Below are 72,089 nucleotides of genomic sequence, written 5' to 3' on the forward strand. Positions count from 1 at the left end.
ACCAATCATGTGCTTGGGGGTTACTCGCATGATAAGGAACCGCTGCTGAACTGACACTTTCGATCCTGGAAAGTGCCAGAGTGAAGTTAAAGCAAAGATTCTCTCGAAAAACCACATTTTTCAACAGGGAAACTATTGCGGAAATTTTCCTCGTTAGCAATATACAATTCTCGCTGAATAGCTAAAATATAACTTGCCTTCCTGGAATCCATCTGTTTCGCTTAAATACCCATCCGCCTGTGCGCTTTTCTCATCACTTCTTATGATCGCATCGTAAATTGTTTCTTCAATGTTTTTTTTTTCGAGAAAAAGTCCGAAAAGTTTCTTTTGCTGTCAGGTTTGAAACACTTTTTGAGAAAAGAATCCAAGTGTATCTGTTATCTTTTTCTCGCTGCAGAAATTCTCGGAAAGAAAGTGCTACTACTGGGAGAGTACTAGGAAGGAAATTTCACGTGAAACTTCCTCGAAATGCAAAAGTTAAATTTCTAAAAAAACGGCGTAAAAAGGCGAAATTTCAAAATAATAAGAAAAAACGCCTGATAAATTGTATTATTCAGGCTCATCAGTAATTTGTGCAGTGGAATGTTTGAGTTGAGGACTGTGTCACATTCGCCTATTTACGCTCGGTTCTTTCGTGGTGGGAGGCCCTTGGAAAATGCAAGGAATTTTGACGTCACACACATACACTCACCCGCCGGCGCTACTGAGACATCCCGAGCAGCGGTCGATGCATGTGCGTGTTTACTGTTCGAAACGTTGAATCGCTCACCTCCGGCGGCACAATCATTTGTTTCGTACGCGCCTGGGATCATCTCGCTGATTAATGCCTTCTCTGGATGTTCTGGATGTGCTGCTCACGCTAACTGTGCTTCCTTCTCTTACGAATGTTCCCATTTCCCGTAACCCTTGGGCTTTTTTCACTTCATCTGTTCCCTACGTGCCTTGTGGTACCATCACCATCTCTCGGTGATGGTTTCTCTATGATTGATGGCGGTGAGATCGAGGTGCGAATCCATTGGATCACCACTCGGCGCACACATGTGCAAACGGAGGACGACGGTCGTTGGCAAAATCCTCGATTAAACTAAACGCTCCCCCTCTCATCATAATCCGGGAATTGAGATGGGATCGGAGGAGGTGCGAACGCTGCGGCACTTTTTTCTGTCGCACACATAATTATTGTTCTCGTATCAAATCAACACTTTTTTCGTCTGTGAGCAGCCGAGAAAAGCTGAACTCTTGTTGAAATTTTTTTTAAAAAACCGCTCCCTAAAATGCAAACGCTGTTTTAGAAAAAAAATAATAATGGAGGAATGTAAAAAAAAAATGAAAATGAAAAAAAAAGAACGAGGTGTTGGTACGATACAATACCGTGGTTATTTCACATAATAGAAAAGGCTCATCACCTTCGTTTTTTTTTACGAAAGCAGGATTTTCTTTCCTTTTTTCTTCTCTTTTTTTAAGGAAGGATATGCTAATTCTAACGGTTTCTACTTCGACTAATGGACTTGACTCTGAACTGAGATATCTGCTTTTAGAGAGAGCTCTGAGTATTGGCATTGATCCTTCCTTGAGAGCATAATATGTTCCCCTTCTCTTTCCCCTCCTTTCCTCCTTTGGATTTTGAATTTAACGAATGTTTTCTTTGCCCTTGCTTAAAATTGAGGAATTTTTTGGAAAAATAGTTCCTTTAATTGCTTCGATTTGGAAATTTTTTTTCCAGAACTGTCTCTTTCGGATAATTTCAAGCAATTCACTACAGTTTTCTTCCGCAGTTTCAGATGTTGTTTTCAAAACATGTCATGTCTTTTTCTATGCTGTGAATTTGAACAAGAGACTATCAAATTTTACCGCGTCTTTGTTACTATTGTTATTTTTTGCTATGATCATGTGTATGTTCTCCCAATTCAACGCAAATTAATGTAACTGAATAGAGAATAGTGGTAAATTGCCATAACACATACGAATTTCGGGTATCGCTCTTCTTCTTCTTTGTTTCTCGCCCACATTTTGCGTTTGTTTTTGCTCCAGGCTTCTAAAACTCTTGGAACGTGAGAGAGAAAGATTATTCGATAACATGCGTTAAAAAAAGATGCTTTTGAAATATGAAACTCCTCAACGGATTGTTTTCTCAACAAGGCATACTGACATTACGCAAGGAAAGCGTATAGCAGATGCAGTAGAGGCAAATAGTCGTGTCTGGATTGTTGTTGGATGTTTTATCGTACGTCCTTCTTTTTTCACGTTACCTGTATTGTATAGGTTCACAATGAATCGCACCTTCTTTTGTTTGGCCCAATGTGGAACCGAAGTAATTGGAAAATGCGAGGGATAACAACTTTGGTGATATGCTTTGTGTACTGTAGCACCATGTTAAGAGGTCACTACCGTGTCTATGTGGTGGACGGTTCAACACCTCCCCAAACCAACCAAGCCGTGAAGCGCTCAGGCACTAAAATGCTACCAAATTTGTTTGCGATGAGGAGGAATGCGTATTGTGTTGGCATGTACAGTTGACTTCGCCTACAGAAAACCAATGGATTGGTCGCTCCCCAACGAACTTGCATACACGTTCCCAACCCTCTATGGTTCTGAATTGAAATCGAATCGAAGGCGCATCGTGGAGGGATTGATCAGATGCCGACAGTTCATCCTTTGTTTACAACGACTTGAAACTATGCAAAGGATAAATACTTTGAAAAAATTTCTTATTTATTAGGCTTTACCTTATCATTTGGAATTGGAGACGAATTCGTTAGCTACTTTGGGCGAACTGATTCGTTCAAAAACAAAAAAAAAGAATTGAAAGAATTTTTAACAATTATTTATTATCACTGTTATTATTATTATTATTATTATTATTATTATTATTATTATTATTATCATTTACTAATCTTGTTTACTTAGTTATTTTCTCAATTATCTAACTTATCATTGATTGCTATTAGCATTATTGTTGAGGATGTATTATTATTTATTATTAGTAGAAGATAAGAGTCATATATGTTGATAAGAGTGTGCACAAGAAGACCATGATATGTAGAAATTACAAAAGAAATTTAAGTGGATGTGGACAAAAACACCGTATGTAGATGGGAGGAGATCAACGGGTGAAAAGTGATCAAATCAATCAGTCCTTCACCCCTCCTCCCCCTTCCGGGCTCACCAATCTAATCTGAGCATGCCATTGTCGCGATGCTTCCGATGTCTGTTACTGTGTTCTCGTGTCTGGTACAAAAAATTTCAATTTCTGGTTTTTTTTTTGATTTTTGACGATTTTAAACACTATCATCACTGACCTAATAACAAACTATTTATTTTATTATTTATTTTCTCTTACTTATTTTTCGTATCTGATTGTAGCACTCTATCGACGTAATTAAATAAAATAAAAGTTTTTATTCTTTGACTTCTTCAATCGATCATTTTCTACTCTCGAACTTTCCACATTGAACGGATCTTCCATAAATATGATACAAAAATCTATGTAATAGAAGTAATGGTTGTAGTAGTACTCTATAATATCAATAGTTTAATAGTACAATAAGTAAATAATACAGTAATAAACAACTTTTAAATCAAAATGTTCTTGCAACAAATAAAAATTAAAAATTAAATTAAACAAATAAAAATAAAAATTTATTACGCAGGCATGATTCCAGTCTGGATTATCGGTCGACATCCGTTCTGCCCATTATCTGCGTCCGCCTTTTTCAACAGAAAAACTAGTTGCAGAATATTTTCGAATGCAAAATTTAGTGTGGAATGGACATTTAAAGTGGATTATCTGCACGATTTTGCACTTTTTTTTATGCGCAATGTGTGTCCGTTTGTAGAAACTTTCTTTGGTTTCTGTTCTTTCTGTAATTTTGCGTGAATATATTTAAGTCCTTCTCTTTTTCATGTGAATCCTCTATGGATATCGCAATTACAAATTGAGTTAATCAACCATTTAATCCATCATCATTATTATCTTTCCATTATTTTTATTAGTGGGTGAGTTGAGAGTAGAATCCCATATTCGATGAGAATCGTCCAGCTCGATGACATCTGCAAATCTCTGGCGATTGAAAAAAAGAAAACTTTGATCTACGTATGACAACCCTTCTTTTGCAGACTTTTTTTTTAAATGTCGGTTGACATACTCGAGTTGCACGAATTTTTAGTTGCTCAGATATGTTCTGGATATGCGTGATCTCTTCAAAAAACCGTAATTCTAGAAGGGAATATGCGGCGAAAGGAGATGAACAGGAAATTAGCATTGCGGAAAAGCGATATGGAGATATATTCAGCTGCAACGAACCTAAACTTTACTACTTACCCAACTTCAATTATTTCTTTCGGGGATTTTCTTTTTCATTCTAATTCCTGTAAGTTCGCTTTCTAATAAGTGACTACACGAGAACAAGTGGACTTTAGCAGGTCACATGATTTTAAATTTGGCTATTTTTCGAATCCCTCGTCTTCGAGGCATTTTCTTCTGCAAATTCTTTTTTTTTCGCGATGCCTCTTCGCCAGTTCTTCTTCTGCTGATTGAAAAAATGAGGTTGTTTCGCTCTTCCTACAAAGAAAAAACCACATAACAACTCTTCATATGCAAAGTGCATGCACGCCGAGGGCGGACAACAAGAGGGCTTGACTTCTTGAGATCCTCAAATTTTTTGCCGACATAAGTCGTTCCATTTGAGAACCACTGCAACTGTTGTTGAAATTTTTGAGGACAAGTGGAAGACGTGAACTAAAGCATGCGGGTGAACATGACTTCTCCAGTGTTTTTCACGTGCGTACGGTGACTGTGCATCGTCCTTTAGAGGATTTTACGAAAATCTGTGTACATCCTCTTTATGGAAGGATCGTATCTTTTTGTGGGAACTTCCTCGTGCTGCATGGTGGATCCTCGTGATCCCGGTCTCTTCCTGATATTTACATTCTCGTCAGGCTACCACTTCTATGTATCTGTAGCCAGTATCGTTGGCTTAGAGCCATTCCGAAAATGATTCGAATAATCGAACAATAAGAATTTCCCAAACGAAAAGTGTTACCTCCTTTTGGCTTTTTTTCTGGCCCCTCGTTGGAAAAAGGATTATCCATTTTTCTGGGCGTACTTAAAGTCTTTATCCCTTTCAACTGTTCAATCCATGTATCCTAATCTTCTAATTAATGTTACCGTTAGGGTGGGAGGAGATGGTTGTAGGGAGGGTGGAAGGGAGGAGGGGGACGAGCGGGGGTTCAACTTTTCTGACACCTCTCACCAAAAACTATCTGGATTAGAGGATCGATAGGTCACGCTGTGTTTACTCGTGCTAAAGGCCAAAATCAAGAGAGCTTTTTCTTAGCGGTGTGTGCATGTAAGGAATACACTGTTATGACGTCTTATATCACATTGTTACTAGTGTTACTATTGCTGTTTCTAATTGTTACTGTATTGGGGGAATATCTTTCTTCGCAGACAAGCGAATTTCGAAAGACGAGCATTGAAAGTCTACCGGAAAGATGAAGACGATTGTGGATAATAAAGGAGGATACGTATTAGATTTATTTAGATTTAAAATTTTGTTTAACTTTTCTTCTTTTTGATTTCGATAAATAAAAAAGTATAGAAAACTACACCATTTATTTTGCGAATTATTCTTGATATTATTTCCGGCGGGAGTAGAGAAGTAGTGAGAGGTACTGGACATTTCGTCCCTTTGGGGTCAATAAATTAATACCAATGACTTGCTTAGATGGATAAAAACATTGTTTTGCGAATCATTTTTGCAGGGTGCAGTTAAGTGGACCTTTTGAATTTAGAATTAAAGTCGGCTCCGTTGACAAATTCCAATCAAATCAATCAATCAAATCGCTTTTTTTTCTTCCTTTTTTTATTTTTATTTTTAAAGATTTTTCCGAATAGGTGGTATACTTAGATGGTGAATGAGCGAAGAAATTCTTGCAGTTTACAGCCTTTGACTCACTTAGGATTGGTTTCTATGAATATTTGTGAAGGATCTTGTGTAGATCGAGTCTTTCCCGTCAACTGAGGAACTGACACCGCGCACTGCGTACCTAAATCCTGGATTTACTCGCTAATAAAGTTTTTTTCGAAAAGGTTAGGAATATGTGATTATAACTTGCTTGTGATTTCCCCGTCTTGAGAGCTTTTGTTTTTCTAAGATCATCTTTTCGTTCTCTACTATAAATTCGTAAAAATTTGGCAAGGTTCTACTGTTTTGTTGTCATATCCTTCCCTCACATTATTACATGTCAATCGCCCACCAGGGCCGCTTATCCTTATTCTATTTCCTCTGCGTCTGTGCTTGATTTTCGCCTTGGTTGGTCTTCGAGATCGTTCAAAAATGACTATTAGAAGCTTCGAAAAAGGCTCAACCAAAAACTTTGAGTGGCAGAGCTCATCCGCTAATTGTCTTCGATTTTTGCTCGTTCTCTACGATAAGTCCTCTTTCCTCGGAACGGTACTTCGGACTGTAATGAAAACTCGAGAAGTATGTTTTTATTTGGAAAAACATTGACTTTTTCAAGACTTTTCGCTGAAAAATATGCACTTCTCCGGGACTCATCTCTGAAAAAAGCTGAAGGAAATGTCAATACGATTTTTCAGTGAAAGTAACTAATTTAGTCTACTTTACAGACAATCTAATACTAACAATAACAAGAATAATAAAATTAATAACATTAATAGTAATAATAATAATAATGGCAACAACAGCGCTAGAACGGAGGAAGGAAAAACTCGTCTATACACTCCTATTCCGAACAACTCTGGTGGTCATGGAATACGGTAGACTATAGCGCAGTGGATTACGCTATTTTTATTCCTTTCCCCGCTTCTGAGAGCGACATTCAAGGTTTTTCTGGAGTGAAAATCAATGCATGGGGAACCTATGCGCAGTCGTCATTGAATTTGCTGAGTAATTAAGGCGAAAGTTTTTTCTTCACTGCTCCGGCTGTTGCTGCCGTCCTCATCAACATTAGTTTCGAACAGCTTCGAAACTTGGATGGTGAAACTTTTATGGTTCTGAATTCGCTGGAAATCGCAATCGTTTCTGGATCCATAACGTGGGTTGAGAAGATCACGAACAAAGCGAAATTAATCTTGATTGCTGATTTGCTGATGTGAATTTTGTGCATTCTAGAAGTTTCTGTTGTTTTTGCCTAGATTGTTTTAAGTTCCTAGGATTTTGTTGGAGTTATGTAGCAACATTTCTCAAAAATGTATTGGTTTTTATCACAAGCGACTACGGCAATATTTTTTGTAACCAAAAATTTACAGAGTTCACTTTAAAATGTCAATTCACAGAGATTATGTATTGGATTAGAGATGTTAAAATCATATGAAAACTTACTGTATTTCACGAAATTTTCTTTCTGACCTCTACCTCAATGGAAGTTGCTAAAACCTGGCAATTACTGATGTACATAATTCAAATAAACTCTTAAAATATGTCACAAAGAACACTGGGAAGAATTTTGATTGTCCATGTACGACTTTCGCTAAACCTCGACATGGTGACGCTTCAGTGTTTGCTTTCTTAAATTGAGCCGGACACGAGCTTGTTAAAATCCTTTATTCGTGGCTCATATTTCGTCGGGATCGCCTTCTTCAGAGCCTTGAAGGTGAATATGACTTTTGATTTTTTTCTCTTGGTTTGTTTTGTCTCGGCTGGTCAGCTTCGGCTAATCTAAAGTGGGTCGTCCAGACTAAGATGAAACTATCCACGCTTTCAATTTTAGCTTCTATCCTGTTTCTTAATGACGTTTTTAATTCCAAATGTTTTCCTTACGCTTCTCTATTTTTCTTATCATCTAATTTCTATCCTCATCTTTTCAATGGAATTTCACTTCTTCCATTGCGTCATCAAGAATTTGAACATTAAATATCCGCTCGTCCTTCAAAAGCCATTGAACAAAATTGAAATGGAGAAATTTCCTTTCTTTATCTTCCTCATCCTTTTCTCATCAACATTTCTTTTTTATTCGAAGAATTACGTCGTCGAATTTGTTCCTATTCGATTTATCTTCTGATTCTTCAACTTACAGAATGAGCTGATCGAGCTGACCGTTCGTTCGGTGCCCACTGTGTTCCTCTCCAACTGCGCCCACACCTACCACAGATCACAGCTAGATAAGTTGAGTGTATGGGTTGGTGACATACGTCCAGACGTCTCTCACGAAGACTGACAGTTCATCGCCGAGTTAAGCTCCCCGGGGGGAATTTTTCCTACTGACAACGTCGTATGACGTACTTGGTCATATTGACGGAATAAAACATCAGGAAAGTGTCCGAATAAAAAACAAAGTGTATCCGCCGAGGACAATAGCGGAAGGCGACGGGATACATAATGCACGCCAGCGCAACTAAGGCTTATTTCATGCAACTTTCTCCTTGTGGTTTAGTGCAGTGTTTGCTGCGCTGCGTATCCTCTTTTTCCTCTGAGGGAACTGATGTTACTTCTTCAGTCGCCATCCAACATGTCCCTTCACTTTCAAAATTGATTAGCACATCATCTCGCTTCTTTTTAACGTTGGTCGCTAATCGTTCACTCGGAGAGCAGACAGCAGTTTTACCTCGCGTGTTCGATGCTAATGAGGTTAGGCCCAAAAAATTTGTTTCGAGCAAATTTACTGAGTTTTTTTTACAAGTTATGAAACCAGACAATCATGCACTTTCTAGCTCTTAAAGGTACTTATTTAAATCCATTTTAAAACCAAGTTGGAATTTTTGTGGGGTTTTTTTTTCGAAGAAAAGGCAGAATTGCTGCTCTGCAACATTTTCTTTGGAGCCACGCCCGCTCATGATCGTTCTTTTTAAAATGATGGATAGAGCGGTTATCACAATGATTAACCGATGGACAATGAAGGGTTACAACGGAGAGAAAGAGAAAGGGTTCCCTTTGGTTGTGCTCAATGGTTAAGAACTTTTGCTCGTCAACTCACCACGATAGCAAAAATAACTTCGTAAAAAGTTGAAGGAAAATTTAGGGCAAAGGATACTTGAAGGATAATCAAAGGCAAAGGATACTTAGGAAATCTGAAGTGAAGCCTAAACTATGTGAAGGACATGCTGATGAGTACTTTTTTGAGTAGTGATTAAAAAAACACTCATTTCGCTTCAACTGATTAGTTATGAGTCCGTACCGCAAGACATTTCCTTTTAAACAAATGAAACTTTAGATTTTTTGTGAAGACACCCATCTGCCTATTTATGGTTACTGGAACAATTAACAAGGAAATAAGTAATAGGTTAAGTCATAGGTCATAAGGCCAGTAAAAGAAAATCTATGGATGCGAACAGCTCTTCACTTGCACTTGCAAAACAAAATTCTGAAAATTACCATTTGTACGTTCTTGGCAACTAGTGTATTACTGCTAAAATGTAATGTATATTGCTTATATTTTTAAACATAAAAATAGAAGATTAATTTTAGGTCAATGGGTGAATTTGGGAGGCGGACCATACCATACTGCAGACCGATATCCATGGGACAGAGAGCCGCCAAGCACAACATGCAGGTATTAAAGCACTAACAAAATTCTTTTTTTACGTTATAGGATGCGAAGGCGAAAGAATGTAAGCATCATTCGGTACGGCGTCTATTCATTGCCTATTCCTCTCAATTTCTTCTTTAAAGAAATTGAGATAATTTAAGATAAATTTAAAGAGCATATCAAAAAATAGACGTGGTGTGAAAACAGAGTTGGGATATATAGAGTTTGAGGCGTAGATTACGAGTAAAAACGAGGCTCCTCTGAATTCCCTCCAGTCCCTCTAAAAAACCACCTGGGAAACGGCGTTTGACCCTACGTGAAGTGCTCCACACTTGTGCAGGCGCCGCATTCACGAGCGAGCGGTCGAAGATCATTGAGATCTCCTTGCTGTTGAAGTGAAACAACTAAATAAAGTGCTGAGCGAACCGTGAACCGTTCAGGACGATTAGCAGGAACTGAGCGGAACACGCGCTCTTATCCTGAACTCTATATCTTCTATCTGCTATCCACACTACCTCAATTCCGTATTACACTGGCTTCAAGAGATAATGCCCTAAGAGTATATCATGACTAGGATGATTGGAAAAATTGATAAACGTTAAAAAAGTAGGCGGCTTCAAGCATAAGTTGTTTGTTCAAGTACCGTACACCGGGACCGGATTAAAAAGACGATGTGGATAGTAGGGGCAGGTGTAGCGCATTCGTTTCGTTGATTGCAGTAGATTTTTATATAATTTTAACATACATGGGCGGATGTAGTGTAGCGGTTAGAGGTTCCACTTCCTGCGCGATCTATCGGAGGTTCGAATCCGCCCTAGTGCTCACCAAGCCTTTCATCCCTTCGGAGTCGACAGATTGGCACCAGACTTGTCTGGAAGGATAAAAACACTGACTTGACACATCGGCTAGCCACCGCAACCCATTGTATAGGCCAGATACACATTCGTAAAACCTCAAACGATTCTGAATTGAAGTGAACGTGGTGGCGCATCCCAAGCGGAGTGACTAACCCCAGATCCTTTATGTGGATACTCCGAGTGTTTTCCGTAGTGTAGTACATATACGTAGTTCACGAAATTGCTCCGAAAGAAAAACAAATTTGTAACCTCGTTCAGGTAAACTACTAACAGAATTAAGTATCAATCTTCAACGATATACTAGTATCAACTATTATGACCAACTTCTCTCTCTCGAATTCTTCCCGGACTACTCTCAAGATACTTTATATTTCAGGCGGGCGTTCGACTATATCACCAACGACACCATGCGCAGGCGATTCACAAATGGAGGCAAGCCCTGCATCGGTTGACGTCAGTTCTGAGCATCAATTTTAATATTTTGACATTTTCATGAGTGCATTCTCTCACTTCCGTCTTCCGTCAGAAACCAAATTCTCCTATTTCGTAGGGAATTCATTGTGTGAAAAGTCCTCATAAGGCAAAATTCTCAAATCAGTTAACATTGATTGGCGGCTATAGCTTAGCAAAGCGTCCGGAGAAAGTATTTGTTCGGACGAATCGAATCTAGGTTGTGCCGTGGGAATGAAAATATCTCTTCGCATAAAAGACGGACCCTGATATTGAGATGTTCTTTTCTGTTTTCTCTAAATCACTTTCTGTAGCAATATCTTTGAGGTTCAAAGAAATGTCGCAAAACATTGTTCGGAGATTGAAATTCATTTATTTTGCAACAATTTCCTGATTGTTACTGATGGATAGGAAGAACTTTATGGGACAAAAGTTTGAGAAGTAGAAAAAATAGAGGTTTTTTTCTGCCTCTCATAACATTTTTCTATTTAACTATTAGCAACTATTTAAGGATAGTTATATCCAGATGACGTTTTGGGAACTATGTATATTTGCTATAATGTGCCTTTTAGATTGTTTCCCTAGGAAACGCATTATATTATTACTTTACATGTTTTTGTTTTCTAAATCGCTTTTTCTTGTTCTCAAGCGCAGAAATTTGTCGCTGGAACAGAACATTGAATCCTACACTCTTCCTTCTAAATAAGTCAATATCGAGTGACACATGCAAATGTAAAGGATCACCCCAGACAAAAAAACAACAAAAAAAAAGAATTCATCATTCGTTTGGCGTTTCTTTACCGTCAAATCCAAACACAGGGGACACTTGTCCGTAGTGGAATATTACTGAGATACAACCTTTGTCCTCAATTCGGCCTTCGAGACCAGACTGGATGCCAACTCCAGTAACGTTTCTGAATACCTTTCAGAAACGCCGAAGACCGCTTCATCACGCTCGGTTACCTTGCGCAGGCGTTTTGCGACAGTGGCGAGTTCGAGGCGATGCTTCACTACGCATTGCAGCAGATGGAACTCGCCAACGAGCGTCACGACGAATATATGAAGAGTGAGGCGTTCCTGAATTTAGCCAAGGCTTACGAGCGGCTCGCCGACTTCAGCAAGGTTTGCGTTTGTTTTGCTCAAAGAGGTTCATCCGTATCTGTTCAGCTTTAGTTGATCCTGAAGAATCCATTGACTAATTCCATGTTCTCATTTCTATTGAACATTCTTTCGCCAATTTCTGGATGACCGTTTGCTGAATTTGATGTCCTTAGATACAACAAAATCTTGCAGATATGACATTTAAATGCAAGCATTTGCTAGAATTTGCTAAATTGAAAGTCCACATTCTACCCAAAAATTATAAACCACTTGTTGCACGAACAATATCCATATGTAGACAATGTGTCACCTATTGATATCGATCGATATATCGATAGGTGACACATTGTCTCCGTTTCGGAAGGTGTAAAAGTTATCGTGCTCCTCATTTAACACTGTCGTTTCAGGCGTTAAGCTATGGCAAAGCAAGTCTTCAGCATCCGAGCATGGATCCGAGGACACCGGGATATGCTCATTTAGGTGATCTGGGTGCAAAAAATGAACGTTATCAAACCGTTGCTGAAACGATCTCTTTCCAGCGATCGCATGCGCCCATTTAGGCTTCAGTCAGTTCCAGAACTGTCTCGAAGCATTTGAGCAGGCGATGAACGTCGCTAATGAGACCGGCGACAAACTGCTGGAACTGCAGATTTGCGTTGGACTTGGCTCGTTATTCACTTTGTTGAGGTATCTCGTTCAAGCTTTCTTTGCTTTCTCAGAAAACACTAGTTTTTCTACTAATACTTACAACGAGATTTTTTAGGGATCTGTCGAAAGCGTTGATATTTTTGCGGAATGCCTTAGCCATCATCCAGTCTGTAACGGTTGACGACGTCCACGCAAAGTACAGGTGCGTGTTTATTTGTTTTCAAATGCATTGATTTCACACGGGCGTTTTACTTTCCACAAAGTACACCTTATAATTGACGTCGAAACAGCTGTGTTACGGTAAGACGAGGTAGCTAGAATTCATTTTATCTCACGTTTATAGAGCAGAGTGTTTTTTTGGTTAGCCACACATATATCTTCACCTCCATAGGAGTTTAACAAGATCCATAATTCACCTATTATGATCCGGACCGCTACTGTACTAAAGCGACGGCGTAAACCAGAATAAGCTATTTTGATAAATCGAATAAGGCAAGGGCATCATAGATGAATCCATTGTGCTCCACGAGATCGAGAAATTGTTGTGATCTAGATTAAACATTCAGGTGCACAATTCTTTACCATCTCTCAGTGGCTTTACGGATGCGTGGATCATTGGTGGAGGCAAAAGAAGCTTGTGATGTAAGTGAATTGCTCCTTTCAAGATGAAAGTAATGAAATACGAGTACGAATATATACTGACGATGAACAAGTATAAAAACACCAGCTTCATGAATAATTCACAGTTTTGTTCGTTCTCTAGATCGGAATCCACTGCAATGAAGTTTTGCCACAGAAATAACGGTCTTTTACGTGTTCTCGCTTCTTTAGTTCTTGAAGGCATCACATCCCAAAACTTACGATGTCGAGATCCCTTCATCTCTTCCATTTCCCCCTAATTGTACCGAAGAATGGCTTGAGAAACGACGCTGGCGATTGAAATATCCTACGAAGCACCTGGTGACGTCCACATCTGCAAGCGTAGGCGTACGCGACGCGCCTTGTCGTGAGTCCTGCGCTAGCAGATGTTACACATTGCTAGGTGCCTCGTGGGGATTGTCGTTTCCCAGTGCCGTTTTTCACTCCGTTTTTTAGGCGAAATTTGCCGTGCTCGCGTTCAACTCGCGATTCACTCTTCTAACCGTACTTTTTCATGTAAAATGTCAATTTAGTGGCATGTTACCTGTAAATAAGTAAGTATTTGTTCGGAAACCCAATCCGTCATTTTTTTCTCAGGAAGCGTTGCAACTCGCGTCAGAGACGGGTAATCGGGCGCTCCATGCTAGATGTATGTGCAGCTTGGCTGATATTTACCGTGAATTAGGAGAATCGGAAGCAAAAGAGACGTTAACAGTGAGTTTTTGTATTTGTGATTGTGAAGGAGAAGTCATCAACGAAGTCCTTAGTATCTTCCGTTATCATCCACACTTTTGAAAACTATAAATAGGTGAGGTCGTTCCAGTTCCCTTTTCTTGCAGAAGTCTTGGGCTCGATACGAGGAAGCGTATCGAGTGCTTCGGGCATCACAAGATCGTATGGGTGAGGTCCTGGTACTGGCCAGTATGGCTAAAAGTGCATCCGAAAGTCGTTCACACTACACTGGGCAATGCGAATGTCAGGCGATTCAACTGAACAAGAAATGCTTAGATATCGCGAGATCACTGGGATGCAAGGTGAAAATAATTACAAATAATAACAAAAGGAATAACCACAAGTAGGAAAATGTGAAATAATAGAAATAAAAATAAACAAAAACTAATTACAAGGAAAACAATGCAGAACACACGATAGGTATTGCTCATAATTCCAGCATGTAATGTTTAAATGCCATTCTCGCCTTGCCGAACTCTACTCACAACTGAACGATGAGGACAGCGAGGAAGTCGCGCGGAGGGCGGCCAGTCAGCTCACACAGGAAATGGAGCTTTTCTGTAATTTTTGCGGGCAAAGGCGAGTTTTTCTTTCTTTCCTTCGATCCGCTGTCTTTTGTTTATTAGGTGATCATTTAGGTACGGAATCAAGGACGAGAGCTTACAAGCCTTGAGGTGTTCACATGTCTTTCATGAAAGGTGTGGTTTTATTGCATTATAACGTCATGTAGTGTGCATTTGTTGTGTTTCAGATGCCTTCACACATTCCTCCTGGAGCGCGAAGATCAAACATGTCCAAAGTGTCGTTGTAGAGCAATTGTATCCGATAACATCTCCATGAGGACGCCAAGCATTTGCTCAACTGTGGACGCACAGTCACCAAGCAGTATGTTACTTGTTTCTTGTCACGTGGAAAAATTTCATTTAATGCCGAGAGACGGCGTCACGACTAGGAGAACTCATTTATCTCAAAATTGGCTCAATATAGTTGGATTGATCATAAATACAAAAAAAAATGACAGCTAGTAAATATCCAACTTTGCCGGAGGTCAACTTTCCGGTGTGGTGTTGATTCTGGCAGCGATATCACCGTTTGCGGCAATTCTACGGTTTTAAAGAAGGAGACACCATCGAAACCACAACTTTCAGAAAGACTCTCAAGTGCTGTCCAGATTTTTCTGAAAATTACATTAAAAACGGTGGTTGAAAATGTCATGGTGGTTAGAAAATTGTTTTCTGACATGCTGCATTGAGAATTGAGATATTGAAAATATATCGTGACTAAGAGCCGCAACCGTTCAAACATTTTTCGGACGCTAGCAGAATTGAGGAACCATTATTAATTAATTACAATAACAAATAAAAATCATAACAACAACCATAACAATTAAGTCATCTTTTCTTTTGTCTTCTGCTTATCTTCTGCTTTTCCCGCTTTCTTCCTATTCGGGTCAGCGAAAGGTCAATGATTACTAACCCTGTGGACTCAAAGTGGACAATGAGCAGCATACATTTCTTTGAAGGGCTCCGTAATGAATTTTTATCGTTAGAACCTATCGTGAAACCCATTAACTAGCAGATTTTGTGGACTTTGTGGAATATTCATCGATAAAATTGTCGTCTGTTCACTGAGCCTAATTCTACTTTGCCTACAAGATTCTCCGACACCCCCATGAGCCGATGATGTAATGCGAAACTGTGAATTTTCTCATTTCACTGACTAGAGGTAGGGATTTTCTAAAATCATCCTTTTGTTGAAGAGATTGTTAACGGTAATCAGATATTTCCAATGAATGTGAAGCCCCCAAGTGTACATGAGCGAAAACGATGGGTCAACATCATTTCATCCTGAAAGCTGTGAAAGACCACGCACTCCATTGCACGTGGTGTTGGTCGATTTCTTACCCTGTGATACTAGAACAGGGAGTGTTTTCTTGAAATTTAATGGTTCCTTATGTTTATAGAGGTTGGTTTCTTTAGTTTCCAAAGGTTGGTTTTCTTCATAAACAAAAAGAAAAGAAAACTTATCTAAGATGGTTTCTTAAATGAATTTTGGTTTAAAAAAAAGTTATAAAGTAGAGCATTCTATGAGATTATAGACTTGACAATTCAATCAATCAATTTCGATCACTTTTAAAACAGACAAAACTCTCTATCTTAAGATTTGAAAAAGTGAATTTCTAGCGTGTGAGTTTACCCCTAACGTAACTTTGAATCGAGTAATCACTTTTAGGGAAAACATTGCTTGAACATTGACATTGAAAACATTGACAGACAGACAAACATTGAAAACAAAGAAACCACAGACATTGGAGTTGCATAGTCTAGCCAGGATGTGGTACGGTACACTCGTGAGCGCTGCACTTTCTAATATTGTATTTATAATGTAGGAAATGTTGCACTCGAATTTGACAGCGGAATTTGATTAATTTGCCAGCATCATAATTTTTTTTTGGGATTCTTGTGACGAACACACAGATTTGTGCGTCCAACAAAAATTTTTCTTTTTCAGCTTCGCAAATGCCAGTACCTTCTGGTGCGGTGAAAACTCCACTTGTAGCAGCAGCAGCTGAACTTGGCGACACACGACCTCAATCGACTCTCACGAGGGCTACGGCAAGGTAAAATCCAAATTGCAAATAGGAGCAATCGATATTTCTCCATTTTGCCGCCCAGAGTACTTTGAGGATCTCGAAAAATTCCCAAGAAAGTCGAAGCTCATAGAATTCCAAGCACGACACCATTGAGGTTATAATGAAAGCATTAATTTGAATAGCTTGATGTAAGCACGAGTTCTCAACAAGCGCTATTCATAGCATTTTCAGGATTTTCTGGAAGTTTCTCTGCCTTGAATTAATCACTAGCCGATGTTGTCGTAAAATCTCAAAGTAAAACAATTGTAAAAACTCGGACAAAAAATACTGTAATGTAATCTGCAATATTTTGTGTTTTAATGATAGAGCACTGCCATTCGATGTTCGGTTTTCTTCTATAGTAAAAACAGGTCACGGCGTACTGTGCTATTTTAACAATAAAACGATGGAAGTGATCTACAATTCCAGAAATTACATAGATCATGAGCATTGGATGGATCAGCTTACCTGATGCAGGAATTCTTTAAATTGAATTCTTTACACCAATACGAGATACAAGAAAAGAAATTCTATGCAAGCATAACATTCCTCATGCTCATTCCTATCTATGTACATGTTTTTCATCCGTCAGTCATCTGTATAGGTGTAGAGAGTTGTGGTAAATGGTTAACTAGTTACACTATAACTTCTAATCCATCTAATTTCTGGATTCAAGGGGATTCCGTATCTCCTGTGTGATATCTTGCAAGTTACATATATTCCTCTACTCTCGAAGTTCCCCAGAACGGGCGGCGTTTAACGAACCTCTATGTTAGTTCCGTACATAGATATTTTAAAAGAACTATACAGTTGTTTTTTTGAAGTGAATGGGAATAGAAAAGTTTTGAAGCTCTAATATTTACTGAAAAATGAAGATAGCTTAGTTCACAACTAGATTTCTTTGCGAAGAATGTCTGCACAACAATCGAATGATTTCTGTGCATTACTCGGAATTATCGATTTGTTTTCGGGGTTGGGATTTGATGCCATTAGTAACTTCGCGTACTCAGTCTATAAACTACGAATCATTTCGTCCACATAGGTTTACCTCTTTACCAGATCATTGATTTATTGCTATTTCCGTCGACAATCAGAATCAATTGTTTAGGCAAGCTGAGCGAGACATAGATCGTCTTGATCGCACTCTAAATCGTATGGAGAACCGGAACGATACGAGCACACTGAAGAAAACAAAACCACCTCCTCCACCTCGGAAACCGTGTTGCTCCAAGGTTTTTTTTACCGTTGGCTAAGACCACGTTTCTTGGAACTAATCCCCAAATTCTGCTTCAGGATGGTTTTCCGCCGTCGTCAGTGGTGTCATTGCCGCCGCCGATGCCGCTTCCGGAGACAGGACCGCTTGTCTTCTCACGAGCGCCAACCATCACTGACGTCTAGTTTGCCTAGGAATCTCTAGTCGTTTATTCGCTGAACATTTCCAGACGAGTGCGAATCATTGCGGACGTACTCGACTTTTCCCGAAACTCTCGCTGACCAAATTTGCGAATGTCCCCTGAATCAGGCGCATGTTCAAGAGGACGTTGTTGTGATATATCCGAACACTGCCTTGTGCCCAGTTCCTCGAACACTTTCATCATCGTCTACCTTTCCTTACCGCTGTCCGCACATCGTCTATTTCCTTTTCCAAGAGCCATTCGCATTGCTTTCGTTACCGTAACTGTTCCGTAGTATTGTGTATCTCCATCTTCTTCACTTTTCTTCTCATTATTTGACCCCGAACGCTCAGCTGCCGTTTTTGTATACAGCCGACGACTACATGTTGATTTCTAGGTAATGATGAGAAATCAAAGACTAAGAAGACTTTCTTAAGAGTTGCGTCTTTGTATTTGTGTTAGAATGTGCTTTTGGAAGAACCTCAGTGTACAATTTGTTATTTTTCAGTCGCCATGATCTCAGCTTTAAAAATGCTAAATAAATTATTTATGTGATTTTCAGATGTTCATGTCAAATCATGAAAAAAAAGAAAGATCTGACTCTGCGGGCGACAGTTGTTAGATGTGTAGAAACTAGCAAATCCTATTCATTTACTAAAACCACAACCAAAAAATCAAAAGCAATATAAGAACACCTAGTGAAGAAAGTGAGTTGTCCTGTAAGTACTACTTACGAAGTTATGCACCACATAGAAGATGATAGTGTCGGATCAGAACCACCTGCGGCTCAGTGCAGTTGGGTACGCGGCTGGATCGAGGAGGTGCCCTTGCTAGTACCACTCATCGCTGCACTTCGCGATAGTCTCACCTCGATCCCAGCCGCTAACTTCACCACACCGCGCTGCAGCTACAGCTTACGCTGGTGGACCGAGGTTTATGTGGTTTTGACCCTACTTTACCGTTACAAGTTAGAATCACACGGCTCTCGGACCTTATGCATTTCAATCGAGGCGGGAAGCGTGACCGTTGTAGCATCCTGTAACTCCTGCAATGCTGACAACATCTAGCTTCATTTTGATCCAATCACAAGCAGTGGAAACCTTTCAAACAGAATAAGGGAGGGTGGTCAAATGTAACTTAACAAAACTGGAGTGGATACAAAAGAGAAGTTAATGGTATGAAACTTCCAAATAATACAAATAACATTAATAAACAAATAATGAATAGTAGTAACAGCGTTTCGTCTCAGTGTATGGTGCAGATTTCTCCGAGAATCAAGAGTTAGTAGTGAGGCGGTGACGTTCTGTTCTTTCTTTCCGTTCGTGAAAATTACTCATCATAATGCCTTTTCGACTATCTCGAAATTATCCGAATAATAATAATTAATGTAAAAGCAGTTTACATGAAGCTGTTTGTAATATGTTTTCCTTTGAAATACTAAGTAGTTTATAGTAGGTAATAATAAAAACAAGAGTAATAATAGGTATTAATTAGTATGCTAATTAATTACGGTTCTAATGTAGCGCATTTCGTAAGAGGTTCCCTCACGATCGATCGGAGGTTCGAATCCGCCCTAGTGCTCACCAAGCCTTGCAAACCTCCGGAGTTGATAAATTGGTACCAGACTTCCCATGGAGAATAAAACACGTGACTGATACACCAGCGAGCCCAAGTCATTTCATAGGCTAGACATGCGTTCGTAAACCTCAAACGATTCTGAATTGAACTGAACTCTTGACGCATCCTAAGCGGATGCGTCAAACTAACGCGGACATCTTATCCCTTATCCTTCGAGTTAACTAAGTAAGCTACGGTTCACTCCAACTTTCTGTACAAGACAACTGCAACATTTTCCTAAGCAACTTAAGTTCCGTATTATTACAACGATATGTTACACTTCGAAGCCCTTCTTTCTTCTTTCGGGGGGGGGGGGGGCACAGATAATGAGAGCGGACTTCGAAAGCGACTTTTATGTCTGAGACATATTAGCGGTCCCTTACATAGACTTTGGGAGCATACGTAAAGTCGGGTCAAAACGTCAGGAAGCTCGTTGGAGTTGAGTAAGCGGCTGCGCTTGAAGCTGTGGAGCGTAGCGGTTAGGATCGGGTTAGGAATATCGCGAGTTACAGTGGTCAGTGGTACCAGCAAAGGTCCTTCCTCGATCTTAACCGCTTCGACCACAGCCGTTTACGCAAGTGCATTGAGCTTCATGTCGTTTCGACTCGACCATAGTAGAAGGAGACGCGTCACAACCGGATTCGTCCCCGACAATTTACTACACTTGTAGCTATGGAGAATGGAGATGAATTTGAGAAAATGAAAAAAAACGAGAAGAAGCCACTTGGCAACTTCAAAAGTATCAAGTAATTCCAAACGTTTGGTGTGCTGAAAAAATTCAGGCTTTCGTACCAAGGAAACCTTTAACCTCAACAGTGACTCCCTCGGTTCCCTATAAAGAAACGTCGTAGTTTCTTGTTCTTAAAAGGACAAAGTTTCTGGCGTTAATCACTCCGCTTGGGATGCGCCACCACGTTCACTTCAATCCGGAATCGTTTGAGGGTTACGAACGTGTAACTGGCCTACACAATGACCTGCGGTGGCTGCCCGATGTGTCAACTCAGTGTTTTTATCCTCCCAGACAAGTCTGGTACCAATTTATCGACCCCGGAGGGATGAAAGGGTTGGTGAACACCTCCGATCGATCGTGCAGGAAGCGGAACCTCTAACCGCTACACTACACCCGCCCATGTAGTTTCTTGTAGCGAAATAAATTGTGTATAATAGAAACGACCTCTTAGATAAAAGATCACGACGACGCCGATGGCAGTGCGAGGACTGTAGGCTGTTTTTATGTTGTTTGTATCAATGTTTTCAGTGGCGAAAGTCAAGTTTATTCTATTTTGTTCTCTTTTTATATGCTATGTATATTTTGTACGAAAAATGGTTTGATACATACAGCAATTTTTATGGGAATTTTATGAGTACAGTCAAAGCAGATGCAATATTACTTGTGACTTGTGAAGCCATCACTATTTAAAAGGATATGGATAGTGGAAAAAACCTCAACTTATGGCCTTAAAGAGGTTAAATGGAGTCGAACTTAATCGTTTCCGCTCCATGTTCTTACTCTGAGCTAATAGACTAACATTTTATTCTTGTGATACTGAAAAAAAAACCAGTGAAGTAAATCTTTTCCGACTAGAAGAGCAATGTAGCGGAGTATCGAAGAGATAGGTACGTTTCAAGTGGAAGCGAAAAGTTGCGCTGAAAGGAAACGGATATAATAGTCGTAACTAAACATTCTATTCTTGGAATACACAAAGAACATTGCTATAAACGGGAAAATTAGCTGTTGAAGGCTTTAGGTCAGAGAAACGACTGTAACCCATCGTCAATACAGCGATCAGTTGTAAGGCTTTGCTGGTTTCAACCGAGGAGGTCAGATGCAGGTCAGATGGGCAGAACATTTATTACTTCCGGAACAATTCTACTGCAAAGCAGTCCGCTAGCATTTACAGCGACACGATTACTAAGATCTGTTAATAGTTTAGTATTTTTCTGATCCGTGCCTTATTCTAATAATTGGACGGCAACTTGTGTTGTGATGAGGTGTTTGGGAGGATAAATTGCATACAGAAATATAAAAATAAGTAGAAATAAATACAGAAATAACGTGACGTTAAAAATCTAGGGTCTATGCTTCATTTACTGCAAAGTGAAAGTGTGAAAGTTATGGGCCACCAAACCCAATGCTAAGCGAAAATGCTGCTTCTAAAGCGTCCAGATACGACTTCTGAATCTCATGTTTTCAGTTTCGAAGAACTAGAAGAGAACGTCTCTCATTCATGGAGTATCTCTCTTTCTACCATGCATGATCCGTCTTCGAATGATACGTTCACTCTCTCGCCGTGCACGCTCCGCCCTCATCCGAGTTTCACATCATCTCCTTTTGTTTCTCGAATTATTCCAGAAATGAGGCCATATTCCATTGTTTCATTTCGCTGAGAGCTGGCCGCAACATCCGACGGATGCCTTTCACTATCATTGCGATTACCGCATATCAGTCTCATTTCGCTTCTGAACTCGGTTTTTTTCCCCGTTGGTTCTCGTTCTTAATCCCATCTCTTGAATAAATTATCATCAGGTTTAATTTAAATAGGGTGTTTTTTCTTCTACAGGATGTTCCTTCTGATCCTAGTACTGGTGGGAGTACCAAGCAGTTTAGCAGCAAGTTGCGGTGGATCCGGAATACCGTTCAGGTTTGAGGTTCGTGAGGGAGCCTATGAGGGAAATTGATCTACGAGTGATTTTGAACTCTCCTAGGTGCTACCCACAGGCAGTCCAGTGCTTGGCTGCGCTGCTCCAACATGTTTCGGTGCCGGTGAAGGAGGAAACAGTCTTCTTCACGATTCCAAATTCCAGGTTACTTTCAAATTCTCTTTGAGAGTATTTTTTTTTTTTGGTTACATTGTACGACTATGATTTGAAATAGGCTTTAACGTCGTTATTCACCTTACTTTTTCCAAGTCCAAGAGAAGAAATTCTTGCCTTCAGTTGACTTCCGAGGGAGATGATGGATTCTTCCGCGAAGGTGATCTACAACGACCACGATCTCGATATGATTCCGCCACTGCTCAACAAGCCCAGTGTCCATCAGGATTCGATTCGCAATCCTGTGCAACTGCCACCACATGGGTCGGCGGATTTTTGGCTAGCCCTGATGGAAGGTGAATGCTACTCTTAGTTTATTTCAGCCATCCTTTTAGATTCAAAAAATTTAGAGAAGGACTTTTGAGGCTTCAAAACAGTCAAACGAAAAAACTACAGTAGTCTCATAGAAAATAATAAGTTTTTCGTGGTTATTTCTGAATTTCCCTTCTATAGGAACATTTTTCTCCTTTATTTTCAACTTTGACATCTGAAAGAAGCTGAATATAGGGTCTACTCAGAATTAAAAAAGTTATGTTAATATAGGGTCTACTCCGATTTGAAAAAAGTTATGTTATTGGAAATGAGAGAGGAAGATTTAAAGAAAATTAAACAAAGAGAAACAAGGGCCATTGCGTCAAATGAGAGAATTTCCCGACGGAACAAGGGTTTTTTTTAAAATTAAAATCTAGTCACTCTCTGAACTCTGAAATTTCTCATATGAAGGCTAAGTTTCTTTTTGAGATTTCCGTCCTATAGAACGTAGATCAAGTGAACTAAGCGGATAAATCAGACCATGATGTTTTGTTTACATTTGTGGAGCAACATTTCAGTCTTCGTCTCCAATGCTGCGAATACGACGGTTTACGGTTAGCCGAGGAAGTTGGTCGTCCGGTTGTACACAGTGGCGAAGTTTACAGTGGAGGTGAGCCTTTTCTGGAATAATAAGTGTCCTATTCCTGAATTGTTTCTTGTGAAATCAAATTTTTGTTGGGAACTACGAAAAAATTCTGGTTCGAATCTTCTGCTTACTTATCTCCTTTACTCTGAGAAATTTCTTCGCCGGAGAGTTAAAAACAGTGACTGTCATCAACATCACTGATGGGAATTTCTTTAGTGGTGAAAACTCCCTATAAATATTAGATTGATGCATAAATAGTGGCGTTTTTTTAAATTAAATTTAAGTTCGCGCACAGAGAAAAAGGACAGTTTAACTTTATGTAAAAGTCATTTGAAAGAGCACTTTCTTCTCTACAAAGCTTTTTTTTTACAATTTTATGCTGATTTTATTTTTGTAAATAATTAGACCAATATTATAGCAACAATATCTTTAGGGGAAGTTCTGCGTGATGGTCGACAGACAGGATTTGATTTGATTTCAAATGTGAGGAAGATTGATTCAGCCGATGGAACGTGGGTTATTCCAAATAAATTAGTGCTTGTCTATGTTCATGTTTGAAAAATGGAGGAAAATTTTGTGATTTTGATGTGAAAAGGTAAAGGCGCACGTTCGCGGATTCCTGTTTTTCTCGTCTCGCAGTTATTTCTGCTTTTTTTCAGTGTCGGCTACGAACTTACCGTTGTTCGCATGAACTGTCTTCCGGATCCCGTTGAGACCACTAATGACGGTAATCTTTAATCATGTTTATTTGAGCTGAAAGAGCTCACTCTTCAATGAAAGATAGAACAATTCTTGTCACAGTCAAAAAAGAGTTGATGTCTCGGAATATTCAGAATATTTGCGGCAATGATGAAGCAATTTTCTGCTAACTTTTGTTTCTGAATAGGAATAAATTACGAGATTAATTGTCCTATATTATTTACTCTTTTTTTTGCTGTGGAATTATAAGGAAATAAGATTCCAGGAATTCAAAAATGAAATAAATGAAATTATAATGAAATGAGCCCAAGCTTGGAATGTTCTAGCAAAAAACTGGTAAATAACCAGTACACAAGAAATAAGGCGATTTCAACCGTTCATATTATGGACGCAACTTTGAAGGGTCAGTGTTTCTTTTCGAGGGAAATTCTCGAGGTTGGGATTTCTCTACTAGAACGAAATGGGTTCAATTTGGCTCACAAGCATCAAAAAAATGCACAATTTTCTGTACATATCCAAGAATCTGGATATCGGTAGCACTAGGATCATCAGCCAGCACGAAAAAAACACGTCCTAGAAAATAATTCGCGCCATCCTGCAAAATAAATGTGATGCTGCCAGGTAAATAGAGTCTTCTGTTCCTGCTGATAATCTGCTTAGAAATGCACAGATTATTTTGAAAGTAACACTTCTATTAATCGGAATCTTTGCTGAAAACTTCAGACCCCACTTTCGTAGAAATGAATAAATACAAAGCTAATATGAATTCCAATTTTTTTCCTGTAGTTTTGATTTTCGCCCATTTGTTTTCCACCCTTCTGATCCTTCATAGGTTAAAAATTTTTGTGTTTGAATAACTTTTACTTTATGATTGTTTATTATCACATTTTATATTTTTCCTTTTTTAAGGTTCAGTAGAACAAATTATTCTTTATGCTGAATCTTCTCACAAATGCCCCCATTAATCGAACAAAGGGAAAATTCCTGAAAAAAAAAATGGAATGGAGACATGTAGAAACTACTAACCTGAGACCTACAGCAAGAACGGAAAAATACCCTCGTTTTTATCTAAATCCATTTTGCAGTCCTGCGTATCCCAACAAAGGAACTTCTGCTAATGCTGGTTCCTTTTCCATAACCACCAAGAAAAAAGTGTAAAAGCTGAATTTTTCGATTTTTTTCTGAAAAAAGAAAAAATTTCATTTAACTTATTTTCTACTTTCTGAATTTTTGTCTCTATTACCCAAGTGTTTTTATTCATGTAACATTTTTGATTATTGAACTTTATTTCATTTATTGGAGTGTGCGAATTGGAAAAAAAGGGTAGACGTTCTACTTAACATACAAAAATCTTGATAATTGCTTGCTCGTGTATCTTGTACGTACTTCTTGAATTTATAATAAGACCTTCCCACAGAGGTACTTTGAAGGCTAAACCTTTAAAGGCACAAAAATGCAATACTCTAGATAAATTTCGCAAAATTCTAACGAATATTGTTTTGCAGTCAGCATGGACCCTAGCAGCATCACCCGCATCCTTGACAAAGTTGGAGATGTGCGTGCCCAGGAACCCAACAATGACTTACCATCAGAATCAGTTGATCGTTCGGACAGCTATCGCGTACCTCAACAGGAACCTCCTCAGGCCGAAGATGGTGAAGAAATAGTTCAAGTGAGGAGAAAAGAAACTTAGCTATAAATGAGGTTAAGCGATAAACTTCTTTGTCATAGGTCGGAGAACAGGTGATCCCAGTGACTTCGGCCGGGTACTATTATCCTGTAGCGTCGGGAGTGCCGGCTTGTTTCACAGGAGACACTGTGGTTGAAACACCTTCTGGAAAGAAGAGAATGGATGAGCTCAAGATTGGAGACCTTGTGTTGACGGCAGAGGCAAACTCGGTCAGTTGATCCTTCTTTTTCATGAATGGTATGTCGTTTTTCGCTTTGAAGATTACTGTATTTCACAGCGGGGAAGGGAAGAATTAAAGTTATCAGTTTTGAACAATTAGAAAAATCGCAACAAAAAAATCAGTAGACCCAAGAAATGTGTTTGTATGTAGGGGATTTCAATAACTTTGAAAAAAATCAGCAGGTCATGAAAAATAACAGTTGGAAAACTACTTACAGGTGACTTGCAGTGTCTAACGCGAGCTAAAAAAACACACTTTACCGCTGAGCCGCGTTTTTGTCAAAGGAATTACAAATATGGATTCAATTTTGGAATAATTCGTAAAAAAAAACATAGTTTTGTGATTCTTGAGCTCTACAAAACTGAATCTACTGTAGCTGCTGCAAAGAATTAATTAATAATAAGAACTATCCGCTCCATTCGTTTGACTAACTCAAGTATATAATAGGTCTCGGGTGGGTCTTCCATAGTCGCAGATACCATGAAGTAGAAAGAAAAAAGAAAGAAGGAAAACGAAATGAGAATAAAGGGTAAATGAGAATAAAGGGGTGCGCGTGACTTCAAAACTCATTTGAACACCCTTTCAGACGGTGTTCACTCCTGTGATTTCCTTCCTTCACCGCCTACCGGACACTGTTGCCTCATTCATTAGTGTCAAAACAGAAGCGGATGAATTAAAACTTACGCCTCAACATTTCATCTTCAAGGTAAGTCTTATTTTTAAAAAGTTCTTCATTTACTTATTTGCTCACATTCATCAATGGTGGACCAAAAAAGGGAAATCATATTATGCCGGTGTTCAAAACAAAATATCCTCACCCAGTTTTTTTTTTTTTTTGATAATAGAAACTGCTGCTATTAAAAATTGTAAGATGCCTAAACTATTGAACTGCTATTAAACTGTAAGATGCCCTCCTCGTACACTCGGTGTGAGGAGGGCATCTTACAAGATAAGCTCCCCAATTCTTTATTGTTTTATGTAAGTCCTTAATTAATAAACTATCATAGCGAAATTAGTTTTGACCGTTTCGATCTGAAATGTTATTGCCTGCAAAATAAGCTTAATTGCCCAATTAGGTCCTTGTTTTGTTTGTGAATTCTGGAGATGGATTTCACTGACATTATCATATAGAATATCAGCCAAATCTGCAAATATTGTAGCAACAGTTGCAGTACATTCTTAAAGGAATTGGTAGACCGATATCTATTAAATATTGATTTGGCATTAATTAAAGACATCAAACCACGAATCTGGGGTGGTACGGGTTTTAGGTGGGTTATGCCTGAGATGACGGTGGTTCAGTTGTTTGGAATATGCCAGGTGTTTTAGCCTCAAACTTGGGTAATTAAACTTTATTGATCACGTACAATATAATGCACAGTGAACTATACAATGTACAGCGAACTATCAAATAAGGCACGTTACATAAATCATGTTAAATAACAAACGAACAATGCGCAAACAGAAGTGCGCAATGCATAAAGAACAGAAAAAGGAGGTAAAAATATGCACACACATACATGGGAAGGAGGCAAGAAATTAGGAGATGCTTGGGCCAATGCTGGACTATGCTCTGAGCCATAAACACTCTTGGGCTGTTTATATACGGTCTAAGTTTCTTTGTCTGGTGTCGGCACAGTGTTGCTCTCACAATCTGATTGTGCTCGAGTACTTTTTGCCCGCCAGATGCGCAGGCTGCGCGAGAGTACAACTCCTATTGATTGCCTGTTATTCAAATGCTCTTTGTTTGAGCATTCCCACCGAGAGTAAACACATTTTCTTTACTTCTTTATTTTTATGATCTATGGTCACGTTTGTAACACTCCTTCCAGGGTTGTGAAGTCGAGAGCCCTGGTTGATCCTTTTGGTGGTTCTTGAGCGTCTGCAGCTCTTCCCTCACTCTTTCCAGTTCCTTACGCCTATTTATCGTCTCTGGCAAAGAACACAAGGTCTTGTTATGGTGCGTACTGCTGCAATACATGCATGCCTTGCCCTTGCTCCACCAATGGTCTGTGTCATGACGGCTGTCGAGACATAAGACACAGCGTGCTCTTCTCGATCTCGTGTCCACAGTTGCATACTCTGGACAGCTGTCTGAGTAATGTTCTCCCTTGGCCAAACAGAATGAGCATGTTAGAAAGCGCTCTTCCGATCTCAAGTGGTCAAGCCGTCGAATCTTCCTTTCTGGTACGTCCCTATTGTATCTGAGGAACTCTTCGATCCTGTCTCTTCGTTCATCTAATTGTTCTCTCCGCTCCTTCTCTGCATGCTCCCCTTTTGTCAAATACTTTCATTGGTATAGGTTGAAGCTTTTTCGCTTGCATCCTTTTGCTTCCTACATTCGTATTCGTCATATAGATCCAAGAGGTCTTCTACGACTTTCTCCTCTCCGACATTCCTTTGTCTTACAGGATCTTAATTTTCCGAATTAGGGTCCTCTGTCCAGTCTTTGGATTTTGTCCTTTCCGATGCCACTTCCTTCTGCATAGTTTGGTCTTGACTTGCTATCGGTGCATTACAGGTAGGAGTCGTCAGCAATTTTTCAAGCGAACTCTTGACCAGTTCGATGTTTCCCTTTCTTGAAGATTGATGTCGCTTCCCAATTCTGCGTGCTTTGTCAAAAGTTGCGTTAATGAATTGGAGTGCCTAGTCAAAACTCTCTTCCTTGTTTTGAGAGATGTTGCCATTTTTCCTGTCTTGGTCGGGTTGAAATATAATTTTATTTTTGAACTGATGATGTTCAGAAAATTATGTCCAACCGTTATAAGGATAAGAGAATGCTTAATATGCAAGAGGAATATTTCCCCAAGTTCGAACTGAGGCGATAATGAGAAGTGCAAACGCAAAGGTAATTATGAGCATGCAATAATATTGTGGTGCTCACCTTCTTGATGGGTCGTGGTAGTATGTCCGTTTGCTTTGTTGGCTCGGTTGTTCGTAGTTGCCGATGCACCAAATGAGATGACGGTGGTTCAGTTGTTTGGAATATGCCACTTGTTTTAGTTTCAAACTTGGGTAATTAAACTTTATTGATCACGTACAATATAATGCACAGTGAACTATATAATGTACAGCGAACAATCAAATAAGGCACGTTACATAAATCATGTTAAATAACAAACGAACAATGCGCAAACAGAAGTGCGCAATGCATAAAGAACAGAAAAAGGAGGTAAAAATATGCACACACATACACGGGAAGGAAGCAAGAAATTAGGAGATGCTTGGGCCAATGCTCGACTATACTCTGAGCAATAAACACTCTTGGGCTGTTTATATACGGTCTAAGTTTCTTTGTCTGGTGTCGGCACAGTGTTGCTCTCACAATCTGATTGTGCTCGAGTACTTTTTGCCCGCCAGATGCGCAGGCTGCGCGAGAGTACAACTCCCATTGATTGCCTGTTATTCAAATGCTCTTTGTTTGAGCATTCCCACCGAGAGTAAACACATTTTCTTTACTTCTTTATTTTTATGATCTATGGTCACGTTTGTGACAATGCCTATACGGGGTTGTAGATTGTGGTGAGGAAGGTGATTCCCTCCATTTCTCCCTGTATCAATGGAAACGGACGACTTTCTTATGACAGATTCTGTTGCAATGCGCGACGTTTGCTCCCTGCCCCGCCTGCGATTCGTTGAAAACCTATTCGGACGAGTCGTAGGCGTGGGGCGCAAGGGTGGCACGTTGTAATGGAGGACGTCGTAAGAAATACCGTCGTCCGTTTACAATGATAGAGGGAGAGATGATCAGAATCACCCTCTTCACCACAATCTACGACCCCGTTTAGGCATAATCCACCTGAAACCCGCACCACCACAGATTCGTGGGGTGATGCCTTTGAATGCGATAAGCGTCCTGTCGAGTCCTTTACCTTGATATAATTCATGTTGGAACTCTTAAATGAAACTGTACACAAGTGCTACAAGTGATGCCAAATGTTATCTTGCAATTAAACAGACGTAAACGGTGAAAACTTACATAGTCAGTTTGAATTTCAAGATGTATGGTGCATTCTAATGTTTGAGTTCCAGTACGGTAAGTTTGTAAATAGTAGAATGCCCTACCATTGATGGAAAACGACTTCGATCATTACTCCACGCCCTTCTACTAATCATAATTTTGTGATCTAATTACACTTAGGCCTTACACTTGTTGTTCGAGTGCTGATCTACATATTGACGTAAGCTCAAAGCAAACAGAAGAATATTATACTCCCATATGTATGCACGTAGTTGCAAAGCAGAAAGAACTGAAAATATTTCAAGTTCCATAGGTTGAGGCGCTAAAATTCTGAGTGATGTAATGAAAAGAATGATATGCGATATGTATCGAAGAGTTGAGGTTCCAGAAACGAAAATTCAATCAAGTCCCACTTTACAACGCAGTATCTTTAAGTGTTTTAACGTGAATTATGTCAAACCGATACGCATCCGGGGGCATCTCATCCGAGTGCGCGGTTGCTGCATTTTTGCTTCCATTCCATTGCATTTTTATCGTTTTCAAAAAGTTGAATATATTGTTTCACATCCAGTTTTTTGATAAAATACAGAGAAACAAGCGCAATAAGATTAAGTTACGGCAGTTACTTGACTTCATGGGTTACAGACATGGCTGTATGTAAAAGTCGTCGTAGATAGGGTACCATGCGAAGAAATAACAATAACAATAAGCAAATCTACGGTGTGACCAAGCTGAACTTTTGTTTTCTTCGAACATCGAAGTGAAAGAGGACCTCGAATCCGCTCGTTTAATTCTGCGAAGCTGAATACGCCTAGAATCAGGATTTCAATGAAGCTGACCGCATTTTCCTCCTGTTTGCGAAACTATCACCCCTCTGAAGTGCAGACCAAGCAAGAAGAAGAAGCATCTATTGAAACTAACAAGAGCGTTTTCCTTCTATATTTTCACAATTCAGGTGGACTGCAATAACGATGACTTCAACGTGGAAATGATATATGCTGAAAATCTTAGAGCAGGCGATTGCCTCTATCGATCAAGAGCTGACTGTGAGTCCTCGTGCAACATTTCACTGGCACAATCCTGATTTTTCGAAACATTTCAGCTTTGCACAAAATCCACATCCGTTCGGTGTTTGTAGTCGAAGAACGAGGAGTGTACGCTCCCATGACAAAATCTGGAGATCTATTGGCGAACGACATCTACGTTTCTTGTCATAATGTCGTTAAAACGAGCACCTTATCGCATACTTTCCTCGATTTTGCATCCACAGTTCAAAGAAAGGTTAGCAAACCATTATATTAATGGCTTATTTTGAGTTTTTGATATGAATGCATAAGTGAAATTATTGCAGATGCGGTCCTTATTTGGAGGAGCTGAAGACGGTCATTTGCCCACTACTGCAGAGTTCTTCCTGAATATGGTTGACTACATTATTCCCACGGGATCTAAGTTTGAGTTGTGATGTATTTGAGTTCACCACATCTTTTGCATGTGCAATCGTCTCAGAAGTGTCTGAAGTGCAATAGTCTTTCAAAATGACACTTCCCACATAATAATTGTGCATAATAACGTGATTGTGATCTGTTTTTTTTTTCTTTTTTTGAAATCTACCTCCTTTATATGAGCACCTCTCTTGTTGTATTATAATAAATGTGCGATACACCGAATCAATCAATAATGATGGAACTATGTATTTATCCAAAAGCTCTATTCAAATTAGTTTTATTCGATTCTATGTCTTGAAAAAAAAAATCAACCCAGTGAACAAATTCTGCAGTTCTACTGCAAAGCAAATTCCGAAATGGTTCGATGACATGGAAAAAAAAAAAAAGATTAAAGTTTGCTAAAAATTCAAGTCTCACAGTCAAAGGAAACAATTGTAAATGTCAAGGCTTGGGTTCTGAGATGGTTTTATTTTAGTTTTATTGTGTGCGGAAGTACAGGAACCAAGGTAAATTTAAGTGGTGATAGAATTTTTTGGAACGTTACTTAGATATTCTTCTCCTTACAACAAAGCTCAATCCCTAAGAGGAAGTGAGGATCTGAACCATGCGGTCACGAAAACTGGGAACTGAACTGAAAAGAAACGCTTCAGAGTTTAGGGCGTCGAAAAATTGACTTTAGCACTGTAACAATGTGAACGTTGATTCTGTATTTGGCTAATCAAGAAAATGCTTTCTTTGTAGTGGTTATTTAATTTCCTACTTCTTACGGCGAAGTTTTCATAAATTCAATTCTAAAAATTTTTAATTTAAAAATGTCTTCTTAATTACACCGCTGGTTCGATCACTTGAGATCAACTTATTTTCATTATCCATAGCAATTAAAAAGGGTTTCTTCCCATATTTGATCGGTTTAATATTAACTCCGCTCGAAGCACGGTCGCAATAAGCGTGACAACCGCTGTGCCCCAGATTCTCGGCCTTCTTTTCGGGCGTTGCTGGGTCAGGCTCAAGGACAACCGGCGATAAGATCCCCCTATTCACACTCTTCAAGTCCGCGCCACTCATCTCTTCATTGTTACATTTTAGTACGACTTTTTTTCTACATCTTCATTTTATTTCACCTTTAATTAATGTCGACAGCATTATTCGGAGTTTAAATTACTAATCCATGTAGGAGTTTCCATTTTCAGATGCTTCGGTTAGCTTTAACCTCATTGCTTTTCTTCTCAGCTGTGTCGGCTAGGCGAGCCGTCAATGGAACACGATGTTTGAAAAACCAGGTATCTTGAGGACGTATTTCCTTTGACAAAAAACCACAAATTATCTACCGCAAGCTTCGGCAACAAGCATTTTGTCTCTGCAATTTCCGTTCTCTGGGTTATTTCCTTCCGTATCTTCGGAACATGGGGAACTAAGGTTCCTCGGATCATAAAGACAGTAGGTGAAAAGTTAGTCATTTCACCTACTGTCTTTATGATCCGAGGAACCTTAGTCGTCAACACTAAATTTTGTCATCTAAACACGGTCGGATGTGTATTGACCTCAATTCGACATCGCAGCCAGGTCATTACGCCTTTTGACATGAGATCCATCCGATCCATTCGTGAACGACGGCCAATATGGGCTCATTTATAGACTTTAGGGTTGTCACCTACCTACTCAATGCTTATCCTTAACAATCGTCCAGAAGTCCCCACCTCACGAAAACTGCTCCCGAATCGTGGCAGTAGTGCCAGGAAGTGTTTTATGCAAGTACATTAAAGCTGTTTCTAAGGAGGAACCCGATGAAGACTGAAAATTCGGGTGTGCTGATGATTTTCTCCTTGTAAATTCAAAAGTTGTGAGAGTATGGATGTACAGAAAGCAAGCAAAAGTTGATAAATGCATGTTTTAAGAGAATGAGATTGATTTCAGGAGATTTAGGGAAATAATTATACTTGAGGAATCCTTTTGACACAGGAGTATCCCTGGACCGTGTACAATAATTAAGTACTATACGTACATTCGTTTTGCGCAATCCAGAGAAACATGGTCATGTTGTCTCACTCTCACTTGTTGTTGTTGCTTTCTATGTTTTTTGTTGTCGAGCATATGAATAACGAAAATGAATATATTTACCAAAAAAAGAGAATATGGCTGCAACCATAACCGGCGCCGAATTAGATCCGAGTTCAGTGACCATTCGATTCAGACAGAAACAAGAGAAAAAAGACTGTTATTCAAGCTTAGAAGAAGCGTTTATTGCAGCAGTCGCGTAGCGTCTCCTCGGTTCAACATCTTTAGCGCAGAGGGGGAACAGTAAAGAGGGTCTCTGCAGAATCTCCGCGAAAACCTCTGAAACATTACGTGTCCAGTGGATATCAAGGGGGGTCATGCGAACATAACTCGACTAGGTCATGGTCCGTTCGTTCACGAAGACGCAAACAACCGTCTTAGATGTTCTTCTGGTCATAGAGCGGCAAGGAACTATACAGTTATGCACAGAAATTCACATCACAGAAATTTGCAAAGAAGAATGGTATGAGTTGTCGGAATTATCGAATGAATTAAAGAACAATGTAGTTAAAGGTACATGATATTTTGTGTGGTCTTCTAATGAGGAGGGGTGGAAGGGGGTGGGGGAGTTTGTCTAGATATTAACTTCAGGGAGTCCAGAAATCTTATCAAACTAAACGGAATTTGATAGAATAAACAGGATTTCTCCGGACTTCCTTCTGCTACACGCTTTGACCAGTATTGAGTAAGAAAGAGAATTTAAAGGACGCTGCGTCTTTTAAATCTTTAACAGACGTCGTAAGAAGTTCTATCTCGCGTAGATTCCGCGATACAGGACGAACTTTTTTCCAAGAGGTCAGAGATACACAAGGTACCTCTATCCGAAAATGAATTAGGGTACCAAAAAGATGGGAACTTACAAGACGATAATTCTCATTCCCGTTACTTTTGAAAGTTGGAATGTTCCGTTTTTCAACGAAATTTGTACGTAATTTGGAGCTAATAGATGCACCTTCCTCTCTTATTTCACGTGAGGAATTATCATGTTTCTGGTATGGTTACAACGTTGAGATCACCTCACATCACAAAATTCCAGTGGATGTGTCTGATTTTCTAAAGCAGTTTAGTAGCTTGTGAATTAAATCCTAGCCGGTGATGCAGCGTATGATTAGCACACAGCGGTAGGTATGCACAGTCAGTTACTTAAGTAGCAACGAAGGTAAATTTCTTTACGATAGGCAACATCGCTAATTGCTCTGCCGAGGGATGCTCGAAAATCCGCCGGGATCCTCTTCACACGCATCCATTTTCAATACCTTGTAGTTTGCTGTAGTCGGGTGAAAACGATCTCAAGCCTGCTGCAGTTACGCTGCTATCGAGGTTGAGTCTTTACCGATCTCTGCAGTTCGATTGCAGCAAGCAAGGATCACGCCTCGTTCGCAACCGCTAGCTCTACCTCGTAACTTCAATCGCAGCCGCTTACGCAACTGCGCCACATTTTAGCTAGTTTTGACCCGACGTTGCGAATAGGTGGCTTCTTGCCCGGCGGCGGTGTCAAGCAATGGTCCCGCCGCGCACAGACCTTCCATAATCTCATCGGAGCAGAATGGGATCCACTTCGCAAGTTGCAATCTTTAGACCTGACTGTAACTCGAAAATTAGTTGATGGTTGGGACTGCTATCCCGAGCACAGTGGGAACCTGTATTCCATACTTTTTCTCTATGAATGACGTAGTTTGCCTGAGCGTATGAAGTCGTTGTAAGAATAAATAATTGAAAATTTAACGCAGATGTTGTAAAGAACAAGAAATACCTAGGATTTCTTGACAATCCTGAAAAAGTCATGTAAATTGCCTCAACCCCTAATCAGATCGAAGGGATTTCATTTTCTTCGTATCCTTTTAAGATTTTCAGGTAATCTCCCGTCTGACTGTGTTCGAAGATGGAGTCCTGGAAGCAGAATGTGGCCCAGTTCCATGTGGAGAAGTTGGACGGCGATGTATAGAGGATCAGACGAGCTGTCGCGCTGATACAGATGTTTTCTCCGGGATGCGATGGGCTCCTAATGGGCAGAGGTGCATACATTCTATAGAAAAGAACTTTTTTCGAAAGGAAAGGCTAATTTTTCTGAGATGAGAGGATCAACTATGCTATTTTTGCAGCGTTTTGTTGCGTTGTTGCACGATCAAGGTCCCGAACAAGATCTACGTTGGAACCGATTTGGTCACCGCCGGATCGTACTATGAAGGAGGACCGATCGCTAAAAAAGACATGTACTACCCAAAAGGACGAGAATACGACTTCATTGCTAACGTACGAACAGAACAGTGAGTTCTTCAATCCCTGATTCAATCCAGCTTCTATTGCTGTTGTCTGAAGAATACAGTAAAACAGCGATACTGCAGTGAACGATTGTTGATTAAAGGCATCACCCCACGAAGCTGGAGTGGTACGGAATTCCGGTGGAGTATTCGTATACGGGATCGTAGTCTATGGGGAGGAGGGTGATTCCGTTCATTTCTTCCTAATTGCCGCAGAAAACACTATTTTCTACAAGGAGTTCGATTGGACTCCTTGTAGAAAATAGTGTTTTCCCTGTGCCCTGTGCGGCGCCGCATCTTCCGGGCCGTTTTTTTACGGCAATTAGGAAGAAATAGACGGAATCAAACCTCTCTCCATAGTCTTTCATCCCGTATACGAGAACTCCACTTGAAACCCGTACCACCTCAGATTTGTGGGGTGATGCCTTTAAACCTGCAGTTTTTATGGTGAAAACTGAGTAGAAAAGTATTCTCCCTGAGAAATTAACTCTCTATCTTCCCTGAACGTAGAATTCAATAAATTCATCCAAATTTCACAAAAAGACAAAGGAGAAATCCACTCTCGTCTTCTCATAAATGCGAAATTATCTCTTCAATTTCAAGAAGTCAACTAGATTGATTACATTTATCATACAATGCCAGATATTGAAACAGATGCCAACGTAATCGAAAAACATTTCTTATCATTCCTGAAAAGAATACAATCAATACAATCAATACAATGTGCTGGTTAATTATGTTTTCCTTTTTTGTGCAATAAGTATCCTCCAAGATTTGTAAAAAAAAATTCCGCAAATTTTTATCTAATGGTAAAAGATAAAGGAAAACGTCAAGATACTAATATATAAGTTACTAGCTTTTTGCAGGGAAAAAACTGAATGTAAAAGATCCGAGAGCCCATCTGTAATCTTTTGCCTCGAGATCTTTCAAGAAAAGACGTCTGAAAAATCATTTCTTTATGTCATATAATTTTTCTCTGAACATCAGCTCTCTGACTTGGTAAGAACATAGTTATTTATACATAAAGACCTTTATTTCTAAAAATTTTCCTAGCACATTGTGATATTTTTCCAGACGATTCGACTAGACATCGTTCCGGGAATTTTAGGTGCATTTTAGATATGGAATAGATATCTGTTAAATATATACTGAAAATGAATAAATAAGGAGTAAATACGATATACATAAAATACAGATAGGTATGGTATAGACTGGCCGAGTGAAACATCGCTGTGTGTCTTTTCCAGATAAGCACCTACTTTTTTCCAGAGGAGGTGTTCGTGTGTGGGTGTACCGAGTAGCATGCAGTGACGACGATCGTCGAGTCGACTTTGAGCCCGCTGCAGCTCAGGCACCAGTTGTTCCTCCTGTTCCTCCTGTTCCTCCACGCCCGGTTGTTCCTCAGGAGGAGTAAGTTATACGCACTCGAGTCTACATAACACAGGACGAAAACTGGATTGTTGTAGAGTTGTGGAGCAACCGAAACAGAAGGTTGCTGAGGAGACTGACGAGGGAAACGAAGAAGAAACAGAGGAAGGGGAAGGTGAAGATGAGGAGGGAGAGGAGGAGGAAGAGGAAGTAAGTTTGACTGTTTTTCTTCTGCTCCTGCGCAGAATGAAGCAAAAAAGCGATGACCAAAGCTGTAATCTACGATACATAGCCGATGCAGAGTGCGTTCAACCGCACTGACTCGACGCGTACGCACCGAATGCAGGAACTGGTGAAGGGGCATAATCAGCCAAGAACACCAGTGTGCAACTTCGCCGCGTGCGGATCGCATTAACCGGGTTGAACGCGCTTGTCGGCGACTGTAGGCGGCAGAGAGACAGCCGAGATACGTACGGCATCATCTCCTAAACTGATCCTTACTAATTTCATCATTTCAGGAAACCACAGAAGCTACACAACCACCACAAGAATTCAACCCTCTTCGCTACAGACCTCCTCAAATGCAACGATCCTCCACAGGTGTTAGACGTGCCTAATCCACCCTAAATGTGACCTCAGATTAAAAATCGAGATCTAGAGGAGTCCACGGCAGGCAAGACATGCTGGTGATTGCTGTAAAAATTGTAATTTGCTAAAAAAATACTTCCAATTGCTGAACACTTGCAATTGCTTGAGTTTGTAGTGCACCTTGTGACCTCCTCGACACATTCCACGAACACGAGTTCTTTCACATTTCATGTATTGATTGATGAGCAATAAAAATAAAATATGATATTAACAAGGTTTAGTTGCCGAATATAGAACTTTTAGATAATATTTTTGGAGAGATTTCTGAAATCTCTGCCTTTGTCACCACAGATTACGGGTTTTAAAGCTTTGCTCTACATTTCTGTTTTCAAAAGTCATTCTCATGACCTATACATAAACATAAACATAATAACACATAATACATACACATTACATAACAACACAAATAATACATAAACACGAATTTTGTAGGAAAATATTTTAATAAGTTCCACATTTTAGAATGACTAATAGTTCTTAAACTTCGTGTGTTTTTTATTCATTCAGAAATTCAACAAAGAAAAACAACTTTGTCAAAAAATGACCGACTGACAACTTTTTTCCTTTTTTCGCCATTGTAACTCTGCATTTAAGAATCATTTATATGTATTGAAACCCTCCAAAAGTGACTGTATTACATGTACTTTAGGAAGTTGAATCCTAAGAATTATCTTAAAGGCATCACCCCACGAATCTGAGGTGGTGCAGATTTCAGGCGGAGTATTTTTACAAGGGATAGTAGATTATGGAGAGGAGGATCGAACTCGTTGTAGAAAATAGCGCGCCGGGTCGTTTTTTACGGCAATTAGGAAGAAATGGACGGAATCACTCTCCTCCCCATAATCTACTATGCCGTATACGAAAACTCCACCTGAAATCCGTACCACCTCAGATTCGTGGAGTGATGCCTTTAATCTAAATTCAATAATTGTGTCTCCACATGTATATGTAGTCACGAGCGGGCGGCACCTTCACGGAAGGACGAAATTTAGGATAACTGTGCGGGAATTTTGACAACGCTTTTTCTCAGTGAGATGAAACATTGGGTGAAGTAAAAAGTTCTGAGCATTTTTTTTAGCTTCTTTTCAACGATGGCATTAACATAGCTAGGACGAACCGGTTTAGATCAAATATACGCCGTTTTCTTCGTTAACTTTTGTCCATTTTGAGTCCACTCCATAATTGCACTTTTTCAAATGAGGAAGTCCTCGTCGTTGTTGGCAAAACTTTGACCACCTCATTTTCACAAGCCCTTATTGAGGCTAGTTTTGTACCTTAAATAAGTTTTTACGAACGCTTAAAAAGGTGATAGTCGCTTGGTGCGAGGTCTGGACTATATTGTGGGTGCGGTAGAACCACCCATCCAAGCTCTCAGAGCTTCTGACGCACCGTTAAGGATGTGTGAAGGGTGGCGCTTGAAGGGAACACTACACCTTTCTTTATGGCCAATTCTGGCCGCTTGTGGTCGCCTGCCTCAATGTGGTTAGCGGTTGAGAGTAGAGGTTCGAATTGAGGTTCGAATTGAGTGTTTGGCTCGATGGGAGGAACTCACGGTGGATGATTTCCTTACAATCCTGTCGAACACACGGCAAAACCTTCTTGGGCGTTCATTTGGGGTTGGTGATCGTCTGGACCGGGTCACCGCGATTTGACCAAGATCTTTCTCAGTTTTTGTTCATGTAGTGTCACCGTGATGTGACGCTGGTGCTCCCTGAAGACATTTAGCGAAAACTCTCAGAACTTTTTACTTCACCTAATATTATGGCGAAAACGCAAAACATCTCTTACAAATCCAGGAATTTAAGATTTTTCCAAGAAGCAATTCTTCATACCTGTATACTTTTATGCCTTCTTTTATACCTAAAAAAGTGATGACATGGATGAATGTGAAGTGGATTTCATCACTCCTATGTGCGAGCGTTAGATGTTGCTTCGTTGTCTATTCTCACCACTAATCCACTTCACACACTGTCATTTCTTCATTCCCTTAAGTGCAAACAGTTGTTTCTTCGAATAAGTTGGAGCTTCTGAAGTTTCTGCTCACACGATTTATGGAGGATCTTTTTTTCTTTGCTGTCTTCGTTGAAAACTATTTTTTGAACGTTATGTGCCAGTAGGGAGAACCCGACATGGAGAGCTTCAGCGAAGATTCTCTTCAGGCTGTTAAGTATCGAGGACTGAAAATACGAAATTACGTCAAAACCGTGTCCCTAAGCGTTCACATCAACAAACTATTACATCTGAGCTCCATTATTGATTGATTTCTGAGCATCGAAAAAAAGAAGAAATGAAGATGATGTTCATCGTCCAATAAGAGTTGCTTAGGACATAAACAAATAGCGCTTATACCAAAAACCCTCAGTCTTAAAATCCATGATAAGCCCCAATATCTCCTAATAAGGGCAGGATATGTTTAACATCCCTAATCTTTTATTATTCATTTGGCAAGAAATGTTTGGATTGGATACTCCTAGCTCATTCGATTGCTGCTCGTTCCAAATGGCTCTTTGTAACTCTTGGCAGTGTGGAAGAAAATTCTCAAACAATTGAGTTTGAAGAATTCCCCCCGTGATCGCCTACAAAGAAAAAAGAGATAAGAACCGGTGATGGATTAGGGATGGGAGTTGAATTGAGTATTTTGTGGTGTGGTTTTACATCAAACCGACGGATATCTGATGCAAACAGCGAGCGCAGACTCGTGATGGGTCAAATGACATCACGAAGCGAATATGAGAGAGGCTATCGGTGCACTGTTTATATCTATAGAAATCAGGATCTTACAGTAAACAATCGTATCTTGACAATGATTGAAATGACCAAAAATCTCCTCGTGGAAGTCCTCCTTAAGATTTAAGATAAAGATTTGAAGCAATCGTATCTGGTTACATGGCCCTATTTTTGGCGAATGGTCCGTACCGATTTTTCAATTTCTTCTATGTCTTGAGTTGTCCGAAACCACTCTTCAGGGTTATTTTATACGGTGAGAACGAATGTTGCACCCATTAAGAAGTGAAATTTAAAGAAAAATTAATAAATATGAAATGATAATTGATTAAATGAAATTATAAATTAAATAGGTACATAGTTTTAAATTGATTTCCTTGAGCTGTAGCTAAAATTGGTATTGATCGTCTTTATTAAACAACGGCTACCGTTTCGGCGTTATCGCCTCCGTCAGAGCCTGGAAAGTTCAAAGCCATTAGTGATTTATCCTCTGAAAGCGCCTCATCACCCTACAGAAAGCACTCAAACGGTAGGCAAACTCAAACAGCAACACATTGGCTAGCACTTACCTCATTAGCTAGACTTGTTAACGCAGCAGACCACCACGTACCACAACTACGAGTCACAAGGGTTTTTATATAGGGACCCCACGGCCCGCCCGTAGATCAAAACCGGCATAGGTCTTGATATAGGGATAACTCGTTTGTGATAGCAATGCACTGATCCTTCTTGTTCATTTTTGGACTTTTGGCGGTTATTCAAAATGCCTCCCGTAAACACTTCCACATTTTAACGATTATAAAATTACGGACAACGACCAAATCTTTCCAATTTTACTTGGAATGCTTCGACATTTCAAGCACTTTTTATTTCATCGCTCTTATACGCTCCAAAGCGTTTACATTCAGAGGCCTGACGTAAACTGCAAGTAAAAACCTAAGCTGCTTAGATGTCGTTCTTGACGTAAGTAGTCATAGTCGTTACTTTCATCCTGGATTCTACACCTTAGCTTTTTCCGCGGATAAAATTAATGGCATCAATTTTTTCATGATGCAGACATGTTCAAAGTAACGACGTCTGTTTCCTGAACTCTTGCGGAATTTTTCAAAACTTTTTGTGTGATCGCAGAAGTACTTGTCATCTTTTAGGCGTAGAAAACGCGACAAACATGAAAAGTTTATTTTTCGCTACGCTTAGTCGGTTTGTTACTATAATTCTGAAACTCACAAAAACAGGGTGAATTGCTTCGGGGTAAAATGAAGTTAAGGGGAGGGGGGCACACCAAGTAGCGCCCTTATTTCTGGAAGTAAATAACTAAACGAGGCGGGGCCCTACAACCTAAGAATTAGTCTTAGAGGATCTAGGACATGTAGGCTAAAGTTATTAAGAGAAAAAAGTGAGATAGAACATCCAGAATTAAGAGCGCCACGGAATTCCCTCCCCCTCCATCCTTCAAATACATTTTCTCGGGCCCTGTTTGTACTCGGAAACTCTGTGACACTTTTTTCCGCTTCCAACGCTACCTGTTTGGTGTAATTTCGATCGCACGTCGCAATCACTTTGCAGCTGAATTACTCATTGTTTATGTATCTACAGAGTTCTTTCATAAAAAGAGAAATTCTTTAGCTTCCTAAGAATTCCTTATGATTCGGTTCTACTTCAACGTTTTCTCGTACCATTGACTTTTTCAGACGTGTTTCCAAAGGCGTTTTAAGTTCGGTCACCAGCAATCCTTCTAGGGATACTCATTTTCCTACAAAATCCTTTGATTTTCCGTTATTCCGCGAAATATTTTGAAACTCATCAAAATCAAAAGTTCTCAACACTTTATCTAGCACTTTTCTAGCTCTTCTACCAAAAACACTCCCTCGTGTTCTACTTCTGCTATACATTACGGGAATCTCGGTGTTCATGCCATTGTCAAAGTGGCAATTCGGCGCTCTCTTTCGTCTCATGGGAGTTGAGGGAGTGCGTTGCCCCGGAAGAGATGGACACTGATTATCCACACCCACCCATCTTGACACCAGCACTCTCACCGTTTCCCCATTCTTTTCCCTTACTTCTCGTCAATGCGTATGTCCCCACTTTCGTAAGTACATTCGTTCACGAGAAGTACCTTCTTTCCTACGTTTTCCTCCCTTTTCCTCTCTTCTCACCTCTGAAGCTGAGTAACGAGACTATATCGTTCTGTAAAAATCCTTGGAGAAAACTGAGCTTCCACAAAAAAAAAAATTCTTCTCATACATCTTAGAATATCAGGACTACATCTTTATAAGTCTTTAATATATATTTTTATGCATACATCCTTGTATATACCTACATAAAAAATTTCTTCGAAAGAGATTCAGGTTGTGGGAGAGAGGTATAGAATGTTAGCCCTTTACGATTAACAGAAACTTTCTGTTAAGTCTTCTGAGAGAAAGCTGAAGTGCGACTTTTTTTTGGGAGGAAATGCATTCTAAATCATCTTGAGAAGGAAGAATCGTTTGAGGGCAGTAAATTGACACTAATCTCAAAAATTTCAAGCAAAATTTAGACGCAGTTGAACAAATGTAAGCTTTGTATCGGTGGCTGTTGCGGAAATTTTCCAGGACGAGCGTAGAGCAAAAAAGAGTAAAACATCTGAGAAACTCATCAGGAGAACAACTGAATACTATGGAAAATTTTAGGGGAAAAGGCAAATTAGAGAAGCCAAACATCAAAATCTATATTTGTGTCGGAACAATTTTTCTTCTGGAATAGTTCACAATACGAACACAACTTTCCGGAAAAGACTTGGCTTCTGCATTTTCTTGAAAATTTAGAAATAAAAAGAAGCGTTTCTCAGTTAATCGCTTAGAAGATAATGCGCTCCACCGCTTCAAACAAAAAGAGCAGCTTAAAGCTTCTTCTTCTTAGCCCAATAATTTTATGAACTCTTAATCTTCCTTTCACAAAAAAAAAACTGAATCAACAGCCGTAAGATTTAGATCGTATACCTCCAGAAAATTTCAAATTTACTATTTGGGAGACGAAGACTCGATAGAAAATCCAAAAAACAAGCGCTAAATTTGGAAAAAGGAAATTTTTTTTAACAAGTGCAAGGAAGGATAGTACTGGAAGCACAAGATAAGCAGTAAGTGGTAAAGGGTTTTAATCTGGAATATTTGTGCACATTCCACGCACGTCAAACTCCCTTCTCACTCGTACTAACAACTGTATGTATGTAGTCGCCGCAGAATGTATTTACCCAGCTGAACGCAACGCATGTACCGCATCGCATGCTCATGCTCTCTGTCGAACGCGCATTGTTTCGCCTCACTGCCGTTTTCCGAGTCGAGGACATGTTACACGAGAACATTTGGCGCCGACAATAGATGGGATTGATACAGAGGTTAAATTTTAATGAGAACCAACTGATTCTTGGTAGATGTTGGGTCTTTTTTTAGTGTTTTTTTCAGAACGAGTATGTCATCGGATGTTTTTTCGGTGGAAAAAGCAGAATAGCAAAAATTCATAAAATATGTGATTTATTGCTAAATAACAAAATTCTATGAAGAGCCCAGGGCGGGTGTAGTGTAGCGGCTAGAGGTTCCGCTTCCTGCACGATCGATCGGAGGTTCGAATCCGCCCTAGTGCTCACCAAGCCTTTCATCCCTCCGGAGTCGATAAATTGGTACCGGACTTGTCTGGGAGGATAAAAACACTGACTTGACGCATCGGCTAGCCACCGCAAGTCATTGTATAGGCCAGTTACACGTTCGTAAACCCCAAACGATTCTGAATTGAAGTGAACGTGGGGGCGCATCCCGAGCGGATTGATTAGCGCGAGACACTTTATCCTTTATCCTTTATGAAGAGCCCAACTCACTTGATTCCTGGAAATCTTTCAAGGCAGTACAACGCAAGCATTTTTTTGAGCTATCCACTTTAATTTTTTTCTCTTTCTTCCAGTGCTAATTTCTTCTTCCGCAACAATCGAATGATAAATTAAAAAAATTCATTTCCAGCTAGTTTGTTCCATTCAACAATAATTTTTTAAAACAATTAGAAGTTACTATTTTGATTTAACAATTAAGATAGTAAATGTTCATCATATTGGAAGGATACACGTTCTAAATTGGCAAGAAAAGAAAGTGGAGGTCCGGTCGGTTCTTTCATTGTTGCGTCTTATCACGGTAGATAAGTGCTCCACCAAGTTTTACCGTATCGCACATTGTTTCCGGCAAGTCACACGCCTTCTTTTCCGCCTCGCTGGAGTAGTTTATAGCGTGCAGGGCATCGCAGAACCTGGAAATTTTCATGAACTTCTATGAATTGATTTAAAAAGAGATTACAGCGATTACAAGAGCTTTATTTCTACTAGATAAGATGACCTAAATGGACATGATAAACTCCTTTCTCATGTTTTTGTTTCTGATTTTTTTGTTTTTTTTTTCCAAATGATTAAAGGCATCATCCCACGAATCTGAGGTGGTACGGATTTCAGGTGGAGTATTCGCACACGGTATAGTAGATTATGGAGAAGGGGGTGATCCCGTCCATTTCTTCCTAATTGCCGTAAAAAACGGACGGAAAAAAACGGATACGGATTCGAGCGTTCCAGCGCGCTATTTTCTACAACGAGTTCGACTGGAGCGCGCCAGCCTTGTGCGGCGCCGCATCTTCCGGACCGTTTTTCACGGCAATTAGGAAGAAATGGACGGAGTAACCCACCTCTCCATAGTTTACTATGCCGTATACGAATACTTCACCTGAAATCCGTAGCACCTCAGATTGGTGATGGGATCCCTTTAATGAGAGATCGTCAAAAGACTTCAGCTAGACGATGCTAGGGAAAGCTGTGGAAGATCGTATCAAAGGATTTGGAATTTCCTTCCAACGCAGGTTCTGAGGCCAGAAACATGGCACTTCCCCAATTTTTGCGAGTCATGCCTCAGAGTTCTGTTTCTTTTCTGGTCCTCATAGGGTGCACGATTGAAAATCCTACTTTTACTGCGCTAATAATTTGCTAATAATTTATAAATTTGGATGCAACAAAGATAATAACCGCAAAAAAAGGCGTGCTATATAGAAAAAAAGTTTTTTTTTTTTGAGGAAGAGAGGCGTGACAACGTTGAATTCACGGTGGTTACATCAATCGCACTGCGTTATTTCCACTCATAACCGGATTATAAAGTCAGTGTAGTGGGAATGTGATTCTTTTGCCAGGATCCGTGTTGACAAGTAAATGGCCTCGTCTATGATCTCTGCTTCACTTTCAATTTTCGCTATGTTACTGTGATGTCGATTTTTTTCAGAGAGGCGATTAATCAGAGTCACGAAATTGATAGGTTGGGCAGGTCACTGCAGTTACAACCGTCGAAGAATAGTTGTCTGTACAATCGCTGGATACGCGTCGGGAGTGGTAGAGGTGGTATGAGGTTTTACTGCGATTATACGGCCGATGGTTCGGAACCGTCGCAGTGCCTTTCAATCAGACTTTTCGTCCCTCCAGAATCAATGTATTGGTTTACTATCTAGGAGGATAAAAACATAAACACATCGGCTCGCCTCCGGAATTCCTTTTGAGGTTTCATAAAAATCTCAAACAACTCCAAATTGAAGTGGAATTCGTAGGCGTATCCTCACTGGGATTTATCAACGCCATGCACTTTATGCTTTATCCTTTATTTTTGAACAACTGTTGAAGTGTCAGCATTATTTAGCGGATAAAGGGAGGATAAAGGGATGGAGTAGAGTTATGAAAATGATACAAATTCGTTCGTTTACACCAGTAGACACACGTAAACAAACGTGACTTGCAAGTGATTGAAAAAGAAACATTTCGGTGATGACTGCTGTACACCGCCATTTCTACTTTCATAAGGCTACATATAGGTTCATACGTTCATGAGGTACTATGCTTAATCTAAAAATGTTCATTCTAACAGGGGATCTGATAAGGAATAAAGAAGGATGGCTGTGACCATCTTTCCATTCCATGTGATGAGTATGATTATGATATACCGATGTTTTCACTTCAACGGGAAGTTGGTTTATTTAGTTTAAGTGATAGTAATAACACCATAGTGAGGATTGTTAGCGTAATTAAAACGAGGTTTAAGCAGTAAGGTACGATTTCAAAGGACTCTCCTAATTTTCTCCCTAAGATAAACGTGTGTATGGCTTAAAGGCATCACCCCACGAATCTGAGGTGGTGCAGATTTCAGGTATTCTGTAGTACTAGTAGGTGTACTACTAGTAGGTGTAGTATTCTTATAAGGGATAATAGATTATGGAGAGAAGGGTGATTCTGTCCATTTCTTCCTAATTGCCGTAAAAAACGGCCCGGAAGATGCGGCGCCACACAAGGCTGGCGCGCTCCAGTCGAGCTTCTCGTAGAAAATAGTGCGCCAGAACGCCCGAAGCCGTATCTTCCTGGCCGTTTTTTACAGCAAATAGGAAGGAAATGGACGGAATCACCCCCTCTCCATAATCTACGATCTCGTATACGAATACTCCACCTGAAATCCTACCATCTCAGATTCGTGGAGTGATGCCTTTAATCGCAGCAGTCTATCCATCGGCCAACTTTGTAATCAAAACAGTCGAATTAGGCAATATATGAAAGCGTTGCTTTTTCCAGAAAATCCATTGAATTCACAATTTTTGGCAGACAATCGGAGAAGAATGAATGGCAGACTATCGAAGACTATAGAGATCGAATTACTGAGCTGAGCACGATCAAGATTAATTCAAGTTGTTAACATGAAAATGCTTATCTTTAAAAGACAAAAATTAAAATCGAAAATAAAAAATATTAACAAACTTCGTATCGCATGCATTCTGCCCTTCTAAACCTTGTGAATAGCAAATATCATGCCATCGACATGCGCTGTTGATTTGCTCTGTAAGCATCGGTTCAACGTTGAATGAACTACTGGATTTTCTGTGTGTGTGTACCCTGCAAACACGCATACCAAGTACCGTCGGACATTTTTTCTGTGCCATAGCTTTTGAAAAAAGCTTAGTCGGCCATATACGATCAGCACCACATTCCCAATCCGTGCTGGACCATTGTTCCAGACCTGCTGCCCAATCTCTGATCTGAATTTTTTTGAAATGCTGAAGCGCGCAAGAACTCTTTTGATGCTTTTCTTACCTTTGTCACGGTGCTCGAATTTTTTATTGATTCAATGGCACCACTGAATAATTCTCCAAAAGTGATGGCCTGGAATTGAAATGATTCCGTATTAATTATGTTAATCAATTGAAATTAAGCTACAGAAATGTGATATAAATAAAATATATATTATAAAAATTTTGATAATTATAAAATAAAAATGATCGATTATTTTATAAAATAAAATTATAAATATATTACAAAAATCTTGTATTTGGGCTTTACTTTATCCTCCTATACTCCTATTATCTTTGAGTAAGTCCTTGTATTCAATTGTATTTCATTATCCTCAATCTTCATTTTAGTTGAAGGCGAGTTCTGGAAGATTTCAGAGATCCGGATCATTTCTCAACAATAGGAAGGGGCTGGAACGTAGTTTTCAGCTATCCCAATGAGAAAACTTACATCTCTATCCCACAAATCCAGGAAGTTAAGACATGAGGAGCATTCAGATCAAGGACCGCAAAACACGTTCGACAACATAATCTTCGTACAATCACAGAATTAGCAAAGTTTCCACGAACGTCGCCTTTAACCCTCAGACGACAGCGCTGCCACCGGTGAGCCGTCCAGTTTGGTCGCGTGTCCTATTTTTTAAAAAGTTTTTCGTGGTTCATTAATACTTATTATTTTCTTTGTTCATATGTAGCTTGTAAAAATAGATAGGCGTCACATAGGCAAAAAAGTGTGGTGTCGTCAATGGGTTAAAGGCATCACCCCACGAATCTGAGGTGATAAGGATTTCAGGTGGACTATTCTTATACGGGATAGTAGATTATGGAGAAGGGTGTGTTTCGGTTCATTTCTTCCTAATTCCCGTAAACAACGGGCCGGAAGATGCGGCGCGCGCACAAAACTGGCGCGCTCCAATCGAACTCATTGTAGGAAATAGTGCACCGGAACGCTCGAACCCGTATCATCCGGGCCTTTTTTTACGGCAATTAGAAAGAAATGAACGGAATCACCCACCTCTACGAATACGAATACTCCACCTGAAATCCGTACCACCTCAGATTCGTGGGGTGATGCCTTTAAGCCAGTTATGAAAAGGTTAACAGAAGATTCTACTGATTCTACACTCATTTTGTGCGAGAGCTCTTAGATTATTTCGTCGGACTTGCTTTCGCAGACGTCGTACATACTCATGACCCTGAATGCTCCAAAGGTCTTGCCTCAAACTCCCAGATTTCTAAGAGGAAAAGGGGAGGAATATTATCGTAATATTTTTGCAATTGTGGTGTTGAGATCCTAAACGCCAAAATTTCTCCTACACAATCTCTTTGGACCATCTGAGAAGTAAATGACTTACCATTTCCGAGGAACTGATTTCTAAGAAAAAACCTTACCGATGACCTTTGGAACTGTAATGCTATCACGAGGCAGCAAATAGCATAGTAGAACCTCAGCATGCCGACAGTATCACCGTGACTGAGTCAGTCCGCAAACTGGAACTCGCTGCGATGTTTGCCGATGTTCGATTTTGTAATCATACGTTGATCCCCCACTTATTGTTGTGGAAAATTTTTTTTTGCCCATACACACATGTAACGCCCGTTGTTTTGATAGGTCTCGTACAAAGAAAAACAACACTAACAAGGAAGATTTTGTTCTATCCTATGTAAATAATTGAGGTCCAGGTGCGGTTGCATTGTGGAGACCGCGTGATCTTTGAACCAAGAGGTCACCGCGACTCACAGGCTGAGGAAGAGCACGAATATGGGTTGAAATCCCGAAATCCCCATTCTCCATCCCACCTAGTGTTATCCTTAGAAACGGGACTCCGGTTTCTGACTAACTTATTGAAGTCTTCTTTTATACTCTTGATGGTACTCATTGTCTTTCCAAACCCATCCACAAAAAAAAATTAAAGTTAAAAAATCAAAATAAAAAATGAGAGGATGTGACTAACAACCTTCGATTGGAATTGCTCACGTCCTCGTAGTACGAACAAATCCTCTATGTAATTTAGTAAGAAATTTGTGAGAAAAAGAAACGTTAATTACTTTTATTAGAGAGTCCAGAAACATGATCCATGCGAACTTTTGCAGAGAAACTGCTATAGCTATGTCTCACTCCAAGTGAAAAAATCACGAAAAACGAAAAAAAGGAAAACGATTATATGTAGGTAGAAACAAAATTACAGTATATGGAAAAAAAAGTGCGTGCGCGCGATATGGAACAGAACAGAAAATGTGGAACAATCATTTTACATAGAAAAAGAATAGCATGGTACCCACAATTATGTAACATAGGATTACATTGTCAAAAAGCAGAATATTTTGATATTTGCGAATTGTCAACAAATGACAGAAAAAATAGTTGAGATATTCGCCCACTGAGTCCAAGCATTTGAATATTAATTGGTCGAGATTCTGGCAAATATTCTAATGCTGAAGTTAAGCTTTTAAGTTAATTAAGCTGAAGCTCCACCTAAAAATATTGGAAGTTGCATATTCGATCACTGGAACTTTAGATAACCTATGACTTGAGTACTCGAAAACGATTAGTAGAGCTCGTCTATTCGGATTTTTTTCGAAACATTTACACAAAAACTGAATAAATAATAGAAATACACAGTGTAAAGTCTAAGGTAAGTATAGCAGTCTAGATTCTCTTTCTGGAAGGAGTTTGGTGGAAAATTGTGTCATGTGTTTTACTTCGACTTGACTTATTATTTTCTTTTTGTGACAAGTTGACAAGACAAGTTTCTTTTGTTATTTTATAAGTATTTGTATGGAATTCGAAAGTTCTTTTTTTTCTCCCACGAATGAGTCTTCCTCTCATTTAGGTACTTTCTTTCCACTCTCTTTGCAATCAATCATCTCGTAAAAATAGCTGATGTTTCCAAAGTTACCATCACGGTGTGCTTAGATGACGCAGCGCCTCATAAAAAAAGCTCAGCGCCGATTTTAGGATTTCAAAAACGTTCAAAGACCAGCAAAAACCAATCTTATAAAACTTTAAGACATTTTGCGCAAACATCAACCAATAAGAACCTACATATTGGCAAAATATTGACTTTGATAAACAGTATTTCTCAAAGTGTTACTGAAAGAGGATTGAAGGGAAACGAAATTGAAAGAATGAAGAATTAATCAATATATTTTATTTTACTGCATATTTTCATTGCAACGTCAGGGAATCTACCAAAATAACGAAAGATTGCCGGGACCTCACCACCTTTTTCCCAATAGTGTTTATGGTATTTACGTGAAATTACAATTATCTATATCCCAATTTTTAGTTGCTGGAGAATTTGATCTCCATAAAAATCTTGTTCAATGAGATTAAGCAAGAGATCGATGAGGGGCTAGTTAAGGGTATTAGTTCATAATAGATCTGAAAAAAAAACATTAAGTCTCTTGAAAAGAATGGTCAAGAAAGTTAGCAGTATAGCAAGTGGTGATTTTTTATATAGGAATGGCAATTCTCCAATGTTATCGATCATCACTTCTCGGCAATTTTTCTCCCGTTTTCCCCGATTTCTCCTCATTTGAAAAACCCAAAAAGAGTAAGTCCACCGTTCTCTCGAGGGGCTAGATCCGCGTCTCTTCCAGAGCATCCCAACCTTCTCTTTTTCATTATCAACGAGATGGCAGATTGAAGGAGTAAACACCATCCATTCTTGTCCAGTGTTTACATAGCATAAACGGAGTCGCTTGTTCGCGCATAACAAAAACACATTTTTTCGCTGTTTTGTAGGCGGAAAGGATGCGGCCGGCCTGAATCCGGTCATGCCGGGAGCGGTCATGCTCCCGGCATGACCGGACTGGCCGCATCCTTTGCCGCAACTGGAACAAAGTAGGTAACGCAGCCAACCGGTCAGTTGTTTCTGACCTGCTCCAGCCATGACACCATAAACATACCCATGACTTCTAGTCCAGCGTCTACCTTACAGGTTTCACGCCCCTCACTTCTGTATCCTTGAAATAGAGCATGGGGATCTATTAGAACGAAAAGTCTTCAACACTGTATGCTTAAGGAGGGGAGTACCACAAAGCTAAGAAACTTCAACAGCATGATTCGCTCCCAATCAAGTTTTCGTGCCCTTATGGTGAACGAATTGGTGAAAGTTTTTCTCCGGAAGGGTAAAGGGGCAGACTTGATACAGGGGTTGTTCCCTGCAAGCCTTTCTGTAGGTGTGCATCATGTCATTAATATCTAGAAGCCTTAATTGTGTCCTAAAGGGCTTCTGCGTCCCAAAACGATTGCGACAGCGCCACGCATTTTCGATTTTTAATCCAATTCATAGATCACCGGCTATGTGCTACAGTGCCCTTTCGTGGGCAGGCTTCGATCTGCGGATGAGGTTCAATCTCTGCAGTGTGACAGATTCAGGCCCATTTAAGGAGGAGATCTTTGAAACTTGCAGTACTTAGGCGGAAGCATGGTCGGAGCGGATCAGGTGTTTGGGGTCGTCGTAGAAAATTATGGAAAACTACAGATTATGTCAAATGTTAAAGGAGCAGCCAAAAGTTCTCTTGTTATCCGAAAACTAAGTAATAACGAGTAATAATTTAATATAAATTACTATAATAATATTGTTATTTATAAATATAATATAATATATATAATATAATAATAAATATATAATAAAATATTGAATCTTCTCATTAATCACCTTCTTTGGGTCAAAAACGTTCAGAAATCATTCAGTGGCCATAGCGGTTCATTAAGGTCAGAAAGGTTCCAGAAATCTATGTATGTACATGTCTGCACCACAACTAATGCTTGATTTGATGTTAAAAATTGTTGACAACAAGGATTTTTGAATGTGATCATTTATTTCAAACATTAGTGGAGAGATTTAAAAAATTGGTTCATTTTCCACGGATCCAACTTACATGTTTCGTGCGAAGTCACCTATCTGCCTGTCTATATCGCACTTTTACTTTTTTACTCATTAAAAATTTCTTGACATGACATCGATGCTGTAGTTTCGGAGTGGTTAACCGTAGAAATTTTGTCGAATGCAACAATTTCTCGATCTTTGGTCCATATAAGAAAGGGTGACAGAGCAAGGCTGCGGCCGAGATGGCTATATTCATCGCAATGGTCATAAAATTGACGAAGAAATATGCATTTCGAGAATGTATTCCTCAAACTACATGGATAATGTCAAGCCAAATCTTTCTGGAAAGGCTAGAAAAGATCTTGCTTTTTATGAAATGAGGCGGGGAAAATGAAACGGGGGACGGGAAAGACTCTCTCGCTGTGCAGAACCTGTATACAGCCCATTAGCGCTTAGGAGGAAAAACTAACTGACCATGTGCCCGAATTCTGCGACAGAGTTCGAGTATCACTGTAAGCCTTCGTCCCCGCTGCTAATCGAACTTAATGCAGAACACCACGAATCTGATGTGATGAGGGAATCCGCGGGAAAAGCTAGAGATGGGGTTGCAGATTGGGGAATCCGGGGTGGTTGCGCTCACCTCTATCTAACCGTAGTAAAAGAAAGCGTGGGAACAACTTTAGTTCCTACGAGGCACGTTAGAACGCTAGTCTATGTACACGTTCGAGTCCCCTCATGAGACTATAATCATTAGTTCCACTTGGATACGCTGGTTAGAATACATTAATGATCCTCGACCGCTCGCACTTGGGCGCGGCGCGTGGGGAGCACCTTACAACTGCAGAAGGCGTCTTTCACAGTGTCTTTTGCCGCGATCAGCAAGACCTGAGCGAAACTACCCCGGATTCCACAATCTACAACCTTAACTCTAGCGTTTCCAGCGAATTTCCTCACTACGTCAGATTTGTGGTATGCTGCCTTTAGCTTCACATTGGGACACAGTTTGTTTTCTAGCAGTCTGCGTTATTTCTCAACAATTGTAAAGAAGAAGTGGTGTCAGCCCAGCCCCAAGAGCGCAACCTGCAGCTGATCTAACACCATTCCCTATCTCTTATACTTATTTCAGCTAGCACAGTTTCTTTCGCCATTAAGCTTTCATCGCTTTGCGCATAACTGAAACACACATTGTCAAATAGAAATAAGAACAAATAGAAAATAAAATCGGAATTTCAGAAGAAGAGATTTTAAACCCAGTGAATCTTCAATCCTAATCTTGTTTTTTTAACTGCAACGGAAAAATTTAAATTTTACTTTCACACATCCAACCTAAAGAAATTGTACTGCGATGAAAATGATGTGGAAATTCGAAACTACATAAAATATGTAGCTTTATTCGATGGTAAAAGGGTTCAAAATAGGAAAGGAGATGACGGAAGGTTTCAGATAAGTGCTGCATATCATGGAACAATGTACTTTTACCTTTGTAAAGAGTGGATACTAAAGAAGATAAGGGTAAACGGGTTTGTTTGAAAAGGTAATATAATACGCAGCCTCGGCACTCCTGGGATAGTGACAACAGGATTTTCAAGAAAAAAAAAGAATAAAAAAACTTCTCGGTGGAGATTCTATGACATTAGTAAGGAAATGGAGGTTCCGTAGGCTTCCAGTGCACTTCTATATAATAATTTTATATTTAGTAAATTTAGGGAAAATCATGCTGTATTTGCACTTTTCATTCAATTCTGAGGGTTCTGTCAGATTCCATGCCAAATTACTTTTGTGGACGAGTCAGTTAGGCAGAACAGATTTTGTTTCTGATTTGATGAAATTTTTAACTCCCTTTGTGACTATTTCTTGGCTTCGTGGTCTAATGTATCTATTGAAAACATTTGTTCCACAAATGCGGCCAAGATCGAAGATCCTGCCACTGATTTTTTTTTAGCCTTTAGTAATCGTTATATAGAAGTTTACTGTCTACATCGAGGTTCACCTTGTACATTTTGTCAGTCGCCAGAATAGGATTGTAGCAATTCATCTGAAAAATTCTGCTCACAAAAACTGTAGTTCTATGCTAACTCTTTTAAACGTTGAATACTATAGCATAAGCGGAGTAATGATGTGATTTTAAAGGCAACGTACCACGAATCTGAAGTGGGGAGGAGGCCACAGCGAAGGCGCGGATTTGGGGTAGTAGATTGCTGAGCCCAGCGTGACTCCTCTCACCTCTCCCTAATCGTCCCAAAGTTAGGAGCGTAGGAACTCCTTTAGTTCCTTCGAAATAAGTTAAGGCCCAGCTCTCTGTACGCGTTTCGGTCTCTCAACAGCCTATTCATTGGTTTTACTAGAACAGGGTGGTGAGAAGACTTTATAAGTCTTCAACCGCTCTCACGTGGATGCGGAAAGTGCACAAGGGAAGTGCATTACACCTGCAGACGACGTCTCTCACGCCGTCTTTTGCGACGATCCAAAAGAGCCGAGCGGAACCACCTCGGATCCCGCAATCTACAACCTCATCCCTAGCTCTCCTGCGGGTTCCTTCACCACTCTAAATTCGTGGCTGCCTTCAAGACTACGTTAAGACCCCTGAGAACATTACATAAGAGTTACGCTGCGTCCCCGACATAATCTCGCGCTTTAGCTGTTGTAAAAATAGTGTTTGTTCTCGTGTTAATGCTGTCGTATGTATGTGCAGCGTTTGAGATTAGGTAGCGGTTTCTTTCACCACTAAAAAGAAGATTTTTTTTAAATTTTTTGTGTTCAGACACCGCTTAATGGTAGTACTTTTGAGAGATGGATTATTTCTGCGATAATCGGACAGTTTGTCCATCTTGCCCCTCATAAGAACCTCACCTACTTTTTGCCGGATGTCGTTGTCGTAGAAGATGTTCGATGCGAACACGGATGCACCTCTCCTAGCACTTAATCTCCATGATTTCAAGACGCTTTTTTCTCTGTGGTCGCAAAACAGCGGTCGGTGCGATAGAATGTTACCTTGAACGACGATTTAGTATGTGATGAAAATGTGGGTTTTTTTTTGAAGATGGTGTGGCGGCAACGTAAAGGATTGGGTGCTACAGCATGAACGACAATCCGACGAGACTACCTCAGGTCAGCCAAGCCTCTGTGGAATAGACACATTTGTTTTCTTTGAGAGACGAACAACACTGGTCTGGCACAACGGATGGCTCCTGAAAAACTTTCTGTGAACTAGAAACACATTTATAAGCGTCAAGGGGTTTTTAGCAGAGAAGTTAAGCGTGACGGCATTTTTCAAAGGGACTGATTCACGCTGAGCACATTTTTGTGTTGCAAGTGGGGATGCGAAATATGAAGGATGGTGTACGATCTCTTTTATATTTTAAGCAGAAGGCAGTCAAAGAAGTGCCCGGGCGTGCCCCATCGACAACTTACCGTCTGAGGCATCCAACTGTTTCGGAAGTAGTAAGGAATTTCAGCGTGTGAAGCGCAGTGCAGTGAGTTGAGCGCCACGGCGGTATTCCCATCGCTGGGCGAGTGAAATCGTCCGCAGATAGGGAATCTGTAGACATTATTGAATTGGAAAATAATGCGCAAAAGATCACTGCTATCCAGAAAATCAGAGATCTTCGGAGAAAATAACTGAGAAAGAGAAGTCATACGATATGTGAAGAGGTGAGTTTTTGTAGACAGAAGGAGAAGCGGTAACCCGCATTGGAATCCAGAACGTAATAAAAAAGAAAGAGTGCGAGAAGAAAGACCACCAAGAAAAACCATCAAATTTACTGAGTAGAGAAAAATTATGGAAAACAAAGTTAATGACGCTTTACTTCTCACTTCTTCTCTTGTCGTCAAAATTGGTCTTTCCAATTGACATCTTTTTTAAATTGTTGTTGATGTCCTTAAAGTATCAATCACACTGGTTAGTGAAAACTATTAATTTACTAGAAAATTCTGTTCACGATTTTTTTTCAATTATCATTCAGTTAAATGTACAATTTTTCTCTGATCATTTTGATCCTTCGAGAGTTTGTCTCGTGCTATTTTCCTCATTGATTTCCCTAAGTATATGTGGAAGTAGACTGCGAATAAACCTACTGTGACCACTCTTTCCGCAGCGTGCAGTGTCAACCTGCCTACCACTACCGCTACGTCCTTACAGATTGTTGTGACAGCGTTGCGAGATAACCATAAACAAAATTTGATACGTGCAAAACAAATGAGTCTCCGAGGGAAACGAACCAGCTATGGGTCGACTACTGAAGCATTTCGCTTACCTACGACGCTCAAAATCCATGTGAGGTTCTTGACGAGGAGATGTTGAAAACGGACGCTTTTTTCTTAATCGATTCTTTCTAAAAATACGCTTTAATTCTAGAGAAAGAAGCATTTATTTTTAGCAACAATGAATATGTTATGACTTTAATGAGGCTCTTCTTCGCCATAAAATTGGTGTCTAAACTTTTAGGGATGAAAATAAAAGAATCCCAATCTTTTTTTGTTAACGCGATGACTAATAAAACATTGATGTCGTATTGATTGTGTTCTCAAAGACAGTAGAAATATGCGTACTTCTTTTCCCAATCACTTCTGTTCGGAAGAGCGAGAACTTTGCATTATATTCAAAATATAACCGACCGAAAACTGGATAAACAGTTGTTGTTCCGAATATTTATTGGAATAATTATTGTGATTGTTCGATTTTGATAATTTTTTAAATTTTTTATGATTTGGCTGGTCACGGTGACCTCTCTTTTAATATAAGATTCTAGCCATCTTCTTGCTGGGAACCCTGTCATGTTTAGTGGAACTTTCACTTCCTGTATTGGTAATTTCTTATATATTATATATTATTATACTATAATTATATCATCATATTATTGTATTCAATTCTTACGTGGAACAATCTCCAAGTTCTCTTTTCTTGAAACCTCGGACTGGAAACTGTAATTATGTTTTTTTAGGCTAACGACAGCTTCTTAGACCCCGGACCATTTTTAGGCCTTTGATAAAAACGAAGTTGTCGAAACGTCAGCCCAACAATAAAGTTTCCAAAAAATCTCTTACCACAACAGGAAAACATAAAGTTTTACGTGAAAACTCTCCCGTTGTTTTAGTTACCTAACACTCATTTTTACAAACTTTCTAAATATCTATTCTATCCTTCTTTCTATGGATGCTATAATTTCTTACTTCTTTACTCTTCACGAGTTAATTTCCTTATTTTTCTAAAGTGATTTCCTTCTAGCTTTTTTTGTCGTTTTGCTAGTTTTAAATTCCTGCTGTTCGCAATGCTGCACAATGTTTTTCTGGATTTCTTCTCATTTCGTAGAGGCATCTGCTCATTGCCTTCACTTAAGCTGCTGATCGTTTGGGAGCGATAGTTTTCAAGACCTAGAAAAGTTTTCTGCCAAAATGAGCCTGTTTCAGATTACTTTTGTTTGATTCTTACAAAAGTGTAGATCTGGTAGCTACATAGGCTGCTATAAAATGGACGGACCGGATAGCATGCTGCCAAAATCTTCTTCCTTTTTTCAAGAGAAGGAAAGAGTTCGTCAAACTGCAACAGCTTGACAGAAAAATCGACTTTTGCGATGGCAAAATTCTACCAGTTTTATTATTGGCGGAGCGCATATAAGATTTATTACTGCAAAGGAATCTGATAAATGGATTAGCGCTCATTTTAAGAGTGCGTCTAGAAGAAGACATATTTATTCATGGGAACGTTCTAGTGGTTCCCTTGCATTAAATACTTGACCATCTCTCAACGATGTGCGTTTCTTTACAAATTTTCTGATATTTTCCAGGAATTTCCATCCAAATTTATCAAAAATAGAAAACAGGTTATCGCTGTATACTATGATTCTAACAGAGCCCTTAGAGTCTCTTAGTTTTTTTTTAACGTTTTTCAGTTTAAAATGTTTTTTTTTCCAGCAGAAGGAGAAACGTCTGGCAGTAGTTAGGTCTCTAAGATCCGAAGAGTTGTATAAAGTCGTTAAAGAAGAGTTTGTAAAACTAGTACGCAGATCCAGAATGCACTTTCCACGATCGGTGACTGATGATGGCCAGTTGATAATTGTGTTAGTGTGATGGTGCTGGGCCCCAGAAAGAAAAGAGGCCTTTCTGAACGTGCATCCAATTGATTTTTGAATGCCGTAGGGCGGAGAGGAAGCGCCAAACTTCATTGCCGCCTCAGCCTCTATGTCTTCTTTAATTACCTCACAACTGTTATCCTTTCCAGGATATTGATAAGAATATTTTTCCGATTCGAAGCCATCATTTTGCTTAAGACTTAAGAATCTTCTGTTACTCTCGGTTATTCTAAGAAAGGAGCAAAGTTGCATGTCCTCAGGGGTTAGCCTCTGTTTCTCACGACTTTCCATTATTCACATGAGATGTCGCATTGTCTAGAGCAATTTATTCTGCCGCCATAGCAATTTTACACCCATTGCATAGTGGTTCGTCTATATTATACTGAATATTCTTTAACCTTCAACGTTTTTCTCTATAATATCGCATGTCATTTTTTTTTGAAGTTTCATGGGAACTGAACCTATTTGAATGACCGTTTCAGGAAGACAACCTTTTAAGAGATTGACCTTTACTAACTTTAAAGCCTCCTAGGCACACGACATTCTTAAATCGAGTTCTTGGGATTTCAACTTTCACCTTCGATTCGAAAAAAAAGGAAACTTACCAGAGATTCCGATAGGCTGTGAACGTCATTGTTGAAGACTCACGCTTACCCTCGTTTTTAGCGGAAATGACAAGAAAAGAGAACTTTCAATAAATTCTAATAAACATATCCACGCATTTTATTTATTTAAAATAGGGGAGAAATTAAATAAATTTGATTAATTAAAATAGAATTTAATTGATGTCGAAAAGAAAGTTATGCATATAGTTTTGATAATTTTGATCAGTGTACATATGAAATGAGGAAAAAATGTAGAAAACCAGTTAGCACGGGTAAAACTTATGTTGCCTAGGAATCCGTCATCGACTTTGCATAACAAATTTGACTTTTTCGTTGGAAAGACATTGAGGCAAGGGATTTTGCTGACATTTTCAGATTCTTTCTAGAAACAATAACATTTCACACTTCAGCAGTTGGCAAAGAATTACTTTCTCTTGTGCTGTGTCCTTTCTTCTCTCTCTCATGCGACGAAATTTTGGGAACGTTCTATAGAATCTGGTTTCTAAATTCAAACGGATGTGAAGGTTTCAGTGGCCGCTTTCTATTTTTCTGGCTCCATTGTTGTGCTTAACGTAAGTTTCTTATTGTTTAACCTTGTTTTTGTCTTTTTTAAAATAGACTTTTTAATTTCAAAATTTTAACTGTTCTTCTTTTGCTCCTCATTGCTATGCTACCACCATCATCAAATTCTTCTGTGATTTTTTTCTCACCACCTACTAAATCCCTGTTTTCTTTGTCTGAAATGAAATAAATGAACTGTAGTTATTGCCGTGAGACAATCGACGTGCAATATTTCTCCAAAGTGTAACCAGATTTTTTTTCAAAATCGATGCTCTTGTGATCGTTCACCTAGCTAATCTAAATAGGAATCCATAGGTAACTTCAGTTTTAACTTTACGGTGGTTATGTTATCGGTTTTATTAAAGTGATGATCCCGCTACCTACAGTGAAGTGTCACATTTTTTGAAAAAATGATATGTCTTCAAATACTGCGGTTTATCAGAATCATTAATTTTGGTGCAAGATTTCTGTTCATTTTCGCTGCTATCCGAAATTCCCCTTCTCTTCGCGTTCTGTGATTTGCTCGGTTGATAAGTATACGATTGCATTTTCAGAATTGTGTGTTCTTACACCATTACTTGTCGAAAAAGTAGAGGTTCAAGAATCACTCAGCTGAGATTTCACAAGAGATTCACATGCGAAAATTTTGCGAATCGGGGGATTTATTTAGTTTATTTTAGTGAATGACCATTCATAGAAATGCGAGGTGTACACGGTTTCAAATGATCTGAGTTGTGGTGGATTTGTGTAAGAGTTTGCGGCAGCAAAGAGATTCTCACTACCTTCAATCGGGCTGCGGAGGTGATCAGGAGTGCGCGCCTGGGGGCCACCCACGTAATTGCACCATAGTTTTTAGACAGTTTTGAACCTACTGTAAGTTTCAGGGCGAGGGATAATTACGATAGCTTTAGGAACAAACAATATAAACATCTATTTGCAATTATTTGCAAACTTTTTGGTTTTTGTTGAGTTGTTGGGCAAAATTCTCGAATTGGGTATGCGTCAGTTAGTGGCAATGACAAACTTGATGGGTCTACGTCCGAAGAAACAAATCAAATGTCATTTGAAGCAACGAAATAAGGGCTAAGGGGGGGGGGGGGGGAGGGAGAACTTTTATGAAGCCAAAATGGATGTATTGAAACTTGTTTGGTTTAAAGGCATCACCCCACAAATCTGGGGTGGTGCGGGTTTCAGGTGGGTTATGTGCCTATACGGAGTCGTAGATTACAGAGAGAAGCGTGATTCGGTCTACTTCTTCCTAATTACCGTAAAAAACGTCCCTGAAGATACGGCTTCGAGCGTTCCGGCGCGCTATTTTCTACAAGTTCGATTGGAGCGCCCCAGTCTTGTGCATGCGCCGCATCTTCCGGGCCGTTTTTATGGCAATTAGGAAGTGATGGACGGAATTATCCTCCACTCCATAATCTACTACCCCGTATAGGAACTCTCCACCTGAAATCTGCACCACCCCAGATTCCTGGGGTGATGCCTTTAAGCAGCGATACGAGAAAGTACGGAAGTGGAAAATTCCATGTTTAAAGAGCAAATTGATGTAGTGTTGCGATTTATTGCAACTGGAGAATCTAAGTAGTACTTGAAGACATCATTGTGAATTATCCAAAGGACAGAGCCAACATTTTAGTCATGCCTTTGTCGTTGGATTTCTCGCATTTTGCACATGGTCGTAGAAAAGTAAAGATATTCATTGGTCACCTAAACGTAAGTTTTCAATCTTAGTTAAAAAACGCACAAAATTGTATTGATCAAGACGAAAATAAAAAGATATGTAGTTAGTGTGGGCGAGTGTAGCGCATGCGGTAAGAGTTTTCGCTGCGACGGTGGATGGTTCGAGACTGCCCTGGAGCCAACTAAGCCTCTCATCTTTCACCATCGTCATAAAAAACACTAACTTGACTTATCGGCTAGCCCCCGCAAGATATTGTATAGCCTAGACCTCACAAGATTCTGTATTAAAGGGAACGTGGTGGCGCATCTCGGTAGAGATTACTGATGCTATACATTTTGCCCTTTATCCTTATGTAGCCAAAGTGTGCTACACTGAATTGGTTACAGAGATCCAGCCCAATGTTCCTCTGCTTGAGCAGCAACCATCATACTATATTATAACGAGCTTATTGTATAGCATATTTTTTTTACAGCAGCCTGAACAAGTAGCGCCAGACGTCAGCCTTTTTGAGGTGCTCGCTTTCACTGATTCATAGGAATTAAAGAATATGACATTTTCTGCTGTATTAAATTCGTATTTTTTCGTCCTTTTTTAAGAGATCGAAGCATTCGCCAAGTGCTGATTTCACAGTCATCTTTCTAACGGCATCAGTACCACATTTGGAGAGTATTCAAACTGGATTTTACACCCATACTCCTTTGAAGGCGCCACAATGTGGAGGCATTATTCGAATTGTGGGTTTTTCTCCCTTTCCAATCAATAATTAGCAGAAACAGGATAATGTGCCAACATAAAATGAAGTTTCGTCGTCGTGGTTATAAAGATAAGTTTCTACGTAAGATCACGTAAACAGCCAGTTACTTATTGATTAGCCGTTTGCAGGCGTGTTTCCACTTTCTTAAGGAAGAATCTGACCAATCTGATGAGGGAATGTGGAGGGGAATACGCGTCCAGGGAGTCCGTCCAGTGAACGGTTCACAGTGTTTCATTTACTCCTTAACGTATTGGCTTGAACTTATTGTGCGGCACTACGGCACCGCGGCGGAAGAATCCGTTGCCTTAACACCCGATGTTTTTTGTGCGCCATGATGACGCAGTACAGCGCAATAACTCCACGCGAAGTTGTTAAGAAGTAGATGGGACATTGTGAACCGAATCGTTTCATAGCCGTGAAAACTGCGCTTGCTGCGTTTCACCTCTATATACGTCACCGCGCGCTTCTTTCCCTGCACGCTTCCTTTATAAGGTTGGTCAGAGTCTTCCTCTAAAAGCTAAAAACATCCATGCAAAGAGTTGCTTAAATAATAGCTAAAGGTTTACGTGATCTGATGTAGAAACTTATCTTTATTAGTAAACAAAATGACGATCACGTCATCTTACCTCGGCACATCATCGTCTTTGTGCTAATTATTGATTGGAAAAGGAGAAAGGTGGAAACTTATCTTTATCAATACGATGATGGCGTTTACTTCATTTCATGTTGGCACGTCATTCCTTGCTTATGGCTGCTCGTGGTAATGCAGGAGAAAAGCACATACTCTGAGTAACGTTTCTTGAATTGTGGCTGAATCGAAGGAACATATGTAGGTGTTAAACTAAGTTTAAGTATTCTTCAAATGTTCAACTGCGATATCTAGGATTTACAAACACTTCCATCAATGTTGGAATTATTAAAAAAAGGACTGAGAAAGCTTGTTTAAAGAAATAGAGATTCAACTCCATAGAAATTGCCCCTACATCTAATTTTTATTGATTAATGATGGCGAAGCGAAGCTTCCCATCGGTTTGGATACTAATTTAAACCAAAAACAGTTCCCGTAAATTTTTGCCGGAGAATTAAAAGTGCTTTTTTTTCAAAAGAAGTTTATTTTGTTTTTTTTTTTGTTTCAAGGGAAAATACGCACTGATGGATGGTTTTTTTTTTTGTAAATATTTTGCATGTCTGACTATCTTACATCTGGAGAATATTCAAGTCTGTTTTTCATCTATAGTCCTTCGATTCCGTGAGGAATTTGACAACATATTTCGAGGTAGTAGACAAAGTTTTGTGTCTTTTCTCAGGAGTTAACATAGAATGCAAGCGTGAACTAACATGAACGGCGTCATCATTCTAATAAGGATAAGATTACGTAAACTGTTAGCTCTTAAACTAGCTACCGTTTGCAGTTTCCACTTTCTGAAGAAAACATTTCATTAACATGAGAAGAACGTGCAAGGAAATAGACACGCGGGGGAGTTATAGATGTGAAAGACAGCACGTGCAGTAGTGATGGCTATAAAACGAACGCCTCACAACGTCTAATTTGGTCTTTGCCAAAACCAATGATCGATATTAGTAGCTTAGAAATTATTATTTTTTAAGGAAATCTACAAGAAAATTAATTGTTGTAGGACGCCCTCTTCCCTCGACCCTCTAGTTCAAGAGAATTTTCGGGTTTTTTGCAGCTAAAGCTATAACTTCGGTGCCTTACATTACTTATTGTGATTTTTGACAGTTCGTAATTCGCTAACAAATCAGGTCTATCTTCTGTCGGCACAACGCAATAAAGTGCAGTATTCGTCCTACTGTTTCGATTTTTCTATAATATGTCTCAGCTGCGGCTCAGTTTTGAACCTGTAAAGATGGAAACTTTTCATGTGATTTCACAGAAAACTTATTTTTTTACGATTTATTGGAAGTTTTTTTTTTCAAACATCAAGTTTACTATGTTTTTGAGGAGGAAGGGATCTACTGAATAATGTTGATTTTAATAAATCCCTTATCACTCAAATTTTCTTTTTCAATAAATTTTTTTGAAAAAAATATTTCAGTGGTTGCTTTTAAGAGTTCTAATTACATTCAATCAATAGAGCTTGCACGCACGAATCTATTCATTTATAGCTTTTACAATAGACGTCAAATCGAGGTGTGTTACGAAAAGCACGCGTCTCTTTTTCGTCTTCTGAAGAAGAATTAGCGATTCTACTGTAAGGGTGCTACATCTAATCTCGTTAACTGCTAACTATTACTTAAGCAGCTGTCTGCATGCACGTATTTCTGAAGAAAGGATCCAGCAAACTTCGTGAGGATAATTACAGGGGAGCAGACATACAGCGTACATTAGGTCCACTTATCACGACCATAAAACGGTTCACAATGTCTCAATTACTCTATCTCAATTACCGCTTGGTATTATTGAGTTGGTGCATAATAATCCTCCTGATTCCAGTTTGGCGCCAATTCTGTCACGCCAGAATGCGCTAAGGCTGTGGAATCCGCAGCAGCATTTTCTGGCGCAGACGCATTAATCTGACGCCGTGAGAGTCGTCCCACCTCATTTATAGCTTTCTGGCAAACGCCTACCTTTCTGACACATTTGGACCGAAAGACAAAGCCACACATACATACACACGGACTAAGCGCGTTATTATCAATCATATATTATAATAATAACGGTTATCACGTGTGTCTCTGTATGTCAGTTACGAAATTCCAAAAAAGTAGGAGGGAGACGGGTTTCACGGCATTGAATTGGTGCACTGTGGTGAAGTGGTATCTCGTGATAGCTTCGTAAGCATATCGCAAGAGGCAAATGAGATGTTGTAACCGTTTCCTAACCATGACCATTACACGTGTTGCATAGCTCGTGCTATTTCTTTTCACGTTTGGCTCAGGTTGGTGACATGACTGCTTAAATAGTAGTTAACAGTGTACATGATCTGATGTGGAACGTTGCCTTCGTCAGCAGATGATGTCGTTCACCTCATTTTATGTTAGAACATCATTCTGCGATAACTGCTGGGTGGAAACAGGACGAAAACCCACACTTTGAATAATACTTTCAAATTGTATCTCTATTATATTGGTGTCAAAAGAGTGTTTGAAGCTAAAGTTTGAATGTTCTGTAAATGTAGATCTGATGCGTCTAGAAGGAAGACTATGAAATTTTTTGCCTAAATTTACAAAAAAAAAGAGAAGAAAGCTTTAAAAAACAAAAAAGAAAGAGAAAGGAAAAACCCGTTCTTAATTTTACCGAAAATGCCACTACTATTAATTTTCATTGATCAGTGGAGGCAACTGAAGCGAACATCACAGAAAGGCTTCAGCCGGACATTAAGAGTGGTATAACACGGTCATGTGCGCTTAGTTCGTACATGTGTGATTGTCTGTGTGTCACGAAAACACTCCAGAAAGATGAGAAATGTCCGTAAGCGGGAACCGAAACAGCGTCACGTGCCCTGCACCGGAGCCGTCCCTTTTAAACAAATGTTCAGAGTTGTAATAAGACATGTAAAACACGTGATAGTGCAGGTGACTTTTAATTATGTGTAAGGGAAGCTCGTAGTGAGTATGTTCACTTCTAATTTTACAAATCAGTTCAAGTGGTATGAGTAAAACATAAAGAATAAGTAAAGTTTTTGTTTAATGGGTCCACAAATCACAAACTTACCGCATTCTCTTTCAGAATATTTTTCCTCTTGTTAAGAATTACAAGCCCTTCAATGTTTTCATTTTTTCGTGTTGGTGTAGAAAACAAAGTCTGAACGTCCAGCTAAAGCCAAATTTCCTGTGGGTGCTCGCTCCGCTTACCTTCAGTGATCAACAAAAATTAAAAGTAGTCTCCTTTTCTGTAAAATTAGAATTCTGTTTTTTCTAACAACGTTTTTTTTAAATAAAGTCCTTTTGAAAGATTTCGGTGTTCCTAAATGCCTCAGCTCTACCTTGGGAAAGGTATAGTGGTTTTACATCTACATCTCTTTGATATCGCGACAATGTTGAAGTTTTATCCAAAAAAATATGGGTTTCTCTTTTGTTCCAACAATTAGAACGAAATGATGTGGTTACATAAAATGACGTGAACGTTATCATTGCACCGATAATGACAATGCTCTATGTCAGATCAACCAAAATGTTGGCTACTGTTTCCTATCCTGTCCTCGACATATTCATTCCCCCATGCGTTGTTCTCTTCATGTTTCCCATTTCCTTTCTTCAGAAACTGCATGCATGCACGCAGACAACTGTTCAAAAAGTAGCTAGAGGTTCATATGTTATAGTATAGAGCTCTTATCTTCCTCAGTGATTATGGTAATAACTGCTTTTCTTGTTAGCACATCATTCTATGTTAAGTGCTAGTCTAGGACAACTAATACTTGAATTTTTCTATTGTAGTCGGTATCGGGGTTATAAGTGTGAAATTATGTTTGAATGTTCATTGAATGTAGTGCTTTTACGTTTAGCAAGGAGTTAACGAGATCTTCAATCGGCGATTGCTATGATATGCTATGATATGCTTGTGATAGAAAAGCGAAAGAAAGCAATGTTGGGAAATTGATTAGTTCCTGATCAATGAAGCGAAAAAGAAGTCTGAAGTCCGACTTTAGGCGGAAGTTCGATTGGTGTTATATAACGGCAGGCTTAATGTGTGTTTGTGTGTTATGAAAATATACTAGGCATTGAAATCGCGGCTCGGTGTTTCTGTCCTGAAATGGGTCTCACGGCGTCGAAATGGTGCGTCAATAGCAGAAAGCAGTGAACTACGAGACGTTTCTAGCTGTGCCTAATCGTTGCGCAAGCGCCGAAAGCACTGAGGTTTCACCGGTAGAGGATTGGTGCGACGTCGCACTAACTTGGAATCGAGAGGTTACTGTCACACAAGTTCCCCACGATAACTCTAAGCGAGTTTGTCAAAAAGTAAATGAGACGTTGTGAACCGTGTCGTGGCCATGACAACTGCGCTTCACATTAATGCACGCCTTTTCACCTACCCACATCATTTTTACAAGTTTTTCGTTATGAGTGATTAGAAATGCATCAGGGTAATCGGAAGTTCGTACTTGTGGATATATATATTTCAAAAAATTTGAAAGAGATACAGACAAAATTACTTCATTGGGTCGATGTTATCTTACTGAATATATATTACAAAGATTTAGAAAGGAAGAGGGAAAAGGTACTGCAGAACGGAGGACTTAGAGATTTCTATGTATTGACTAAAAACGCATTGATTGATTTCTGTGATCTCTTCCCTATTGACCGAACTGGAAACCTTTTTCAAACTAAGAAGACCGTTCTTTGGGTAGTTGAATAACGACACACTTTGCACTAGGGAGCACCCATTTCATCCCCTAGTGCTAAATTTACTACGCCGTAGAGTTTTAATGAGCTGTGATCAATTCTGATCGATCTTTATTGATAATACTAGCGAATAGACTTGGCTAGACAATGCATAATTTCAGGTGCGTTTTTTTTACGAAGCTGCTTGGATTTTCGTTTCATTCTCGAGAAGACGAAGACGTAGGGTTGAATAAAATGAGAAATATGTTCAGGACTTTATTTTCAACAGCAAATTCTTTACGTTTTCATCCTTTCAACTTTTTTGAGAGATATGACTAAGTCTCGGATGGGTCTTAATTCAAATCATAGTAAGCTGTTGTATAAGTGCTCGTAGGGGGTGTGTAAGTATCATAGTTGGCTGAAAACGCGCAGTTTGTAGGTCCGGAAAAAGAAGAACTGTCCGAAGGTCCCACCAGAAATGGACCATGAATCATCATCCACACGTTTTCGTTTCATTTTCAACAAATTTTTGTGCACTGCCACTGTGCGAAAAGCTCAGATCTACTACACAATGTTGAAGTCTTTTTTCTTACGTTATAATCAACGAGGCTGGACGTGCTGCAACTGGCGGACTTCTTGTAGTGCTCTCTACGCTCGTCTTCAGTTATCAATAAAGCTCGAAGCAGAAACACTCCTCGTAAACTTCTGCCGTAGAAATAAAAGCAAATTTTTTCTTACAATCAAAGTTGTTTCGCTCTTTTTTCCAGAAAGAAACATACACATTGACCGATATTTCATCGATGTATGTCTTCCTGTTGTCAATTTACTATGAGTGTCTGATTATGCCATGGTTAGAGCAAATTTAAACTGGATTTCGCAGCTGTCTCTAATTAATGGAACTAAATGACCCAAAAAAGTTCAGACTCTGTGCATATTGTTAGGTCTGGATGATGGCGAATATTTTCTTGAAAAGAGGACCAAGAGAAATATTTCAGAAAGTTTTTCAGGGAAGATGATTAGCGCTACAGAGCAATCTTATCGCTGTTTTTCCCACTTCCTAGTCTTTTTGGAACATTAGATGGGACAATGATGTGAAAAACAGCATTTTCCCCATCTTGTCCCATCAAAAATTTTGAAAAACGACGGAGCCTTAGGAACACTTTGTTGTATTATACAACATGTTTCAAAGGGATCTGCATCGATTCAAGTTGTTCAGAGTTATGAGACTCTATTCATGATCAATACACTTTCCTGTCCGCGACCAAAAGGATTTTGGCGAGTTTTCCCATCCCAGAAAATCGGGACCGCATTTCACAAATTCACATACGGATTCGGACTAGTAGAACCTTTATGTGCAAAATTTGTCCCTTCCGGACCGATAGGTTGGTCATTAAATTCCACTAAACCCACTTTTAAACTGCCAACTGCTGAAAAGCATACATAATTAAATTTTTTATTTTTTAAAAGTGGTTCCAAACATTTGACTCTTTTGCAAAACCTTTTCTCAGCATGGAGTCAAACCTGCGTTGTTCCATTATAATAATGTGGAAAAAAATTTTGATTTTTTTCGGTTTTTACGTCTTTCTTCTCTAATTCTACCTATCCAGCTGGCTCCTCCTTTTTTGTCGTATTATGTTCTTTGATTAGTATTCAAAGATATTTTATAGATTTTAGGCTGAAAATAAAGTAGAGTAAAAATTAAATAATTTCAATAGCAATATTTCAAAAGCATTTCAGCCAATTTGCTTCATCTGCTGCTTGGTGTATCTTCGCTTCTGTCAGCTACCGATTTTCTCATTTACCGTTTGTTCTTCGGCTAATTTTCGATTTTTCTTTTTTGAAACACATGAAATTCCCGATGTATTGAATTTGAGGAGGAGGAGGAGAAGGAAGGGGAGGGGATCCGTGAGGGTCGTGTCCCATCACTACGTTTGAGTCTGGTACAAGGCAATGGGGAAAAGAGGCTCAAAGTGATTTTCAAGATTTCCTGCAGGATCTGAGGTTTGCAAAAGCTGCTCGAGCAATATTCCACAACAATGTTTGGCGAGAGCTATTGGATCTAAGCAGATCCGGCGAGGGTTCAGAAGGCCTCTTCAGCCTTCTATGAGTTCATAGAGTATCCTGCAGTTCAATCATTTTTTTTTCATTCCGCTACATCTCCCAATGAAATTCTGATGGTTAGCACTTTTATCAGTGTCTGCATCTTCGTAAGTAGTTGTCGCTACATGTATATTTGCTCACTGCACCAACAAAATCCAGAAACCTGATCGAATTGAGCTTTACCGTAGTGCACTTCGATCAGGACTGCTGCTAACGTTTACATACCCTAGTGTTTGGAACAATGTCAGGCACAATTTCGGCAAACTCAAAAAAAGGGATGATTTCACCGATCCTACGGTTAGATTAGGTGTGTGCATATTCTAAGCGTCGCTTGGACTATCATATGTCCTCAATCTCAAATTTCACTCCAATTAATTGCGTCTGCAGTAGAAAACCCAATATATTGTCGTCCAAAATAAAAGATAAAGTAAAAAGCATCATTGTTAATCAATCCGCTTGGGATACGCCACTACGTTCACTTCAATTCTGAATCGTTTGAGGTTTACGAACCTGTAACTGGCCTATACAATAACTTGATCGGGTCACATCAGTGTTTTTATCCTCCCAGGCAAGTCTGGCACCAATTTATCGTCCCCGGAGGGATGAAAGGCTTGGTGAGCACTAGGGCGGGTTCGAACCTTCGATCGATCGTGCAGACAGCGAAACCCCTTAGCGACTGCGCTACACCCGCCCTTTGGTTCAAAATACCATGCTAAAATTGAACAATGTTTCATATTTCTGACGTTCTACAATCTCACATATTTTCGAAATTAAACGTGTGCGAATGATTTTCATCCCACATTTCCCTCCTTCGCTACATCGGTCAGGAACTCCTCACCAATGGCGTATTCTGGTATATTTGCACTCAGAATTCAAACACTGAACAGATTTCCTCTTCGTAGTATTTTTTAGAGTTTCCAACTGTACTGGTGTATTCACTGGGTAACTATGCACTTGCGATAAAACAGTGAAAAATACTCATGGAAGTTCTAGCTCCAGAAGAATTCTATACTCCCTCTGCTGGAAGAGAACGTTTTAAATGGAAAAAAAATTAATTGTTTTGAAGTATTCGTCGGGATGTGGAAGCTGTTCACACTGCTCTGAAACAGATGATATCCTAGAACACTTAGTTATATTAAAGTAATTTAGAGAAATAAAAATAATAAATAGAAATAGAAACATAATGTAATAGAAAAATAATCATAAACCTACGTATACGAGATCTTGAGAGGACATAGGACCACCACCGGTAGGACAGATTTCAAGACGTCTTGTGCACTTCCTCTATAATGTGATCTAATCCCCTCCAAGTAATTTCTTACCAGGTCAAGCACCGACGGTTTGTTTGATCATCTCACCAAATAACCTCGTATTTCATAGTTGTTTCACTTTTTGAAAAAAAAACGAAAGTTTCCGCGATCCTATCAAAGTTTTAATCTTGAATTTTTTTCTGAATTTTTAAGCTTTTTTTAATTTCCTACAATTCTCTTCAATCTTTTTGATGGCGGTTTTTGATAGGCGTTCAATCTTCCAAAACACAATTGAATGTGATGAAAAATCCTCCTAAAGTGAAACTCGAAAAAAAAAAACCAGCATTATTTATGAGTTGATCCAATATGTATTATCGAAAATATCACCTATTATCACAATGTCGGCGCCATAGTATCACCATCTCCAGATTAGATTTTTTTATAAAGTGAGGGAACAAAAATAGTTGGAGGCATCCAATTTTTTCTACTTTTCCAACTTTCTACCTGTCCGGAACTACTTCCGAGAATTATTTGAAAGACTGAGAATGAACATAGCAAGCATTCAGCTTACGGCAGTTTTCGAAAGAAATTCGCAGTCGGCCAAAACGGCTTCTTCTGTCTATCCTAAGGTTTCTAAAATAGGAAAGCCGTATTACGAACCATTGACAAATTGTAAAACTTAAACTCGATCAATTGTCGAAATTTTTCGAAATATAGCCACGACTCACACGAAAGTCATTCGCGTTACTCTTAGTGCCTTTCCAGCAACTTTAAAGCGAGTCTCAAAAGAGCGTTTTGCTTTTGATAGGCGCTTGCGTCCATATTTAGGTCATGAATTCCACTCGGATACTGTTGGGTATATTTTTTTGTCAATGCGAAAAAGGCGCTGGAACTTCCCTTACTAGTTTTACACGTTTCTCAAGTGCTATGGAGCCAAAATTTCTCTGGCTATCGTGCTTCCGTGGTTAGAGAACTCGTTGCCGGATTCGTTCCTTCGTCTTTATATTCATGGACATCTGAAATTCTGGTTTGGATGAAAGGTTGAGGAGAAGAACGTCGGATGACTAATTGAATGCGATGTATGTAGCGGTATAGCTTGATATTCGCCTATGTCGTTCCCTGGAGGGTGCGACGTGGATCCACGAGGATCCGAAGTGTTTTCGTCCCTGTTGAATAAACAAGTTCTTCTTTACATACAACTATTGCTACGTAAACGCTTCACCGCTGATTGTAATAGCGATAACGAGCTCATTATTGAGGAAATGTTAAGGATTGGCGTTGTTGGAGCCAAAATATGTGCGTGAGAGTTGCACCTTGTTCTGGAGTCAGTCTTCTGAAAGGAAAGAAGTAGAGAAAAAAAAGAAGAAAAGCAACTGTTTGATGATATTTCTGGTTAAAATTTGCTCAATGGGCTCCGGGCTGCATACACTTTCCCAACCGCGTTCCTTTCAAATGTTCAAACCCCCAGAAACTGATATTGCCAGCCCCCTAATGAATTTTATT

The 72,089-nt window shown here is 39.5% G+C and overlaps 5 protein-coding genes across 7 annotated transcripts; 3 read left to right on the forward strand and 2 right to left on the reverse strand.

The window, feature by feature from the left end:
• Window positions 1-6,338: 6,338 nt before the first annotated feature.
• Window positions 6,339-17,946, forward strand: RB195_017678 (uncharacterized protein; the record flags this gene model as incomplete). Of its 2 annotated transcripts, XM_064184774.1 has the most annotated exons (17): window positions 6,339-6,485; window positions 8,041-8,129; window positions 9,429-9,513; window positions 10,723-10,799; window positions 11,726-11,918; window positions 12,305-12,377; window positions 12,437-12,584; window positions 12,661-12,747; window positions 13,112-13,187; window positions 13,782-13,898; window positions 14,024-14,218; window positions 14,356-14,495; window positions 14,555-14,614; window positions 14,668-14,801; window positions 16,428-16,536; window positions 17,657-17,780; window positions 17,842-17,946. In XM_064184774.1, the coding sequence occupies 17 exons, from the start codon at window positions 6,339-6,341 to the stop codon at window positions 17,944-17,946; spliced, it is 1,959 nt and encodes a 652-aa protein (XP_064040654.1). The 2 variants fall into 2 exon arrangements, with proteins under 2 accessions (XP_064040654.1, XP_064040655.1); XM_064184773.1 differs by lacking the exons at window positions 6,339-6,485; window positions 8,041-8,129 and having other exon boundaries at window positions 9,433-9,513.
• Window positions 17,947-22,121: 4,175 nt separating this feature from the next.
• On the forward strand, window positions 22,122-31,303 carry RB195_017679 (uncharacterized protein; the record flags this gene model as incomplete). Its single annotated transcript, XM_064184775.1, has 12 exons — window positions 22,122-22,208; window positions 22,266-22,364; window positions 22,497-22,669; window positions 23,204-23,295; window positions 23,705-23,783; window positions 23,931-23,998; window positions 25,476-25,642; window positions 25,702-25,869; window positions 26,467-26,586; window positions 30,797-30,887; window positions 30,944-31,122; window positions 31,193-31,303. The coding sequence occupies 12 exons, from the start codon at window positions 22,122-22,124 to the stop codon at window positions 31,301-31,303; spliced, it is 1,434 nt and encodes a 477-aa protein (XP_064040656.1).
• A 1,173-nt stretch (window positions 31,304-32,476) lies between these two features.
• RB195_017680 (uncharacterized protein) lies at window positions 32,477-37,587 on the forward strand (the record flags this gene model as incomplete). Its single annotated transcript, XM_064184776.1, has 6 exons — window positions 32,477-32,566; window positions 35,196-35,356; window positions 35,444-35,608; window positions 36,872-37,012; window positions 37,069-37,180; window positions 37,489-37,587. The coding sequence occupies 6 exons, from the start codon at window positions 32,477-32,479 to the stop codon at window positions 37,585-37,587; spliced, it is 768 nt and encodes a 255-aa protein (XP_064040657.1).
• Window positions 37,588-38,767: 1,180 nt separating this feature from the next.
• RB195_017681 (uncharacterized protein) lies at window positions 38,768-41,079 on the reverse strand (the record flags this gene model as incomplete). Of its 2 annotated transcripts, XM_064184778.1 has the most annotated exons (11): window positions 38,768-38,892; window positions 39,171-39,216; window positions 39,272-39,329; window positions 39,451-39,478; window positions 39,584-39,604; window positions 39,663-39,795; window positions 40,400-40,460; window positions 40,535-40,551; window positions 40,771-40,851; window positions 40,912-40,957; window positions 41,015-41,079. In XM_064184778.1, 11 exons carry the CDS (start codon window positions 41,077-41,079, stop codon window positions 38,768-38,770), a joined length of 681 nt encoding a protein of 226 aa, XP_064040659.1. The 2 variants fall into 2 exon arrangements, with proteins under 2 accessions (XP_064040659.1, XP_064040658.1); XM_064184777.1 differs by lacking the exons at window positions 40,400-40,460; window positions 40,535-40,551.
• Window positions 41,080-44,478: 3,399 nt separating this feature from the next.
• On the reverse strand, window positions 44,479-48,895 carry RB195_017682 (uncharacterized protein; the record flags this gene model as incomplete). The annotated part of the gene is made up of 5 exons (XM_064184779.1): window positions 44,479-44,611; window positions 47,133-47,211; window positions 47,284-47,410; window positions 47,466-47,534; window positions 48,833-48,895. The coding sequence occupies 5 exons, from the start codon at window positions 48,893-48,895 to the stop codon at window positions 44,479-44,481; spliced, it is 471 nt and encodes a 156-aa protein (XP_064040660.1).
• Window positions 48,896-72,089: the final 23,194 nt, after the last annotated feature.

This window comes from Necator americanus, chromosome II, assembly GCF_031761385.1.
Source record: "Necator americanus strain Aroian chromosome II, whole genome shotgun sequence".
Taxonomy (NCBI): Eukaryota; Metazoa; Nematoda; class Chromadorea; order Rhabditida; family Ancylostomatidae; genus Necator; species Necator americanus.